Source organism: Ostrea edulis, chromosome 6 (assembly GCF_947568905.1).
Source record: "Ostrea edulis chromosome 6, xbOstEdul1.1, whole genome shotgun sequence".
NCBI classification, from domain to species: Eukaryota; Metazoa; Mollusca; class Bivalvia; order Ostreida; family Ostreidae; genus Ostrea; species Ostrea edulis.
The window spans coordinates 26,729,548-26,801,636 of NC_079169.1; the positions used below are offsets into that span (position 1 = coordinate 26,729,548).

The 72,089-nt window shown below is 34.9% G+C and overlaps 2 protein-coding genes across 6 annotated transcripts in view; both read right to left on the reverse strand.

Moving 5' to 3' along the window:
- Positions 1 to 2,865: 2,865 nt before the first annotated feature.
- LOC125648686 (uncharacterized) lies at positions 2,866 to 60,430 on the reverse strand. 2 transcript variants are annotated; one of them, XM_048875693.2, is made up of 18 exons: positions 58,819 to 60,430; positions 49,134 to 49,334; positions 47,532 to 47,635; positions 40,481 to 40,610; positions 35,495 to 35,635; positions 34,851 to 34,930; positions 34,290 to 34,407; positions 31,369 to 31,544; positions 26,548 to 26,626; positions 26,299 to 26,414; positions 18,106 to 18,232; positions 16,574 to 16,749; positions 14,760 to 14,841; positions 14,371 to 14,532; positions 10,583 to 10,696; positions 8,836 to 8,937; positions 7,931 to 8,018; positions 2,866 to 5,288 (listed from the first exon to the last, which is right to left on the reverse strand). In XM_048875693.2, exons 1-18 carry the CDS (start codon positions 58,883 to 58,885, stop codon positions 4,748 to 4,750), a joined length of 2,604 nt encoding a protein of 867 aa, XP_048731650.2. In that variant the 5' UTR covers positions 58,886 to 60,430; the 3' UTR covers positions 2,866 to 4,747. The 2 variants fall into 2 exon arrangements, with proteins under 2 accessions (XP_048731650.2, XP_055998181.1); XM_056142206.1 differs by having other exon boundaries at positions 31,369 to 31,558; positions 34,268 to 34,407.
- A 3,799-nt stretch (positions 60,431 to 64,229) lies between these two features.
- Positions 64,230 to 72,089, reverse strand: part of LOC125648687 (uncharacterized) — a 34,481-nt gene continuing 26,621 nt past the window's right edge. For 3 of the 4 annotated variants that reach the window (XM_056142209.1, XM_056142208.1, XM_056142211.1), the window contains exons 8-10: positions 71,832 to 71,912; positions 69,338 to 69,425; positions 64,230 to 65,254 (exon numbers count right to left, since the gene is read on the reverse strand). In XM_056142209.1, the coding sequence (XP_055998184.1) occupies positions 64,717 to 65,254; positions 69,338 to 69,425; positions 71,832 to 71,912 (707 nt within the window). In that variant the 3' untranslated portion in view covers positions 64,230 to 64,716. The remainder of the gene's footprint in view (positions 65,255 to 69,337; positions 69,426 to 71,831; positions 71,913 to 72,089) is intronic. The other variant, XM_056142210.1, reaches the window with a different exon arrangement.

A 72,089-nucleotide genomic window follows, 5' to 3' on the forward strand; every position in this document is an offset into this window, starting at 1 on the left:
GTTACTGATAGTGTACATATGTCCATTTGAATGATTGATTGTTTTTTACGTCCCGTCGAGAATTTTTCACCAATATTGAGACGTACGTTATCAGCTGTAGGTGAAGTACCATAAATTTAGACCTATGCTCAGCGCTCAGGGCCGTAGCAGTGAGGAATCTTTATCGTGCCAATGCCTGCTGTGACATTGGACCTCCGTTTTTAAGGTCATATCTGAGAGACCCATTATTCTCACTTCTAAACGCCGCGAAGGAGCAAGCACTACCTATTTTAACGTCGTAGGTTTGACGCGGTCATGGCATAATCAGGGATTGAACTCACGACCTCCCGTTTACGAAGCGAACGCTCTACCACTGAGCTACCGCAACCGGTCATCTGTCCATTGACAGAACATGAAAAAGTACTTATAACATCAAGGCTGGTATACACAATTTTGGGCATTTGATTTTGTGAACACCTTTGTTGTTTGTAAACTAATTTTTATTGATACTTGCCATGACCGGGTATCTATTCCAAATTTGCTGGTCACTTTTCTCTATAAAGTCCTACATAGACATAAAAAGCTTGATATATGGCATACAAGCCTTTTAAACCATTACATAGACACGTAATTTATAGGATTGAAATTCTAACATTCAGCGTAAAAAGAAATAAAACCAAAGTGTTTCATATCAAAAGGGAGTTCAATATAATGGGAATTTATTGGGTTATACAAGAATGATTTTTACCTTATCAAAAGGAAATTAAATATATCTGTTGGGTATCTGTAGCATACAGATTAGTACGTAGACTTTGCACTATTTGTAACGGCAAACTGACTAGTTGGTTGGTTGTATATTGTTTAATGCCCCGCTTGATAATTTTTCACTCGTATGGAGACGACACCACTACCGGTGAAGGGCTAGCCTATTTTCTGCACCTACGGCCTTTGAGCAGGGAGGTGTCTTTATCGTGCCACATCAATCTAGTAGTCCTTTAAATAGAAATGATCGACATGTTGAGGGCAGGAACCTTTGAGGTGAGAAATTGATAATAAGGCTTTGAGCATGATGAAGAAGTTTTCTTTATTTGTATTTTCCATTCAATATGATAATGGAGTGTTATCAACATTAGTAACAACGGATATTTTGTAAACTACCTGTATCACCACCCACTCGTACGCTTACTCAAATTTGTTAGATATCTACTCAAAATTTTAGATATCTACTCAAATTTTTAGATATCTACTCAAATTTTCAGATATCTACTCAATTTTTTTTTTTTTTTTTTTTTTTTTTTAGATATCTACTCAAATTTTCAGATATAACTATACAGCTCAAATGGATGTGATGCATATTCATTGGTTTCTCATCAATCCCTAAGTAAGATGAGAGAGAAAACATAACTATAGATATATACTGATTAGATTATTGAAAAGGGGAGTTTATACAGATACCATGCAATTTCAAATAATAATTAAAAAAGATTTAAAATTCTGGTTTGATGTGCCTCTACGGATAGTTTACTTCATTTTGATGAGGCATAAGAATCCGAAGAAGTTTGACACGTTAATTTTTATTGTCTGGTATGAAATAAGATTAAGTGTATACTTTTCTCAAGAATGACCAGGAATTTTCTTCCGTGTTTATGCATTGTTTCTCTTTCATTTTACGACACAGCATTCGATACATTTTTTTATGCAAGGCCTTGCTGAGCTTTAAAACATTTTTAGAGAACGAAGCATGGAACGAACGACATGACACTTATACAACAAATCATATGGAGAACGATTCAATTATTGTCAAGATATCTTCAGGAATAGGGTTATAGTCCTTCATACAGAAAAAATAGATAAAATACGTAAGTAAAGAATTTATAAAGCAATGATCATAATACTGGAAAGCATTTAAATTTCAAAATAAGATTTTCCTTAAAATGTGTATAAAGCACAAAGTAATGCGGCACAATGCGTGCGCAAATGGATACATTCGCCGGACAGCTCAGACGAAATTAACTGGTCTGTGGCAGTGAACCACAAGACTCCTGCAGTTTTGAACAGAAGCCTGCACTTGTTGACAAGTTTTATAATGCAAAAGTCTTATATGGCTGTCACCTCGCTATAGTTTGTTTGCATCAATGTCTACCCGGAGTTGTCGTTCCTTACCTTGGCATGTCTGCTTTCGCGGGACATTTTTAAAAGTATGATCTGCTACTCACAATCGGATCACGCGCTCGTCTTTTTCCGTAACTGGTTTTCAGTTACGGAAATAGCCGAGTAGTTACGATTGCTGCTACTCATACATTTGATGCTACGTAGACTGTGTATGACGTCACAATCACTGATCCATTTTAATGGTTGCATATTAAATCAAATCAAATTCAATCGGAATCAATGACCTATGTTTTACAATTGTAAGCATGACGTAATTTTCTGCCTATGCTACCGAAAACATCAAATGCATATATATGTAATACTACGAAGAGATAAAGTTCAACCGATTTTCGATTTGGTTCCGATTAGGCTTGCAAAATTTGAATGTGTTTCGAGTCCCCCTGCTCTCTTTTAAGTATTTGACTGATCGCAGAACCGCATTACGTAATCTACTGTAATCGGAACCAATCTGTTTGTATACCCACAGTGCTCCCTACCTATATCCAACTCTGCAGGGCCTTCACAAACTTATAATCATTTGTTTTAGAATGTCACTAAATCCAATTCAATTTCAAATATATTCATAGGCCCATGAATTTAATACAAGCAGAGCACACTGCATATACAAAATAGTATAAATACTATGAATGGTTCAAGATATTTGTCAACCCAGGTTCGTGTATTCTTGAACTATGTCCCGTATGAGACCAGAATTCTTGAATTAAAACACCAGTGTAAGAGTTTACAATTTATTAACAGATCGAAAGTTAATGTAATATAGGTTTATTAACATATCAAAAGTTAATGTAATATAGGAATAACAACTGTGAACTTAGAAAAACTTAATAAGTGGAAATAATGAAAAATAACCTGAGAATAAGGGAAGAGTAGACCCAAGAAAAACAAAATATATCTATAAAGTATACTAATGGACCTCCATACTTTTCAAAGTGATTCAGAGCCTTGAAAATAAGTCAAAAATATCCTACACTATCTCTCATGTAGCAATATAAAACTACCACCTATAAATTATAAGTCCTATGTAGAGAGAATCGTATTTAACAAAATAAATAATATTTCCCTAGATAAGAGATCTACTTCACCTTGAGCCAGACTTTAAGATTGGGTTTCAATATTAAAAAGAATTTAATTCATTGTCAAAACGGGACAGTAAGAGAAATTTAGGCGAGAAAATCGTGCAGCAAAAGCTCACACAATGCCTAGCTAATATTAGTAGGGAATAAGAAAAGTGGTCGAACCTGGAGATTCTTTACCACAACCTAAAGTAAAGTTGAACGAGCCACGTTCACGTTTTTATATCCCCTTTAACCAATCAAACTCGACTTCACAATACCCCGCCCAACGAGTGAAACATGAAATCTGAAACGTTTAAAGCTGAGACCCTTGACCAATCAGAAACATTGTTTTATAAATAACTTCGAGAGAACTGTCAAAATGGAGGACCTTTTCCTGTCAAAATACACGTGCTTTCTCAAAACAAAATAAAGGTGGAAATATTCAAACACAGGAAAGAAATCAAAGAATTAAGGACAGGAAAATAACTGAATAGTAAAGGTAACATTATTTACGCTAGATATAAGAAATTTAGACACGTTTTGGAATTATAAAAATCAAAACTATTTCACGACCATCAATATCTTCACAGGTTTATTGTTTGACCTGAAAGGTTCCAAGTACTTTTCATATTTCATAATAAAAATCCTTTCACGGCCTTCTTTCAATATCAGAGAAGTATTTTCGTATTTTACATGTTAGTGTTTCCACATTCATTCACAAGGTGTGTGAAATAGTTGTCCGAACTTCCCTCCGTTTACACGATTTGTGGAAAATTGACTGTAAGACTTGGTTTAATAATTTATATATCAGTACGATAATACGATTATGCTGAATTGTGACATGTGCATAATTATTTCAGAGAAATTAATTATTTCTAGGGCTAATATTAACTTAGGTATAAAGCAAATATTTAAATGAGTGAAATAATGTTATTGAATGTTTCAAAGTATAAACACTGTCAAATGAACTTTTCAGTAAGTTTCAATAGAAATATATTGTCATTTGCTCATGGCATGGAGTCCACGACTGCCACATTGAAAAAGGAGTATGTGATGGTAAGGAACGACAACTCTTAGAGATAAGGTAGTGGCAGGGATGTAGTATCTTGCCCTTTTATTCGTTCGTGTGTACGTTGGTTCAGCCAAATGTACATTTCTTACCCACTTACAATAAAACTTGCACCAATACTGATAGTTGTTGATAATGATTTGCATGATAATCAGTAAAACATGTAATAATTGAAACTTGCAGGATATCCATATTTTGAATAGGTCTGGATTCGTATCCGTTTTTAAGATTAAATGTAAAGTCTTTAGGCCCCTGTTTCATGTGTACACTATTTTCAGAGTAATCGATATTCAATTTAATCCAATCATCTGGCAGTCCTCTCTGGTTCATGGTACTATCCTCGTGCGAAAATACCATATACATCGTTACTGAATCCAAGTTCGGAAAGTTATACAAAAGTGTAATTTATCTATATTCGTAATCGTTTTGTTGAAGAACTCCAGCTATTACATACTACCCGTATTTTGAACGCTCACAAGGCAGAGTTATTATTCCTAGTAGTACTGTCATATAGGCCTACATTGTCAGTAAGTTCGCTGCATTTGTTTGGTAAGCTGTATACTTCATCTGGGGCGCCAAATCCCGCATGATCGTAGGTCTCATTGTCGCCCTGATTCACCTCTGAAACTCCATATTCGTTGTCCATGGTATGGTCATAAATCTCATCATTGACCATTTGTTTTACTTCTCTAGATCCATATAGACCGTCAGTCATGTGACTGTATACGTCATCCTTTGTTGATGTGACGTCACTCCGTATCTGATGGAGATGGTCGTAATCTTCCTCAGTGTCTTCGTGTTCTTTAGCGATATTTTTTGGATGTGTAATTGTTTTATCTTGGTTAACGTATATTTCGTCAGTTGTTGGACTTTTCTCTGACAAGGTTTGATTTTGGGTCCTATTATTCCCTGAAGGTCTGCTCTCCGTGAGAGAGATATCATTGGAGTTAAAGTCCTCTGATGTGTTAACATTTTCATCTCGCATTAACTGTGTACCCATTGCCTTCTTCTTACTAACAATAGAAAACAAATCTATTTTCATTTCCCAGCAATGATCATGTCTTGGAGATACACAATGTAACGACAACCATAGTAAGATGTCATACAACAACAGTAACAGGTGTAGAGTTTACAAGTTTTAATTGATTGATCATTTTGGGGTTAACGCCATTTTGGAAAGATTTCAGACATGTTACGGCGTTTAGATAAATGAAGGGTTTTAAGTTTTCCTGACAGCTCCCATTGGGCCTACTATTTTTCGAAAACCATAAAAGCAATCCAAGGTTTGGTATGATATTCAGTGTGTTATACATGTATGTATCATCATTGGAAACGTCATAAATTTTCCTCGATACTTTGAATTTTGTTAATACGTGAAAAACTACTATGGCAAAGTGCACAATATATTGCCAGAACGAGTTAACTACGTTATTTCAATTTATACTTCTTGAAAACCTATGAAGAGGTGCAAAAATTTAAGCATTTCAGAAAATCAAGGCATAAATTATGATAAAGATATTTAATGTTTTGATTAACAATTGAAGAAATATGGCAATTGAAAAACGAACATTAACTTTCACCATTCCGATTTATTTCCAAACAAGTACTGTGAGCAATGCTCACTAAGAATACCCCCCGTTACCCCAATCTCCCAGAGGGTGTTGTTAATAGGCATAAATTACCTCTTTCCTGAGTGTAAAAATATAGTATGCCTCTGTAGAAGAAAATGGAAGATATAGTCCGAACACAAATCCATGGTATAAACCTATAATTTTGACCTTGAGATCAAAGGTCAAGGTCATGAAGATGTCATGAATGTACATGACACATAGTCTCATGGTGATACAACCATGTCTTATGGTATGACTATGTCAAAACCCTATAATCCATTTTGACCTTGAGGTCAAAGTTCAAGGTCATATAGAGGTCATGAAGGTACCCGACACATCGTCTCATGGTGATACACTCATGTGTCAAATATGGTATGCCTATGTCAAAGAACAAAGAAGTCATGGCCCTGACACGAATCCATTGTAAAAAAAACCCTTTAATTTTGACCTTGAGGTCAAGGTCATATGGAGGTCATGAAAGTACATGACACATCATCTCATGGTGATACACTCATGTGTCAAATATGGTATGCCTATGTCAAAGAACAAAGAAGTTATGGCCCAGACACAAATCCATTGTAAAAAACGTTTAATTTTGACCTTAAGGTCAAGGGTCAAGGTAAAATAGAGGTCATGAAGGTACATGACACATCATCTCATGGTGATCCACCCGTGTACCAAATATGGTATGCCTATGTCAAAGAACAAAGAAGTTATGGCCCGGACACGAATCTGGAGACAGACAGACGGACAGACAGACAGACAGAGTGATTCCTATATACCCCCAGAACTTCGTTCGGGGGGTATAATTAAGAAAAGAAAAGTTAAAAGTCATGATTTTACAATCATACAGTGTTTCATGGAACTATTTCATTCTTGAATTCAGGCTCGCTATATTTTCTAATACTTAAGGTAGCTCATTACACTAAATCTTTCTTTAATGACTCATTAAACACCTCATATGAAGTATGATTTCACCATCGAAAAAGTGATACAAGCTGTCAAGTATTTCATATGATTTGTTTGTGACTCAGATAGACGTTCTAATTTTTTTTAAATTAAAAATATTTATGAAAATTGAAAACATTATTTGCTAAGATTTTTTAAAATCTACGGCTAAAATAAAAAAAACCCAAAACATGTCAGTTAGAAAAAAGATTTATCAAAGAAATATATGTTAAAAAGAAATTGAAATGAAATGGTCAAAATTCAGAAATATTACGATTTTTCTAATTTGACCCAAGCCCGATCGTAATTATAAAAAGATAGTCATGGAGAACATTGTAATTAGAAAACCACATTCCCTTGCTGTAAAATGGATTATAAAGTAAAGGAAACTAATTTTTTGATTAACAGTGTATACAATTTAGCAACAATATGATTATTTCAGTAATTTCTATCTATTTTGATCCGGATCGGTACTTTTTTCTCCAGTTTGAATATAGTGATTATATCTAAAATATAGTCATTTCGTTTCAAATTCTTTTTATAATATATTACTTCGATATATCTCTTTTCTAATTGACATTTTTTAAAAAGATTTTATCCGAAGACCTAAAAAAAATATATTAAAAATAACGTTTTAAATTTTCATGAATTTTTTTTTAAGCATCAAATAACAGCAAATTTTTGACTCAAGAATCTCTTATTTGCAAACCAAACACCTTTTTATCATTCCGGAAAAAACCCATATAAAATAATCGAGAGCTTGTATCACTCTTTCGATGGTGAAATCATACTTCATAAAAGGCGTTTTAACGAGCCATAAAATAAAATTTTAATGTAATGAGCTACCTTAACTCATATCAATAATCGCCAAGACTTTCCAAGAACAAAAGTATCAATGGATCAACTAAATACGTTTCACATAGGTCCCATTGTTAGACGGTCGGTACTCTCAGGTTTTATTGAAACCATCGAAAGCGTGAATTACATTACAGTCAAATTTATTTCCAATATTATGCTAATCAAGATAGTACAAAGTTTGCAGTATTTGTACGAAGGTAAACCTACTTATTGTCCCAATTCAAGATTTGTTTACTCACCGTTTATAAACAGTAACCATGGCAACAACACAAATCAAAACAACAAGAACACAGGCACTCACACCAGCCAGAATCACAACAGGTATTTCTACAAAGACAAAGAGCTTCTGTTCAGATAAATATTTAACATTTGGTATGTATAGATAAACATTTAACATTCTTTTATTTGTGACAGCTTTCAGTTCAGACAAACATTTAACATTTGGTATGTATTGCATATTTCTGTTCAGATAAACATTTAACGTTTGGTATGTATTGCATATTTCTGTTCAGATAAACATTTAACGTTTGGTATGTATTGCATATTCCTGTTCAGATAAACATTTAGCGTTTGGTATGTATTTCATATTTCTGTTCAGATCAACATTTAACGTTTGGTATGTATTTCATATTTCTGTTCAGATCAACATTTAACGTTTGGTATGTATTGCATATTTCTGTTCAGATGCGCATAGTTGTCGACAACACTTTGCGTTTTTTTGCTTTCCCTTTATACCTTTCATCGCGTATACACGTTAAAATCGAGGGCTTGAAATTAGTTGTTCGAGACAAATTGCATTAGCTTCCAATGAACAAATACTGCAATCCAACCCAATCCATTTCTTTAACGAAAATCCCAACATCTGAATGCAGTTACCAGCATAATATAAAACACAATGACGTTGATGCCACGATGTCCAAACAAAAATACAAGCATTGAATGTTTAACTGCAGTGTGTTGTAGCCGAATAGAGTAACTCGGTAGCACCTGCTGTTTCTTGCCGTCTGCACAATTATTTGAAAACTTAAGGTCGAAAAAATAAAAGTTTATTGTCGATATACTTTGTGTCACATGAAAAGAATAAGATTTACAAACATGTATATCAAATGATAGTAGAATAAGATATTTTTTAAAGATATCTTACCACTGCTGATTCCACTGACTTCAGCATTTTGACTTGAATGTGCGTCCTTTGCTTTTGAATACATGGAACACGAGTAATTTCCATCTGAGAAATTACCTGTAACTACAAAGTATTTTATTTGTTTAGTTAAACTTATATTAGTCGCCTGAATCACGCCGAGGTTCAGACGTTTAGATTTGAAATTTTCAAATATTCGGAATCGTCAAGATAAATGTTTACCATTGTTATCAGATGTGTACCCTCTATATGTATATAGATAGTTATCAATGAATGATTGATGGTTTCAAGCCTTCTCTGGGACGCTAAAATTGTAAAGTGTATTGTGTGTTTGTAGTTTATGTGGGTTTCAGGAAACAAATTGTAGTACGTTTACTAGTGTTTGAGGTTATGTGGAGACAAATTGTGATACGTTTACTTGTGTTTGAGGTTATGTGGAGACAAATTCTGATACGTTTACTTGTGTTTGAGGTTATGTGAAGACAAATTGTGATACGTTTACTTGTGTTTGAGGTTATGTGGAGACAAATTATGATACGTTTACTTGTGTTTGAGGTTATGTGGAGACAAATTGTGATACGTTTACTTGTGTTTGAGGTTATGTGGAGACAAATTGTGATACGTTTACTTGTGTTTGAGGTTATGTGGAGACAAATTGTGATACGTTTAATTGTGTTTGTGTTGTGTGGAGATACTGTAAACGTATTATATTTGGCGTGTACGATATTTGGCGGAAATCGTTTTTTCAACAAATTAGCGTATATTTGATTTAGCGCATTCCTGAATTACTTTAAACATCTAGATTTACGGATGGCATTTAGCGATGTACTTGATTTAGCGGAAGCTGCGTTCCGCCAAAGGCGTTAAATAGAATACACAGCCAAATGTAATACATTTACAGTAATTTGTGATACGTTTACTTGTGTTTGTGTTGTGTGGAGATAATTTGTGATATGTTGACTTGTGTTTGTGTTATATGGAGATAATTTGTGATATGTTGACTTGTGTTTGTGTTATGTGGAGACAAATTGTAATACGTTGACTTGTGTTTGAGGTTATGTGAAGACAAATTGTTATACGTTTACTAGTGTTTGAGGTTATGTGGAGACAATATTGTAATACGTTTACTTGTGTTTGAGGTTATGTGGAGACAAATTGTGATACGTTTACTAGTGTTTGAGGTTATGTGGAGACAAATTGTGATACGTTTACTTGTGTTTGAGGTTATGTGAAGACAAATTGTAATACGTTTACTAGTGTTTGAGGTTATGTGGAGACAAATTGTGATACGTTTACTTGTGTTTGAGGTTATGTGGAGATAATTTGTGATACGTTTATTTGTGTTTGTGTTAATTGGAGACAAATTGTGATACGTTTACTTGTGTTTGAGATTATATGGAGACAAATTGTGATACGGGTACTTGTGTTTGAGGTTATGTGGAGACAAATTGTGATACGTTTACTTGTGTTTGTGCTATGTGAAGACAATATGTGATATATTGACTTGTCTATGTGTTATGCGGAGACAAATTGTGAAACGTTTACTTGTGTTTAAGGTTATGTGGAGATAATTTGTGATACGTTTACTTGTGTTTGAGGTGATGTGGAGACAAATTATGATACGTTTACCTGTGTTTGAGGTTATGTGGAGACACATTGTGATACGTTTACTTGTGTTTGAGGTTATGTGGAAACACATTGTGATATGTTCACGACTACTGTTTTCTTTTCTTTGTTTCTTTTGTCTTACGTTTTTCACAAACAAACGGGCGTAATGTATCTCTGTCAAATGTCTCCCAGGTGTAAATTGACATATTCCCGGAAAATCTAAACACCTTCACAGCGCTTGGACTTCTCTCTAGAACTAAGGAAACATAAGTAATGTGTTAGTGGAAATATTACTTGTATTAAAACATTAATGTCTTTCTCCCCTTGGAAAGTCCTCTTAAATATTGCTAGACCTTTAGACTTAATAGCAATGAAATACTTATTTAAGAAATGAAATTTATGATTCTTTATTTGATGCATGTATCAAACGAATAATTGGACGGAAAACTTCATCAATGCGCGTAATATTTCATATGTCGATTTGATATATCCTTGTGAGTTCGAAATAAAGGACACCACAGAGTCGTCCACTTCTGCTTCATACTTAGATATTTTATTGAAAGTAGAAATTAACGGCAAACTGACAACTCAACTGTATGACAAACGGGATGATTTCAGCTTCTCCATCGTCAACTTCCCATATTGTGTAGCAATATTCCATTATCACCTGCATATGGTGTTTATATATCTCAACTGATTCGATATGCAAGAGCTTGTTCTGGGTATAGTCAGTTTTTAAATCGAGGTAAGCTACTGACAAACAAATTGATGGTACAGGGATTTCAACAGTATCGATTGAAGTCAGCATTTCGCAAATTCTATGGTCATTATAACGATCTAGTTCGTCAATACAACCTCGCATTGGGTCAAATGCTGTCTGACGTGTTTCATACCGATTGTTAAGCCGTTCTTGGCACACTGATTTTGACTGCGGATAACTCCGTTTACCTCATCAGGATATAGAGCTCACGGCGGGTGTGACCGGTCAACAGGGGATGCTTACTCCTCCTTGGCACCTGATCCCGTCTCTGGTGTGTCCAGGGGTCCGTGTTTGCCCAGCTATCTATTTTGTATTGCTTATAGGAGTTATGTGATTGATCACTGTTTGTTATCTTCACCTTGCATTCATCAAATAAAGAATTATTAGTTTTATTTCTTATCATTTAATTATGTTTTTAAAATAGAAAAACAAATAGTTTCTCTCATCAAAAAGCTTGAATTAACGTTTCTGAAATGGCGCGTAGGAATGCCTATATGTAACAATGAAAACAACAAAACTGGCTGTGCGTTTGGGTGAGGTAGAGTTACTGTGCAGAATTAAATGGATTACACGCCAAATTTAAGGTGCAATGGTTAGAAGCTGAAATAGATATAAAGGAAGAGAACAAGTGGTGACTGGATGTATGCTGCATTGCATTCGAGACGTTGAACACTGGTTGTATCGTAGGAACGGTGGAATGTGACTCGGCTCCTTTTCAATATCAAGTAAAAAGCTCAACACCTCTTCCATCTAAATTGTGCTCGTTGACTGAGCCCCATATAACGCAGTTCAATTTCATTAATATTTACCAGATAAAAAGTCGCTGCTTGCTCCGTCATGTTATCGAACTCGTAAAGCAGACGATACATACCGTAATCTGTCTACTTCTACCAGTCAGTGCCCTACGTCATCAAGTTTACTGTTCTGCCACGTCATTACTAGGTCTATGTGTGTTATTTCTTTAAATTAATTTGTATTTTATTCACATCTTTGGTTGTGTTTATTTTTTGTAGCATCAAACGAATACATTTCGTTTACAATGCATGTGTGGAAATTCCAGTTCTATAAATAGCGCTAAAATTAGAACGGCCGTTAACGGGGAAGACGCATTCCAGAGAAAAGTAGTCCCGTGTGCTTAATGCAGAGGAACTGCGGACGAATTTTATTTTGACACAGAAATCAAACGAATTTTTCATCCAATCAGCATCGTTGTTAGGTCATCACTTTCAAAGTTATTATATACAAATCAATTACATATACGAACAAGAGGCCCAGGGGCCTTATGGGTCACCTGAGTATCATGTAACAACCTTCCAATGTTTGAATTAGGTTTGTGTTTAAATATAAGAATTTTACTTTTGGATGGAAGAAACATTGAATAGCTATGTGGTCATGAAGTACATGTGTCATTTTTATGTTCAATCAATAATCCTTTCTAGAAAACCTAGGTCTGAGACATCATAAAGAAGAGGGTTATTTACTGATTAGATAAAACCAATACAAGAAGATTTTCAAAGAATTTCTATATTTTCACTATATGACCAATAGAGCCCCACCCTAACACAAGAACCCCTGCCCCAGGGGCCATGAATTTAACAATTTTGGTAGAGGGCTCAACGCTCATTATAATTATGCCCACAGTTTGGCTTCTTGATGTCCAGGAGTAAAGAAGAAGATTTTTTAAAATTGCACTCAGAGAATTCAGAGAAGAAGCTGAAAATGTTCAAATGTTAACGCACGACGACGGACAAAAACAGAAGATTTTCAAAGAAATATTGCATTTTCACTATATAATCAATCAGCCCCGCCTTTGCACCAGAACCCCTGACCCAGGGGCCATAAATTTCAGTTTTGAAAGAAGCATCCTTGGTCATCATTATCATACTATTAGTTTGTCTACTTAATACCCAGCAGCAGAGGAGAAGATTTTCAAAGAAATAAAATGCATTTTCACTATATGATCAATAGGGCCCCACCCTAATACCAGAACCCCTGACCCAGGGGCCATGAATTTCACAATTTTGAAAGAGGCATCCTTGCTCATCATAACCATGCTATTGGTTTGTCTACTTAATACCCAAGGAGAGAGAAGAAGATTTTCAAAGAAATAATGCATTTTCACTATATGACTTATAGAGCCCCACCCTAGCACTAGAACCCCTGATCCAGGGGCCATGGATTTCACAATTTTGAAAGAGGCATCCTTGCTCATCATAACCATGCTATTGGTTTGTCTACTTAATACCCAAGGACAGAGAAGAAGATTTTCAAAGAAATAATGCATTTTCACTATATGACTTATAGAGCCCCACCCTAGCACTAGAACCCCTGATCCAGGGGCCATGGATTTCACAATTTTGAAAGAGGCATCCTTGCTCATCATAACCATGCTATTGGTTTGTCTACTTAATACCCAAGGACAGAGAAGAAGATTTTCAAAGAAATAATGCATTTTCACTATGACTTATAGAGCCCCACCCTAACACAAGAACCCCTGCCCCAGGGGCCATGAATTTCACAATTTTGGTAGAGGGCTCAACGCTCATTATAAGTATGCCCACAGTTTGGCTTCTTGATGTCCAGGAGTAAAGAAGAAGATTTTTTAAAATTGCACTCATTTTGATGGTTTTTGCCCCACCCCTCAGGTCCCAGGGGGGCAGGGACCACGAATTTCACAATTTTTGTTCCCCTCCACCCACAGATGCTATATGCCAAAATTGGTTGAAATTGGTTCAAGGGTTTCAGAGAAGAAGCTGAAAATGTTCAAATGTTAACGCACGACGCACGACGAACGACGACGGACAAAAACAGATAGCAATAGGTCACCTGAATGAATTCAGGTGACCTAACGATATAGTCCAGGAGAAACTGGAAATTAAAACGTCGATAGGGTTTTCTCTTATGATTGTCAAAATAAGAGAAAAGCTTAGCAGCGTAAATTCATTGATTGTTCAGATTTACAAAATAACACAAGACAACTACAATAAGACAAACAAACAATATCATAAACTCCGATACTTGTCGGAAGACGTTTATTTCCATGACAAAATGTACTTTATTCTAACACTCCGTAAATACTATAATCATTAAAGACTATGTAAATTTGACAAAATACCCCTGCCAGTAGGTCTCTATATATATACTAATCATGTATAGGTAGTAGAACATACCCCTGTCGGTGGGTCCGTTCCTCTGTGGTCTAACGATACCTGTCCATCTCTCCTGGTCACTGGATAAACACGGCGTGTTTGGTACCTGGTCTTTTGTAAGGGGGTAAGACCCAAGATTTCTTATACATCTCTCATTTAAATTCATCCAGGTCTTGTTAAAATCTGTTTTTAAACAGAAATGAAAACTACTTAGAATAAGCTACCCATGATTAAATGATAATTAATCAAATAGTAACCCATATACTAATAGCTTTCGGTTGTATAATTTTCTATTGGTGAGAAAATTCACAAACGGTGAAATATTTCCCTGTTAAATACAAGACTGATATTTTTTCTCATTCAAGGCAGTATTGTACATGTATCACATATTTAGAAGATTTGAGAGTTACCATTTTCGTTTATCCGTATCTTGACGTCATCAATAGCGATATATCCCCTATTTCCATTCGTAGTGATGGCTTCAATGCAAAGCTAGGGAAATACGAAAATAACTAGATTAATTAATGCGTTTTCCAAAGTTACACTTCTTTCGATAAGATAGAAATCATAAAGAAATTCATCATAGGCATATTCAGTTAAACCATGCAAACGGATTTCATGATGTACTATATATACACTGTTGTATGAAAATCTTTAGAACATTTCCAGAATCCCTAACAAGACTGAAATCGATAGGTGTACCCCTATCACTTAGTATAAGATCATAATTACAAATGTATATTTATATTCATAACTTCAACATTATATTTAATGTATTTCCTTTGCATATTTTAACAGTCTGTTGGAATTACCATGGATACGAATTGAGTTCCTTTATCAAATGACCTCTTTTTATATTCTTGTGAGAAAGAATTTATTCGAAATTTAGATATATCGACGACGTTTCATCTATTAACAATAATCATTTTCATTCCTATATCGTTTTAAAATATATACCAGTGAACTCGAAATAAAAGACAGCACAGAATCTTCCACATGCACTTCGTACTTAGATATTTTATTGAGCATAGATATTCGTCATCTTCACCCTTCGTGTTAACGGCAAACTGAAAAATCAACTTTATGACAAATATGTTGACTTGAGCTTCTCCAACGTCAACTTTCCATATCTTTATAACAATATTCCATTATGATCTGCATATCGTGTTTATGTCTCTCAACTTATTTCATATGCAAGATCTTGTGCTACGTATGGCCAGATTTTAAATCGAGGCAGACTACTGGCAATCATGTTGATGTTACAGGGGTTTTAATAGCCTCGTTTTACGTTAATATTTCGCAAATTCTATGGTCGTTAAACAATCTTGTTTGTCAATACAATCTGTCATTGGGTCAAATGCTGTCTGACGTGTTTCATACCAATTGTTAGACCGTTTTGTACACGCTGATTTTGATTATTGATCCCTCAGTTTAACTGATCAAGATGAGGGCTCACGGCGGATGTGACCGGTCGACAGGGGACGCTTACTCCTCCTAGGCACCTGATCCCACCTCTGGTATGTTCTATGGTCCATGCCGTGTTTGCGCAACTCTTAATTTTGTATTCCTTATAGGAGTTATGAGATTGATCACTGTTGATTATCTTCACATTTTCATAGTAATTATTCTTTTAATTTTTATAGATGATATATTACTATCATATCTGTTGTTACTATGAGATACTGCTGTGTTTTTGCTATGCACTATCACCGGAAACTTTGCATAGGAAATCAAGTCCTAAGCATAGGATTCACATTATGGGGGTGATAACCGGTATTTTCTGGGTATTTTCTGTCAGAAGTCATCAACACCAGTCATTGATACATACATGTACAAATGGAAGGAGCTGGGTCTTTTGCCTGTAGTTTAAAAAATATTTTGGGAATAGGTTTTAGAAGTGGATCAAAGTAATTATGACTGATAGTTTACCAGACTCTGTCCCTCAAGGCTATATATGAAAAGGTGAAGATAACGAACCTTGATCAATCTCATAATACTAGTAACTCATATAAGAAATACAAAATTAAGAGTTGGACAAATATGGACCCCTAGATATACCAGAGGTGGGATCAGGTGTCTGGGAGGAGCAAACATCCCCCTTTTTTTAATGGAACAAATAATAATGTCCTTGTGTCAATCATAATAACCAGATTTGTAACAGTTCTTAGAAAATAGAGAATGGTAGGAATAATAATCCCTAAATTTGAAAATTGATATTTCATACCTGCCATGTTCCTTCTACAATGAAAGTTTTTTCGAAAGATATCCATCTATTCCCTTGATTTCCAGATTTTCTAACAATATTCCACTCCCCTCGAGTTCTATTTCTAAGGAAAACTGTTAATGTCCCGATGTAGCTTCCATACATATGGTACTGCATGCTGAATGTCACGTTGGTATCTAAGAGTAGTTTTAAATGGGAATAATTTGAAAACTTAATGTTGAACATACACTTTCATGTTTAATCTCAACCTTAAGAATGTAATACCGACGGGTTAATTTCCGGTCAGAGTAGGTGTCAATATAAATAACATCCTTCGGGGCCATGATGAGCTTACTTTCGATCTAAGCCTCATTTTATAACATTAGGTCTTGTTCACACAAATGCACATTAAAGTTTTACTGCGGATTAATTTATTTCGAATTTAATTACTGTGAAATAAATGTATGCCGCGTTCATACGACACAATTAATTCATAGTAAACTAATAAAGATTAATTTTGTTTTGTTTCTTTTGTCATTGCTATCTTGGTGTGATTTTGTCATTAAACTGATGTCATCTGGCGTAACGTGACTTTCTTAATATATATGTAGATATTAAAAAATATCCTACTTTGGAGGTACAAAATAAAAAAAGGAATAAATAATATTTATGATTCAAGCAACAAAATCCCAGTCGGGTCTATGTAACTTTGGATATGTAACGAGTACATTGAAGACACTATTAGAAGTTATTTTTTTTAAGTTGTATTTTTATGAGTGAACAATTCTCGAAAGCCCCTTAAAAAACATTCAAACAAAACATCGTTTTCGATTGTCAAATTCACATTTAAAAACATTCTGTGTCAACGCAATGTAAATTTATTGCAAATAAAGATATGAGTGACAGTTCCCGAAGGGACTTAAAACAAAGAAACATGAAAATGGAGATCGGTATGTCAATGTTATATTGAATGGGGGTACAGACAATGTTATGTTGAATGGGGGTACAGATAATGTTGCATTGAATGGGGTACAGATAATGTTACGTTGAATGGGGGTACAGATAATGTTACGTTGAATGGGGGTACAGACAATGTTATGTTGAATGGGGTACAGACAATGTTACGTTGAATGGGGGTACAGATAATGTTATGTTGAATGGGGGTACAGATAATGTTATGTTGAATGGGGTACAGACAATGTTATGTTGAATGGGGGTACAGACAATGTTATGTTGAATGGGGGTACAGATAATGTTATGTTGAATGGGGGTACAGACAATGTTACGTTGAATGGGGTACAGACAATGTTATGTTGAATGGGGGTACAGACAATGTTATGTTGAATGGGGGTACAGATAATGTTATGTTGAATGGGGGTACAGATAATTTTACGTTGAATGGGGGTACATATAATGTTATGTTGAATTGGGTACCGACAATGTTATGTTGAATGGGGGTACAGATAATGTTATGTTGAATAGGGTACAGACAATGTTAGACAAAGGGAGCAGAAGGAACATCTCTCACCTTATCAATATTCTACATAGCATACCTTGTAGGTCAAACTTCGATACCAGTCGAGCTGTCATATTTCTTTTGCTTTTGGCTTCAATATAGCTATAATACTGTCCTTCACTGCTCCTTAATGGGCCTGTGTCGCTTGTGGGCGTCCTACCACTCTGCAAAACATATGATAAATAGACACCTATAGGAAAAGTAGAATGAAGTACATTTTCTCCAGTCAATAGGGGGTCCTTACTCCTGCTAGGAACTCGGGCTGGGATTTATAAACATGGAGGCGCATTGGATTTTACTTCGCATTAAAAATACGAAGTAAAATGATACGCATTGAATTAATACACTGTTCACAAGGTGGTTATACGAAGTAAACTAATGCTTATCAAATTCGTCTACAATACTAAATTCACGGGTGTGCGAAATAGAAGAAAAGACTATATCAGTAAAAATATATAATTATTTCACATGCATGTTTACAATGTACGTACATATGTAATTGATATGTACACAAGGATTTCACTGTATTTGTAGCAATATTCCAGTATCATTAGCATTTTGTTTAAGTCTCTCAACTCATTTGATACATAAGAGCTTATTCTGTGTATGATCAGGCAGACCATGGCAAAATAAGGTGGTGTTACAGAGGTTTCAATAGTCTCGTTTAATGTCAACATATCTCAAATTCTATGGTCGTATAACGATCGAATTTATCAATATCACCTGTAGTATCATACCAATTGTTCGGCCGTTCCTTACACACTGTTTTTGACAACAGATTACTCCGTTTACCTGATCAATATATAAGGCTTATGGCGGGTGTGACCGGTCGACAGGGGATGATTACTCACTCTAGGCACCTGATCCCACCTCTGGTATGTCCGTGAATCCGTGTGTTTATCCTACTCTTCACGACGTGGGTGATTCCGTGTCTAGGGCTATAATTGCCGCATTCCAAAGTTCGTCTCCCCAAAAATGGATACACAACAGATTCTTTCTTTGTTTTTTCATTCCATGGTGTTATTTGAATTTTTTCGACTGCGAAATTTTACAGATGAGTAGGTGAAAATAACGAAATGTGATCGATATGATAACTCCCAAAAGGAATACAAAATATAGAGTTTGGCAAACACGGGCCCCTGGATAAATCAGGTGCCTAGGAGGAGTAAGCATTTTCTTTCGACCAGTCACACCCGCCGTGAGCCCCATATCCTGATCAGGTGAACATAGTAATCCTTAGTCAGAATATGTGTTCCAAGAACGGCCTAACAATTGGTATGAAACAAGTCAGACAAGATTTGACTCAATGACAGGTTGTATGGGCAAACAAGATTTTTATATAATAACCATAGAATTTGACGTACAGCATGTTGAAAATGTTATCCCCATCTTTAAAGAGTTCCAGAATCATTTGGAAAATAATATGTGTTACTAGAGTGACCTAACTTAAGCTTTCTGTATTACTAAGAACTACACTTAACTGAAAAACGCTAGTTAAACTTTTTTATGAATTGATACTTAAGTTTGCTTTCTTAGTTAATAATTATTTTCGTACTTATCTATTGAATCTAAGAAAATTCTTACCTCTGGTCTGTTCAGGGGTCTGCGTTTGCTTTTCTATTGATTTGATATTCTTTATAGGAATTATGATTGATTGATTGTATCTTATTTAACGTCTCACTCGAGAATATTTCACTCATATTGAGACATTACCAAGACCGGTGAGGGGCTTTAAATTTAGGCCTGTGCTCGGCGCTTACGGCCATTTAGCAGTAAGGGCTCTTTAGCGTGCTACACCCACTGTGACATGGGACATCCGTTTTTAAGGTCATATCCGAGGACCCATGACATTCTCACAAGATGCCGAACGTTTGGCGATGGAACTATCACTGCCTGTTTTAACCACTTAGGTGTGTCGCGGTCGGGATTCGAACCCCGGCCTTCGCATGGGAGGTAAAAGCTCTAACCTCTAGACCACCGCGGCAGTTTAGAGTTATGAGACAGACCACTGCTCCTTATCTTCACATGTTGATTATAATTAACTACAATATAATTACTGCCATTTAGCCTATATCTACAACAATGTTGACTTTAATGAGCAAATATCTATCGTTATTAGACCAATATCTACAATGAAAGGCGAAAATAACGAACCGTGATCAAACTAATAAATCCCACAAGGAATACACAATAAGGGGTTAGACAAGCACGGGACACACCAGAGGTGGGATTAGCTGCCCAGGAGGAGTAAGCATCCCGTATCGACCGGTCACACCCGCCGTTAGCCTTATATAAGTATCGCTATTAAGTCAATATATACGATATACCGCTATTGGGTGTATACCCACATCGTAGATTAGGTTATTGAGTCAACATCTACAGGATATGTCTCTCTATGGAGTCATTAGGTACAATAAACAGATATCAATGGGGTTTGCATATCGGTGTTCATCAATTCTTTGACTCTAGTTAGAGAAATTAAATAGAGATTTATAAGAACTTAATACATTTGTGTTCAAAACTGGTGTTAGCCGGAATGAATAATTTCATTAGATTTCATTACAATACATAAAATGTTATCCACATGGAATGAAGCTGTCGGATTTCATTCTCACAAGAAATATGTCATTTGTAACAAAAAAAAGTACGCAACATAACAACTCTAACCAACTCATAACAATGGATTTTGGTGGATTTTATCACTAAGGATGCTTGTGAATACAACTTCAGTGTGAAAAGTCACCAATAAAACGCAAATAATATAATTCAGAATGTTGTTCAGGAGCAGTGGTGGATTTAGATTTGGTCGGGGCCCTTTTTAATTAATCAATTATTTGTTATGCTTTATCGATTTAACTATGGGTAATATATAGCTAGAGTAACCCATAGAAGTACCCTAAAAACTTCAAACTCCTGGAGTTTTGGGAACTTCGCCTATTTTCCCTTTAAGAAATCCTGGATCCGACACTATGCCGTCTGTCGTTTTCAGGCGAATATCATTTTTCAGTTTTGTCGAAAATTCACATCCAAAAGATTTTGTGTGTTAGTCAAACAATCAAAGGTCATCCAACACTTTATGATATCATGAATATTGTTTACGTTACGCGTGTATCCATTATATGGAGCTCATCATTGTAAGACAATCACATCAATCGGTAAAACGTAAATCAATCTCTAATGTTATACGGGCCGACTTTCATTCTTAACGATTCTATGGCAAAAAAATAGCGTCACAATAAGTTTACAAATGTGTGACTTATAACACACGTGCTAGTGATTACTAATCAGTGATTTATAAGAAAACTTTTTAGTGATTACTAATCAGTGATTTATATGAAAACGTTTTAGTGATTACTAATCAGTGATTTATAAGAAAACGTTTTAGTGATTACTAATCAGTGATTTATAAGAAAACGTTTTAGTGATTACTAATCAGTGATTTATAAGAAAACGTTTTAGTGATTATCAATCAGTGATTTATAAGAAAACGTTTTAGTGATTACTAATCAGTGATTTATATGAAAACGTTTTAGTGATTACTAATCAGTGATTTATATGAAAACGTTTTAGTAATTACTAATCAGTGATTTATAAGAAAACGTTTTAGTGATTACTAATCAGTGATTTATAAGAAAACGTTTTAATGATTACTAATCAGTGATTTATAAGAAAACGTTTTAGTGATTACTAATCAGTGATTTATATGAAAACGTTTTAGTGATTACTAATCAGTGATTTATATGAAAACGTTTTAGTGATTACTAATCAGTGATTTATAAGAAAACGTTTTAGTGATTACTAATCAGTAACGTACAGCACAAACGTGTTAGCTATTACTAACTTACACTGCATCCGGTTCTAAATTTATAATAAATATTACCTGATTCGCAACTCATCACATTATCATCGTCCTGCATATCCTCAAGTCAAGAATAAAACAGATTTCTACTGATATTCTTCAGGAACAGTGATTTAAGTCTTAGACCTGACGCGGCGCTTAGATCGAGAATAAAACAAGGACATCACGGTCGCGACACGAATGTCCTACCCAACAGACTATCTCAACCAGTTTGGTGAATTTTATTCACAACAAAATGCAATTCACATATCAACATGGTCTTACAGGATTAAAATTTTAACAAAATATTTTGAGTTTTGTCAAGTTGTGTTGAAAGTCAATAGTCTTGGAAAGATATTCTGTACGAAGTTTGGTGATTAAGGTAAACGACTATCAGTTTGGCTACTTATAACTTTCGTTTCATTTCGTTTCATTCTATATTTTTTCAACAAAGTAAGAAGGTAATTAGCTACATAGCTCCTAACCAATAAATGATATCCGCCGAAACAAACGATCACAGGTTCTTAGGTTGACTTAAAGTGTTGAGGCTTGATAACTTAGATAAGTCTTACATGGATTGACCGGTGTCGTGATTGGTGGAGCCCTAAAAAGAGCTGATACTGAAATTCTAAACATCGTTGGTATTTACATATATATTTAATTTAGTTAAATAATCCATTGTTTAGATAGTGTATGTCCAGTTTTCTGAAACAACTGATTGGTAGTTCAAAAAATGAAGGTTGCTGCGAATGACCGAAAGTTTTAAAGAAAAATATGTTCCGCCTCTTGACAGGCTAAAACCCCATAGGCAAAGTGTGCAATCGACTTTTATGTAAAAGCCTGAAAATAATCAGACAGTGTAACTTATCTAAATATAGATTGAAACTAATTTCCATGAAGAAGCGACGTAACAGAAGTGGGTTAAGGTTACTTCATTAGATATTCAAATTCATTCGAATTTCTTCTGTTCAAAAGGTATTCGATTTTAATGCTAAAAAAATGTTAACTTTGTCTTTCATTTTCAAACCTGTTTCTCACATTCAGTTTATTCATGTCAATTTAAAAAGTCCAAAGCAAAGATATGCTGTGGCATACTCGGACGTTTTCATTGAAGGGTAACTGTCTAGACTGTCTGTAATAGTGGAGATATATGGAAGCAGGGAACAAGGTCATTAACTGCACAGGTTTTGCAGAAATTATTCGGATTGCTTCCATTGTTTTTTTTATTTTCATGATAGAAACAAGATAGACACACACACACACACACTATATATATATATATATATATATATATATATATATATATATATATATAATTCAATAAAAAAAGCAGGAAAATATACAGTTCCAAAATATATTTAAATCACTAGCGCTTTCTGGATTTTAACATCCATCCTCAGGTGAATACAAATTTTAAATAATACAAAGTTGTTTATCTTAGAGACGTCTATTGTGACGTCATGACACCTGTGCTAGAGGCAACTACAGCGTATTTCCATTTTATAAACTTAAAACAGAATCAACGTCCATGAGACTTGCTAAAGAAAATTATTTCATTAAACTGTTTTCTCCTAAACTAAACAAACTTTAATCAATGCATATATGAAAAATTTTGATTGTTAAACCTCTTAATTCATCAACTTTTATCATGTAAATGTTCATGCTTATTTTGTCCAAGTCACCTTTCCCGAATTTTTGTATTATGACGCCATGTATCTATTCCCTCCTCGCAAAGACTATCATGACGTCATGACGTCACAATAGACGTCTCTAAGATAAACAACTTTGTATTCATTATTTAAAATTTGTATTCACCTGAGGATGGATGTTAAAATCCAGAAAGCGCTAGTGATTTAAATATATTTTGGAACTGTATATTTTCCTGCTTTTTTTATTGAATTATTTTGACTGTGTGATATCAACTCTTTCTATTTGGATTATATATATATATATATATATATATATATATATATATATATAAAGCACTAAATAATCACAACTAGGTACTGGAAATTTTCGCCCCAGCCCGGGGTCGAACCAGCGACGTACGGCACCCACCGCCTAGCAAGATTGTCAAACCAGTGCGTAAGTCCACTCGGCCACAACGACAAGGGAAGTCTGGTTTGACAATCTTGCTAGGCGGTGGGTGCCGTACGTCGCTGGTTCGACCCCGGGCTGGGGCGAAAATTTTCAGTACCTAGCTGTGATTATTTAGTGCTTTATATATTAATTAATTGATTTTCACATGTATCGTTTAGATCCTAGGGGTAAACGTAAGGTTGGGTGTTATAATTGTTTGTTTGTGCTTTATATATATATATATATATATAAACTTTTTATATCAAATTGAAGGCCAGTGCTTTTCTAAGAAATATAAGTGTACAGTGGAAAGGGAAAGGATTGATACTAGCAAAATATTAGTAAATGTAGAATTCAGCTATTGTTCATTTTAGATTATACTTACCTTAAGGTAATTCCCCATACCACGTCAAATAATGTTAGAAACGTTATTTATGAGTCACGAACGTTATGACACATTCATGCAACAAACCCGGTGGCATTTTGGTAAATTTTGTAGACCGTGTTAGGACTGATTTTGTTTGAAAGCAAACAACAAAAATTTTGAATTAAAAAAAAAACAACAACAAACGAATCGCAATAATACGAACAAGCCGGTTCTATACAAAACAACGCTCGGGAGAGAAAGTGCTTATAGTTGTATACATCGCGAAGTCGTAAACTCTGCATACACATTGTGTTATGACACAGTCGTTTAGTAATTCCCGTGAGATTTCTGCAAATATTACAGATTATGATGTTAAATCGTGTTGCCAACTTTCAATGTATTTATTGTAGGCAATTTCTTTTGTGTGATTTCTGATCATTAATGATCGGTGAAAATATCGAATCTCCTATATACAACAAAATGCTAATTTTTGTGTGCTTCATGTAGGCCTACTGACAGTCACATATTTTTGTTGTTTTCCTTATGATTTATTTAAACCTGAAAAAATACGATCGATTTCGTCTTGATCTAAATAGAATATATGCTTAATCTAAAGCTATATGACATTGTAACCCTCCTTGCAAAATTTTTAATATTTATTTACAGGACAAAAATCGCTTTCGAGGCCCTCCGAATCCTTAATAAATGTGCATATACATGTATGTGCATATATATCTCTGTTGAGTCTACTAATTTCAGGGTGTTCATGTCACATATTCAGGCCCTATCTCTAGTCCTAGGTGTCGTACGTTTTTGTTATTGTACGTACAGTATGGATCATGGGCGTTGTAATGTATTTTTCTTTTATCTAAAACACTTTTCTGGCCGGACATGACCTCCACTGATATTTTGATTAAAACGTCTCGGAATGTACGCGGTACTACATGTCCCGTTAACACTCACATCGCATGGATGTGTCGTATTGTTAAAAATTACCAGGAACTAAAAATTACCAAGGGGGCGAGGAATGCAGAATTGGGGTATTTTAAAATATTCGAATTTCCCAAATTTGTAACTTGAGCATAGGTTAGCATTCTCTGAATGAGCGTTAAAAATGTAAAAATCATTCTGATCTGACGACATAATTTTTATTTTTTCATCTATTGTGACGTCATGTCAGTGTTCATGTGACGTAGGCTAAGCTCCATAGTAAAGTTGGGATTTTTCTAACTTCAAGCCCGATCCCAAAAGCTTACGGCAATCAATGAAAGTGGTTTTTAATTATTTGAAGCTTTAATGTTTTAAACTGTTTTTCAAAAACCACCCTGTAATATTTCTTGAAATGGTAATTTAGTAATGTAAATGATGAATGAAACATGTTTGCAGAGATAAGAATTTTAGACACCATTTTCCAATATGCATTTTTTCAAGGTTTTTAACCTAGAGGGGATCATTAGGCTCTCAAATTATCCGATACCCTATCTACTTCTTATGTCAAATGATTGCTGGAGTGTAAAGGTAAAACATATGGAAATGTTTAAAAAATCTGAAGGTTTTTGAAAACAGAATTTCCCGGATATGGTAGGCTATGATTAGTCAAAATTTAACTACTATATGTGCATTTTCATCACCTTGAAACCAAGAGCATGGTTCAGTAGATGAAAAATTATTGAAAAAAGTCAAATGCAATACATTTTCTTCAATTCATATAAAAGAAACATATTTCTATCGTTTAAATAGAGACAGTGCCTTAAAATGTATGTATATTAACACTGCTTGTTTTAAAGTGATGTATTCTATTTTTAGAAGTGGCTGTACTCTGGGAAAGGCCGCTAAACATATTTTTCTTCGGGAATTTGGTCAATATACATCCTCGACAAAATACATGCAAACTTTGATAGAAATCTGTAGGTTTTTCAATATCAAAATGTGGTATGGGGAATTACCTTAATGGACCAATCAAAATCGTCTTCTTTGGATTGATTAAAACATCTATCTCCACTATCTTCAAAATTACATCTCAATTTTCCTTTCATGTACAACAATTGTGTTGTCGTTTCCTCTGTGACGAGAAATATACATACACATCAACATATATATATAAATACTGATCATAATCATAAACTAAATGTTTACTTATGAACTAGAATATGTTTCATAGTAAAATATAATAATTGAAGCTGTGGCAAGCTTACCGCATGTTCCTGCGATCAAGGTTACATCGTCTATTGCGAAAATCGACGGTCCTGTGGCTCTTATAGTTCTAAACATAATCTGAAATAGAGGAAACATATTCATAAACCTCGATGTTAACTTTGTATCAGTACGAGGGTGCATGTGTTTACATCGATTTTAGGCGGAAAGGGTGAATTCAGGACAAGAACAGAAAGACAAACCTATTGGGTCGGATTTGGTTTTAGTATTTACGATACGTGTGCTGTTTATGCATTCGTTATTTCCAAATGATATTTCATTTTCTTGTAATAGCAGTACCCGGTCTTAATCGCTGTGGGGCTAATTGATTACTTACAGAAGCCTGCTGAGGCTAGTACATACATTTTTTTTTTTAAAAATTGCGTTTAGACGCAACAATGATTTTCCGTTTAAACGTAATAAAATTGTTGCGTTTAAACGCAAAAACGTTGTATTTAAACGCAAATTTTGACGATTAGTCTCTATATTTTTTGCGTTTAAACGTGTGTAAAAAAGGTACACAAATTATTGTGTTTAAACGCAAAAGATTGGATTAAATTGCGATTAAATTCAAAATAGTATTGCGTGTAAACACAAAAGATTGTGTTTACAAAAATTATTGCATTTAAACGCAATAATGTTAGCGTTTAAACATATTTTTTTCCTACTCATTATTCTTATTATTCTTATGTCAAACTGTTGGATGTTAGAATGCTGTAGCACGGCGACGCTATATAACAACAAGTTTACGTATGTTATGTTCGTACATTAGCATCGCCATTTGTGCTACACTTTGTAACAATTGTTACATACCGTGTTGCGAATGGCAACGGCTTATTATATAAATATTGCATTAAGTTGAGGGTAACATTGGTCATTTTCACCCCGAGAAAACCATTGTCAACCGAGGCGTAGCCCAAGTTGACAATGGTTTCTCGAGGAATGAAAATCCTCAACTATACGAAATATTTGTTTTATTACACTGAATGTTATACAAACAGCAAAGCAGAAAAACTTATGACTGTGGACATTTGACCATTGTCAACCGAGGCGTAGCCCAAGTTGACAATGGTTTCTCGAGGAATGAAAATCCTCAACTATATGAAATATTTGTTTTATTACACTGAATGTTATACAAACAGCAAAGCAGAAAAACTTATGACTGTGGACATTTGATCAATCATGGTCATGCAATGTTTCTTTTTATATAAATGCGGGTATTGGCGTTAATTACAAACGCTCAAAAGACGTCGTCTAACAATCTACGGCGAACCGTACGCGTATAAATTTGACGCATGTGATAATTTTTACAATAGCACTCGTTGTCAAGTACTGTTACCTGTTGCTAGATAATATCACCCTGGAGCGCGTGCTTTCTGTTCTCAGAGGGTAACAATATGTTTTTTTCAAATACTTCTCCACCAATCAGATTCGAGTATTTTGCATGAAAGTAAAATAAAACAAATCGTTACATGCCGTGCGGGGCTGCACTTTTGGGGGTTATTCCTGGTAAAAAGTGAAGTCATGTAGATTCCATTTAATCAATGTGTTTTGAGATGTGTGTGACTTTCACGTAGATCCACATTCAATATTTGTCTCATTCTTACCTATATTTGATGGGAAGTGAAATGACAAATGGCAGTTCTCGCTCTCTCTCTCTCTCTCTCTCTCTCTCTCTCTCTCTCTCTCTCTCCTATTTCATTTTAATGCGATGAAGCCCAACACTTTCTATGCTTTCCGAGAAAGTTTGGGGGAGCATAAAGTCGCCGTCGTGTCTGTCTGTACGTCCGTCCGTTTGAGCTCATATCTTTTTTTCTTTTTAAAAACCGTTCATCAGAAATTGTACACGAATGTTCCTTGAAACAAGTTCTTGTGGATCAAGGTTTTTAAAGGTCATTTTAAAAGGTCGTGATCACTCAAGACATAAATGTTCCTTATTTCAATAGTTTTTAACATAAAAGATCCTATCTTTTAAACCTTTTATCATAGATTGGTCATTGATTGAAAATATTCCTTGGAACAGGGAACTTTTGGACAAAGGTCATTTTGGAAAGGTCAAATGCATTTCAGGCAAAGGTCGCTCAATGTCATTTTGGAAATGGCAAGGTTACTCATAACATACATCTTATACAACGGAAAAGCTCCTTATTTTAATAGATTTTGAACAGCTATTGATCAAATATCACAAAAATAAGTCATAGGTAAGTGACCTATCAGACAAAGGTCACCCAGGGTCATTTTTGAAGGATAAAGTCACTCAACATATACCTCATATATATATACATATATATGAAGGGTTATTAATATATATATATATATATATATATATATATATATATATATATATAAATAACCCTTCATGTCAACAGTCATTGATCATTGTGCAAGTTATGCATCATATGAAGTATTTCATTGGTTAGATGCCGTTTGGGGAGCATCCATCAGTTTTACTGATATTGTTTTTTAAATGCAACCGATATACCTTAGCTTTCTCACTATACCAACAATATTACAGTATATTTCCCCGTACAAATTAAAAATCCTTTTCGTGGGTAATCTGAACAAGTTAGTTGAGTCTAGCGATAAGAGAGATAAAAAGGACGCAAAAGAAGAGACAGAGAGTGCAAGAGAGAGAGATAGAGAGAAAGAGATTGTGGGTATTTTGTCTCGGCAACAGGGCAACAAATTGATATAGATGAAAAGAACGCATGCAGATAGAGGGAGAGAAAGCAAAAGGAAAGAGAAAAGTGGGAATGCGTGAGAAAGAGGGCAAAACAAAAGAAGGAGATAACGCAAGAGAGATGGAGCTCTTTCAGTAAGAATCTGTAGAGATGGAGCTCTCTCAGTAAGAATCTGTAGAGATGGAGCTCTCTCAGTAAGAATCTGTAGAGATGGAGCTCTTTTAGTAAGAATCTGTAGAGATGGAGCTCTTTCAGTAAGAATCTGTAGAGAGTGTCCCTATTGTGGATATTTTTTTCTTGGCAACGGGGCAACTAAGTGATATAGATGAAAAGAACACATGGAGATAGAGAAAGAAAGCGTGAATAAGAGAGAGAGAGAGAGAGAGAGAGAGAGAGAGAGAGAGAGAGAGAGAGAGTTTGAGAGAGTTTTTCTTCTTCCTTGAGCCTTTCCTTTGTCTTGAATAATAGTTTTCAATATTTTTGCGTTTAAAAGCAATGCTTTTTGCGTAAAAACGCAATCTTTTGCGTTTAAACACAATAATCATTGTGTTTAATCGACAATATTTGAATTTAAATGTAACGTGTTTTTTGTTGTTTTTTGTATTTGTTTTTTTGCGGATGCATTGCGTTTAAACGCAATAAAAATACTTTCTATATATTGGCCTCAACAGACTTCCAGTTTGTGTACAGGAAATTTTACAGTTTGCATTCACTTAGATGACTTTTATATGAAGAATGAATATGCTTTTTAACTAGATTATTGAAGGAATATATACAAATTAATTTCAGCATCGCAAATAATGAATTGTTGATTGACAAAAAAGAAGAAGAAGAAGAATACCCATCAAAGTTGATATAGCAATTTGACTTTTCGGAAAATTGTTCTCCCCTATATTATAGGTCTATTCATTTGTTACCTGAACTGATCCTTTCCCCTGAAAATCTTTATTGAATACTGATTAATGGGTATGAGACTTTCCTGATCATCTATGTGATGGAGAAGATGAAGGTATCCCGTTTGTCATAAAGATAAAGAAAGCGTGACGTCCTTTCATTTCAAGTGAGCCAATAAAGGAACACAATTTGTGCCCATGAAAACATACTTTTGGAAGGTCGACTACAAGACATTGTCAATGAAGAACCCTAGCATATTTTTAATATCTACTTCAGCATGGAATCAGAGTGATGTTTAACAAAGTAATGACAGGTGGTGATTGATTGATTGTATATTGTTTAACGTCCCTTTTGAAAATATTTCATTCATATGGAGACGTTACTATTGTCGGTGAAAGGCTGAAAAATTTAGGTCTATGCTCGGCGCTTACGGCCTTTGAGGAGGGAGGGATATTTATTGTGCCACACCTGCTGTGACACGGATCCTCGATTTTTGAGGTCACATCCAAAGGACCACCCTACTTAGGCGCCTCTTGCGACAAGCAAGGGGTACTAATGACCTATTCTAACCCGGATCCCCATGGCAGTGATGTGGTGATGTTGACTGTAATGTAAACACAATTGCATGTATTGTGGTTATCTTGACCTGCTATCCAATCCTGTCAATATTCAAGATTATCATCCACTTAAGTTTATTACTTATCTTTGCAAAAATTAAGTAACATATCTAAGAATGAGTCATGTGCAGTGTACATGTATTTAATTGTTTGGAATTTTGGGTCCATTCGAAAAATCGCACACAGATTTTAAGATATCACAATCTGCATTTGAAGGACACCAAAATTTGACTTTTGCAGACACTCAATGCCATTTAGCTGTTAAGGTCCTTTATTATGCAAACAACTTCAGTTTTAGGATCTCATTTAAAAATCGGAGAGGCGCAAAATTTGCACTTCTAATGCGAAATTTATGATGAAGCAAAGTTTACTGAATCAAATATTTCTTGATAGTGATGAATGCTGAAGTTAGTATACGTCATACACCACTTCATTACAAATCTAAGTGACTGATGGAAATGGCGGTCTACTCTGAAAATTGAACAAAACGTAAGACAAAGTTTATCAATCCTTCTCCAGGCTGCTTTCATACTGTTGTACTGTGGTCCAGTTGAAGATTGGCTTGTCAGGTTTTAACTGCAGCTACATTGATTGTACAAAGTTTAAAGATAATTTGTTTTTGGACACTCACCTTGAAAACAACTTCAGGATCTATGTTTATTGCTGTATATTGCCATTCCACATTTCGGTTGTAATTGACACTACCCAGTACGATTTTAGAATTATCATCATAGATGGACACTGTCATGCTTGCTGTGGGGTCCTCGCTGGAGATGAAGTATCGGAACCGTAAGCACCATTTTTTAACTTCAATAGAAATACTAATATGAATATATGCTCAATGTAGATTATGATTCGTGCTGTCTGCAAATTTTTATTACGTCTCAGTGTCGTTTATTTTAGATAATACTGATTTTTATACACTGACACTAATGAGAAAATCGGAAAATAGAAGGAAATCCGATTAGTTGAAGTACGTTAGAATGAACAAGTGAAGATAACAAAAAGTGATCAATCTCATAGATCCCTTTAAGAAAACAAAATCAAGAGTAGGGCATACACGGATCCCTGAACATACTAGAGGTTGAATGAGGTGCCTATTATGAGTAAACATCCCCTTTCTACCGGTCAAACCCACCGGAACCCCATATTTTTCAGGTAAACGGAGTAATCCATAGTCAAACTAGGTTGTCTTCAGTTTCGGTCCCGTGACCAAATCTCCAGTCTTCGGTCCCGGTCCCAAATTACGTTATTGGATAAAGAATATATCAGAATATTTGAGTCCCATTTTTCGTTAATTCAGATGTGATATCTCATGCCTGCATTCTGATGTTTTATTAAAATCATATCATTTTCTCTTTTTTTTTAAAAATAACATGTGAAAACTCCGGGACCGATGGTACCGACAAATAAAAACAATGCTAAGAGCCGGTCTCGACATTTTTCATTGACAGCCGCCTTAAATTAATCTACCTTTTCATAAATAAGACAAGGATGTGATACTCAATGACATCCCTTTGTGTACATGAAAAGCGGAGATAACAATCAGTGATCAATCTCATAACTCATATAAGGAATACAAAAAAGAGAGTTCGGCAAATACATATATTTCTGATGTATTGCGTGTGTGGTTTTGTTTTATTCCAATTTTCTTATTTATGTCAAAATCAGACTGAACTACGTGACATTTTCTCCCAAAATGAACGCGTTACATGACCTTTTCATAAGAAGATAAGGATGTAGATCAGAAATAAAATATACATGTACGTAGCACTTATCCTGTCCTGGTGTATTTGTAATTTACAGTTAGTTTATATATTTAACTAATTACGCCAAAAAGGATGAAAGGATCCATAACGATTTAGAGATTAAAATATAAATTTTTATCAATTTTAATTCAGTCTTTTTATGTCTATTTTTATCCAAACCACATTAACACAGGTGTTTGACGATTTATAATAATGATGGTAATTTGGGTAGTTAGTGACAACGGTCAAATTGGCTTTGATAAGTGAAAGTGCATACGGTTTGAGAATTTTAGCTATTACGGACTTCACTTTATGAACTGGGGTAAAAAACTCAACTTAGAAAGGATATCTAATGCTGCACATTCTATGTAATAGCTTGTTACAATGCTCAAACATTCCGTTTAGTCATAAAGTGCCAGGGCCCATCTAAAAGTCACCAAAAAATAATAGGCATTTTTCCAAATTAATTTCTACATATCTTGGGGCGTATACGGAATTTAGTAATGTGTGTTGATTATGTATGAATATATTAGAATACAGCGTAGAATTTTAAACCAGTTGGTTTATTGTTTTTACATGAGTTTTACATGAGTTCTATACCTTATTCTTTAATCAGTATTTTGCAAATTCTATGGTCGTTATGATAATCTATTTCGCAAATACAAACTTTCATTAGAAAAGCCATATTGTGTCTGACGTGCTTCATTCCAATTGTTATAGCGTTCTTTGCATACTGATTTGAACTCCGTTTACCTGATCACGATATAGGGTTGACGGCTGGTGTGACCAGTCGACAGGGGATGCTTACTCCTCTTAGGCACCTGATCCCACCTCTGGTGTGTCCAGGAAACCCTGTAGGAATCATACTGTCCGTCTGTCTGTTCATCATCACGATACTGGGTCAAATGCTGTCTGACGTGTTTCATACTAATTGTTAAGCTGTTCTTTACATATTGATTTTAACTATGGATTACTTCGTTTACCTGATTAAGATATAGGGCTCACGGTGAGTGTGACCGGACAACTTATTCTTACTCTTCTTAAGCATCTGCCACTACTTCTGGTGTTTCCAAGGACCCGTGTTCGCCCCGTTCTCCTATTTCATTATAAGGTTCATGAGATTGATGACTGTTCGGTATCTTCACCTTTGACTACGGATTACTTTGTTTTCCTGATCAAGATATCGGGTTCACCAGACAACCTATTCTACTCTTCTTAAGCACCTGACTTCTGGTGTTTACCATGTTCTCACATATGTATCTTATTATAAGGTTTAACATATCTGTTAATCTGTTCGTTATTTTTACCTTTATATATTTTTATTATGGTACATATATTGTGTTAAAATACTTTGGGCTATATGAACAGTAGATATTGGACTGGTGTTTCATACCGATTGTTAAGCCGTTCTTGGCACACTGATTTTGACTGCGGATAACTTTGTTTACCTGATCAGGATATGGGGCTCACAGTGGGTGTGACCGTTCAACAGGGGATGCTTACTCCTCCTAGGCACCTGATCCCACCTCTGGTGTGTCCAGGGGTCCGTGTTTGCCCAACTATCTATTTTGTATTGCTTGTAGGAGTTATGAGATTGGTCACTGTTCGTTATCTTCACCTTGCATAGCTCAGTGGTTAGATATACTGACTAGCAATTCAGGGATCGCGGGTTTGAATCTATTTTCTTGTTACACTTACCGGTATTTCATGTTGTTCTTCTTGTAAATGTTGAATTTGTTGGCTACATGTGCCATGTAGACTTTTGTATAACGTGTGTATTACATGTAACTACCATAAGGTATACCTGTAAAATCAGTATAAGAAAGGAGGTATGATTCACGTCCAGGACTGTAAGAGGAATCGTCCACGTGGGCAAACCTGGTTCCCTCATATGCTGTTATTGTCGTTCCTCTTGTTATCACCTAACGCCATGTTAAAGTTGTAGAAGGCAAGAATGAATATTTATATTCCTTCTCATTAATTTTACATTGACAATAACATACAGAATATTGAACAGAAACGCAGTCGTCACGAGTTCTTTACAGTGTAGAAAGCATGTTAATAAAACATATATCTCAATAACAGTCAACATGTATCTCAGTAACAGTCAACATATACCTCAATAACAGTCAACATATACCTCAATGACAGTCAACATATACCTCAGTAACAGTCAACATATACCTCAATAACAGTCAACATATACCTCAATAACAGTCAACTTATACCTCAATAACAGTCAACATATAACTCAATAACAGTTAACATATACCTCAGTAACAGTCAACATATACCTCAGTAACAGTCAACATATACCTCAATAACAGTCGCATAGATATATATTCTAGTCTGAAACATAACTTACATTAGTTATTTTCCAGTCAAAATCCCCGCGAACAAAAAAACAGGGATCTCCAACCTCAAACGTACACGAAAAATAATCATCTGGAATAAAATAAGGCGTTTGAAATAAAAAATAGTTAGTCATCTGGAATAAGAGTAATTATCTGGAATAAAAACATCCGACGATCTTGAAAAGAAGCCGTGGCTTAGTTCAAGTTCTGGTAAAGAAAAAAACAACCTGAAGCTTATTTTCAAAGCCAGCTTATTTTCAAAGGAAAATAATCTGCAGACCATAACAATTGAGAGAGAATATTAATCTTTTTTCAAATATTGAATAAAACAGATCAGATAAAAACAATTGTTTTAAACAATTTTTTTTAAACAAATATTGAACAAGAATAGTTTTTCATATGAATGATTATCTTAAATACATTAAAGTAGAGTTATTATTAAAGCTGGCTTTTCTGCAAGTATTTTGCCACTGAAAGAAATAAGAAGCTTATTTTGAAAACCGGTTAATTATCAAAACCGGCGAATTTTAAAGGTTTTAGGGTATAAGGAAATTCTTAATTGCGAGAGGGTTTCTCGCCTTCCAATATCATCAGGGAGAGTCATTGGGTTATTCCACACAAGTTGAGTAGTGTGATAGATGTAAATTGTACTCACTGCAGGCGACATCAGTAATAGAAGAGTCTTCACAGTTCCTCTCCGTTAAGGTATGGGTGTTGTTAAGACACTCATAGGTCAGACATGTTGTGTAATGTGGGTCCTCTACTAACATCGCTCCATCTAAATCGGTTTGTTCCACTGAAAGTTACAAAATCTGTGTATTTTTCATTGGGAATATGTTTTCACACATTTGTAGCATATGAACCAGCAATTTGTTATCAACATTCCTAGACACCTCTTTTTAAATTTCTTTCATTTTCTGTAATAAAATTTACTGATATAGGTGTTGCAAAGATCAAAATAATCTATAAAAAAAATAGAGACACATAGTCAATCCTTTGGATGTAAAAGTGAAAAAAATACTGACCAATCTCATGAATACTATAAAGGGTATGATTTAAAAGAAACATCCGAGTAATCATTAATTTCTTGTGGTCCAAAGAATGATTACGCGTACCTCCATGTTTTGTATCTGCAATAATATAATGTGGTGTTTCACGATTTAACACTCTGATATTTTTATGGAAAGCTCAATTTTAGAATGTCTTATATATTTATATGAACAAGTGATCAATCCCATCAATTCCACAAAGAACATAATTTTTTTCTTCAAAAAGCAATCACGGACTCCTGGACACACCGGAGGTGGGATCGAAGTAATCATTCCATGTTGACCGGTCACGCTCGCTGTACGCATGAGCCATATATCTTGATCAGGTAAACGGACTATTCCGTAGTCAAAATCGTTATGTAAAGAATGGCCCAACATATCAAAAATCATAAGTTAAAAAATAAATGTACATGTATGTACTTTAGAGATGTTGTTGATTTCAACATCTTTGTCATCTGTATACAAACACACTCTCTATTGCATTGTTTCAATATAACTTTGAAAATAATCAAATTTGGCTCATAACTCTACTCCCAAATTCTGATTCATGTTGGCTCTCAAATTAAAATAAAATGGCAATCGATGCTGGTAAAGACATCTTTGTATGACGGTGGCAATCAAGTTCCAAAGTTGAGATATTTGGTGTACTTTGAGTCTTGTACACCGACAGATATAAATTAAGTACTGTGGATAGTGGATATGAATCACGCAAGAAGTCGCGTCAAATAAATGTAGCTCCACCAACAAAAGTGTCACGCCATTTACAACCAGACAGGGCTATATTACTGCAGCGAGGTATTTCGGATTCTTCTCCAGCTCCATCGACGATGCATATATTGTAAAAAAAAAAAAAAAAAACACAAAAAAACAACAACAACAAAAACACTTGATTATTGTTATTCATTTAGGTTATTCTGAAAATGAAAAAAAAGACAAATTTGTGACAAGTCACGATGATCAGTGAGTAACACTTTAACGAGGATCAGGTTTCCATCAATCCTGACGAATCATCCTGTTTGATTGCCTGCATATCGAGTGAAGTGAGAGGTTTGATTTAATCAGACTGGTTATTCCAGACAAAGTGTAAAGTGATGATGAACGGGGCATCCTACAATACAATGGGAGGGGTGTATTTTAATAATGAATAAAGCTTAATCCAAAATGGGGGATCATGCAACCCGGTGTGGGTCTCTAGATCCACCACTGAACGCTTTCATGAATTCAATGGTTTCAATATTGAATATTGTCTTGCATTTTCACATAAAGAGGTCAACCATTATCCAGTTAGAATTGATTTTTTTTAATTAAATGAAATATCTTACTAATGTTGTCATACTCCATATCTATACATGTAAACGACTCATCATTCCATTACTATATATTTTGAAAAAAATATAGTAAGAAAGGAAATGAATTCAATTTGCAAAAACCTATTTTTAGAAATACGTATTGTGAGGTCAATATTCGTCTGATTTCAATATTTTTTTCACTTGCATGTAATTATGCAAACTTGTCCAAATGTGTTTTTTCCTGAGATGCTAATCAAATTGTGATACATTGATTATTGAGAATGTTTTACGAATCATCAAGTCAGATTTCGAACCTCAAAATGCTACAATTCTTTAACTTTGTGAAGAAACTACGAACAATTGACATTTTATGTTATTGAATCTATGTAAAAAAAAAAAAAAAAAAAAAAAAAAACATGTAAAAGGGGGCTATAAATAAATTTACAATGAGGGTTTGTTTTTTTTTACTCAAAAAGGCATCTATCAATTAAATATACATAGTTAAATAATCAATTGATGACTCATTTATGGCCGGGTATTGTATATTAGGTGTTGGTTTTCACAATCTAATTAGATCTAATTAAGATGCAAGGTGAAGATAACGAACAGTGATCAATCTCATAACTCCTACAAGCAATACAAAATAGATAGTTGGGCAAACACGGACCCCTGGACACACCAGAGGTGGGATCAGGTGCCTAGGAGGAGATCAAATCCAATGATCCGCTCACCCATGATTGCTACATTTAGATGAGCGGATCAAATTAAGGACGTCAAATATATTACGGTTTCAAGTCAACTATTCGCTTTATTTCCTTTTAGAATACAAAGGTTATCTTTTGATAGACTATCATTCCCAATATTATTACTGATTCTTTATGGGCTGGCCCGGTAAATAATTTCTAGCCGAGATTCCGATGAGATGTCACTATCTGGTGGCAGCATACATCTCACTATTAGAACATGGAGCAATCATCACACATATCGGGTGCAGGTTCAAACATATATACTATGAGTGTGGTTGTATCCCTAAACTCAAGTGTATCTCCGGAATTCCACCATCAATATATCCACGGTGTTGCTAAAACTGGTCATTTCTCACAAAAGTCTTATAAAAACGATGATTTAATGGCGTAATTTGAATAAACATCGACAATTGTCTCAGATAACGTTATAAGAAAGAGCGACAATTCTGTCATTCGCTTTTATGAATAACGCTTTTTGAACAGGTATTTGCGCATTTACCTGGATTTCTTTAAAAACTTACACAGCAGTAAACTTTTAAAACGACTTTTGATGAACTGTAAACTTTATTTTCAAATCTATTTTACCGTACTTGACCTTTAAGTGGAGGTATCAAAATCAGCACAGTAAGCTGAGATATCAAAATCAGCACAGTAAGCGGAACTATCAAAATCACCACAATAAGCGGAGCTATCAAAATCACCACAATAAACGGAGCTATCAAATTAGCACAATAAACGGAGCTATCAAAATCAGCACAATAAGCAGAGCCATCAAAATCGGCACAATAAGCGGAACTATCAAAATCAGGACAATAAGCGGAGCTATCAAAATCAGGACAATAAGAGGAGCTATCAAAATCACCACAATAAGCGGAGCTATCAAATAACCACAATAAGCGGGGCTATCAAAATCAGCGCAATAAGCAGAACTATCAAAATCAGTACTATAAGCGGAGCTATCAAAATCAGCACAGTAAGTGGAGCTATCAAAATCGGCACAATAAGCGGAACTATCAAAAACAGGACAATAAGCGGAACTATCAAAATCACCACAATAAACGGAGCTATCAAAATCACCACAATAAGCGGAGCTATCAAAATCAGTACAGTAAGCGGAGCTATCAAAATCAGCACAATAAGCGGAGCCATCAAAATCGGCACAATAAGCGGAACTATCAAAAACAGGACAATAAGCGGAGCTATCAAAATCACCACAATAATCGGAACTATCAAAATCACCACAGTAAGCGGAACTATCAAAATCAGCAGAATAAGCGGAGCCATCAAAATCAGCGCAATAAGCGGAGCTATCAAAATCAGCATAGTAAGCGGAGCTATCAAAATCAGCACAATAAGCGGAGCTATCAAAATCAGCACAATCAGCGGAGCTATCAAAATCACCACAATAAACGGAGCTATCAAAATCACCACAATAAACCGAACTATCAAAATCAGCACAGTAAGCGGACCTATCAAAATCAGCACAATAAGCGGAGCCATCGAAATCGGCACAATAAGCGGAACTATCAAAAACAGGACAATAAGCGGAACTATCAAAATCAGCACAGTAAGCGGAGCTATCAAAATCAGCACAATAAGCGGAGCGGAGGTATCAAAGCTAAATCATCAGTAACGGATTTAAGGGGGGGGGCGCAGCCGGCTCCCCCTACAAATTTAAGGTAAATCGTGGTATCTTATTTAGAAAAATGTACTACATGATGAAAGAAGCAATAGTTTCTTCTACTCCGGGAGAAATCAATGACATTTTTTTTTTGATTTCTTGGATTACTTTATTGGGAAAACTTAATTTTTTTCCAAAGCCCTTAAAATTTGCGTCATTTTATAAATTTCAACTGATCAAAAATGATAGAAAATAGAACAAATTACTTAAATAGGAGACATATTTCATGTAAAATCTGTAAAATCCAAGAGATTCCGGGGACTTCACCCCTTGGGCCACCCACTCAGGGCCTCAAGCCGGCCCCTAGATTCCCTGCCTCATAAAGTGGCGCCCCCGTATCCACAATTCCTGGATCCACCCCTGATCATAGTGATGTAGCTGTATACACGTAACTCCGTCAATGTATTTTTTCTTACTTAATGAAAAGTGTAGCATAATTGTGTGTATGTGTGTGTGGGGGGGGGGGGTGCATGTTTTCTTTGACTGCTAGCAAAGGACCATCAAATGTTCATGTAAACTACAAACCCCACACGCATTTAATAAACCGATAAAGCATTGCATGTCTCTACCAATACATTGCATGTCTCTACCAATAGATGATACATTGCATGTCTCTACCAATAGATGATACATTGCATGTCTCTACCAATAGATGATACATTGCAGGCCTCTACCAATAGATGATACATTGCATGTCTCTACCAATAGATGATACATTGCATGTCTCTACCAATAGATGATACATCGCATGCCTCTACCAATAGAAACATCGAACTCTTACTCCAAAATGGTTTGTTCCAGATATATTCCTTTCTTTAGTAGAACTATCTTGATAACAATGAAGTAGATATGTACATAACATGAAGAAACACTTACCGACATTATAGATATTTATATAATCTTTCCCGCCACAATACATGTCTTCTTTACAAGTGATGTTACACATACGTGCATTCGCACGTGCTCCAGTACTGTTACCATCTTGTGGGCATGCGCATTTGTTATCCTGAATAACAATAAACCAACAATAATTCTCAACTGTGGCATACAGAGTAGATATCAAACATTTCAAATCATCACAAAAATATTTAGAAAGATTTTTTCATGAGAATAAACACTCTTATGAATCGATATAGTTATTGTCTACTAAATATAATTCAGAAAGATTAATTGATTGTATCTTGTTTAACATCTCGCTCGAGAATTTTTCACTCATATGCGTATAGTAAGTTTTTAAATAAATAAATAATTTTTAAATAAACAAGTTGATGGTACAGGGAATTCAACAGTCTCGATTGAAGTCAGCATTTCGCAAATTCTATGGTCGTTATAACGATCTAGTTCGTCAAGACAACCTCGCATAGGGTCAAATGCTGTCTGACGTGTTTCATACCGATTGTTAAGCCGTAATTGGAACACTGATTTTGACTGCGGATAACTCCGTTTACGTGATCAGGATATAAGGCTCACGGCGGGTGTGACCGGTCAACAGGGGATGCTTACTCCTCCTAGGCACCTGATCCCACCTCTGGTGTGTCCAAGGGTCCGTGTTTGCCCAACTATCTATTTTGTATTGCTTATAGGAGTTATGAGATTGATCACTGTTCGCAATCTTCACCTTGCATGGAGACGTCATCAGACCGGTGCAGGGCTTCATATTTGGGCCTATGCTCGGCGCTTACGGCCATTGAGCAGTGAGGGTTCTTTAGCGTGCCACACCTACTGTGACACGGGACGTCCGTTTAAAAGGTTATTTCTGAGGACCCGTGACATTCACACCTGATGCCGAGCGTTTGGCGATGGAACTGTTCCTACCTGTTTTAACGACTTAAGTCTGTCGCGGCAAGGATTCGAACCCCGGCCTTCCACATGCGGGACAAACGCTCTAACCTCTAGACGACCGCGGTGGTATAATTTTAGAAAGAATTTCAGAAAGAATAGAATGTAAACAATATATTGAACGCGTACTGATATCTCACTGTACAATGAATGTAAACAATATATTGAACGCAGAGATATCTAACTGTATAATGAATGTAAACAATATATTGAACGCGTGCTGATATCTAACTGTACAATGAATGTTAACAATATATTCAACACAGAGATATCTAACTGTACAATGAATGTAAACAATATATTGAACACGTAGATATCTAACTGTACAATGAATGTAAACAATATATTGAACACAGAGATATCTAACTGTATGATGAATGTAAACAATATATTTAACATGTAGAGATATCTAACTGTATAATGAATGTAAACAATATATTGAACACGTAGATATTTAACTGTACAATGAATGTAAACAATATACTGAGCACGTAGATATATCTAACTGTACAATGAATGTAAACAATATATTGAACACAGAGATATCTAACTGTACAATGAATGTAAACAATATATTGAATACGTAGAGATATCTAACGTACAATGAATGTAAGTAATATATTGAACATGTAGAGATATCTAACTGTACATTGAATGTAAACAATATATTTAACACGTAGATATCTAACTGTATGTTAAATGTAAACAATATATTGCACCCGTGGATATCTAACTGTACAATGAATGTAAACAATATATTTAACATGTATAGATATTTAACTGTATAATGAAAGTAAACAATATATTTAACACAGAGATATCTAACTGTAAACTGAATGTAAGTAATATATTGAACATGTAGAGCTATGTAACTGTACAATGAATGTAAACAATATATTTAACACGTAGATATCTAACTGTACAATGAATGTAAACAATATATTGAACACGTAGATATCTAACTGTACAATGAATGTAAACAATATATTCAATACAGAGATATCTAACTGTAAAATGAAAGTAAACAATATATTAAACACATGGAGATATCTAACTGTATAATGAATGTAAACAATATATTGAACATGTAGAGATATCTAACTGTACAATGAATGTAAACAATATATTGAACACGTAGATATCTAACTGTACGTTGAATGTAAACAATATATTGAACACGTAGATATCTAACTGTACAATGAATGTAGACAATATATTGAATACAGAGATATCTAACTGTAAAATGAAAGTAAACAATATATTAAACACGTGAAGATATCTAACCGTATAATGAATGTAAACAATATATTGAACATGTAGAGATATCTAACTGTACAATGAATGTAAACAATATATTGAACAGGTAGAAATATCTAGCAGTACAATGAATGTAAACAATATATTGAACATGTAGAGATATCTAGCTGTACAATGAATGTAAGTAATATATTGAACACGTGGAGATATCTAACTGTACAATGAATATAAACAATATATTGAACACGCAGAAATATCTGACTGTATAATGAAAGTAAACAATATATTGAACACTTACAGATATCTAACTGTATAATGAATATAAACAATATATTGAACACTTACATATATCTAACTGTACAATGAATGTAAGTAATATATTGAATACGTAGAGATATCTAACTATAAAATGAATGTAAACTATATACTGAACAGGTACAGATATCTAACTGTACAATGAATATAAACAATATATTGAAAATTTGGAGATATCTAACTGTATAATGAATGTAAACAATATATTGAACACGTGGAGATAACTAACTGTACAATGAATGTAAACACTATATTGAACAGGTAGAGATATCTAACTGTACAATGAATGTAAGTAATATATTGAACATGTAGAGATATCTAACTGTGCAATGAATGTAAACAATATATTGAAGACATAGAGATATCTAACTGTACAATGAATGTAAACTATATATTGAACACATAGAGATATCTAACTGTACAATGAATGTAAACAATATATTGAACACCTGGAGATATCTAACTGTACAATGAATGTAAACAATATATTGAACATGTACAGATATCTAACTGTACAATGAATAAAAACAATATATTGAACACTTACAGATATCTAACTGTACAATGAATGTAAACAATATATTGAACATGTGGAAATATCTAATTCTACAATGAATGTAAACAATATAATGAAACATAGATATATCTAACTGTACAATGAATGTAAACAATATATTGAACACCTGGAGATATCTAACTGTACAATGAATGTAAACAATATATTGAGCACGTACAAATATCTAATTGTACAATGAATGTAAACAATATAATGAAACATAGATATATCTAACTGTACAATGAATGTAAACAATATATTGAACACGTACAGATATCTAACTGTACAATGAATGTAAGTAATATATTGAATACGTAGAGATATCTAACTGTACAATGAATGAAAGTAATATATTGAACACGTGGAGATATCTAACTGTACAATGAATGTAAGTAATATATTGAATACGTAGAGATATCTAACTGTACAATGAATGTAAGTAATATATTGAACACGTATATATCTAACTGCACAATAAAAGTAAGCAATATATTGAACACATAGGCGGAGGAAAAGCGGTAAACGATAACGATATAAAGGCATTGTTATTTATTGGACAACAGAGAGATAACATTCTTATTTATTGGACAAGAGAGAGATAACATTGTTATTTATTGGACAAGAGAGAGATAACATTGTTATTTATTGTACAACAAAGAGATAGCATTGTTATTTATTGGACAACAGAGAGATAACATTGTTATTTATTGGACAACAGACAGATACCATTGTTATTTATTGGACAACAGAGAGATAGCATTGTTATTTATTGGATAACAGAGAGATAACATTGTTATTTATTGGACAACAGAGAGATAACATTGTTATTTATTGTACAACAGAGAGATAACATTGTGATTTATCGGCCAACAGAGAGATAACATTGTTATTTATTATACTACAGAGAGATAACGTTGTTATTTATTGGACAACAGAGAGATAACTTTGTTATTTATTGGACAACAGAGAGATAACGTTGTTATTTATTGAACAACAGAGAGATAACGTTGTTATTTATTGGACAACAGAGAGATAACATTGTTATTTATTGTACAACAGAGAGATAACATTGTGATTTATTGGACAACAGAGAGATTAATAGAGGGCGAAGCCCTCTCACGGCCCGAAGGGCCGTGAGAGCGGAGCTCTCCCTATAGGTAACACGTATATACATGTTTAAAAGGAAAATAGTGAAAAATTAAACCATACCTATGGAACTTGAAAAGTTTGGTACCAATGGCGTCGATTCGAATATTAGCGCGTGGACATGTATTCCTCCATTTTGAATCTCGTCTACCCTAGTTCACGTCGTTCTGAGATTTTACATAAAATCCGTAAAAGCATGTAAATCTTATTTTCCTAATCATATATGATCACTCCACGATTAACACCATGTTTTTTGTAGTGGTTCAAACGCTATGTTTGTAAATTTGCTAAATAACGACGCTGAATATGACGTCACAATTTACTGTTTACATCGATTGCGTTATATTTCCCGCGTTCAATATATAGGCGGATTAAATGTCCAAAATTAGGATGCTTTGATACAGCTCCGTCCGCGTGCTAACTTCGGGTTGGTTTTGTCCTGTTTTGGATATAGATAATAATGCCAAAACTTGTTTGCTTCGCCCTCAAACACGGTCACGCCGTAAAACATATTAGAATCCTTTATTAGTACGAGTGTGGGATAGGGAAATTCCACCGAGGGGTCAATATTCTCAGTCTAGGACGAGGCTTTGGCGAGTCCTAGACTGCGAATCTTGTTCCAGAGGTGGAATTTCCCTATCCCACACGAGTAAATAATGAAGAATTACTTTTCTCACATTTTACCTATAGTTTAGTGCATAAATTTAGGAGCTTTGAGAAAATTCTAAATTATCAAATTCTTCATTTCAAATTCGATGCTAAAAGTAATTAGATAGGCAGAAAGAGGATACCCGAAAATGGTTTACACTGTAAGTGTAAACTAAAAAACCCAAGGTTGTCCAACAGAAAGCTATATACATTAAAACTTAAAGATAACAAAGCAAAATAATTTTACTTCACCGTGTAACGTAAATCTTCGCCGTGTAACGTAAATCATAGAAAAATGACGTCACAATCAAATGACGTCGCAGCAGTGTGAGACATATAGAATATCACACTCTAATGTTGATCTCGGACCTGGGATTGGCCCCGAGAGTTGATCTCGGCCCGATCCCGTAGGGCGAGGGCCAAGATCACTCGAAGGGCAATCCCAGGTCCAAGATCAACATTAGAGTGTGATATTGTTTATATCATATACCTAAAACACAACAAGTTGATAAAAAAAATTGAAAATTGGGGTGGGGAGGTATTGACCCAAGCATAAATACATGGTATACTGTACAATTATATTGGACTATTTTATTCCTTCAGTGAGTTTACTTTAATGGTTATGTTTCCAGTACTATTGGCATTGTGAAACATGCTAAAGTCTGGGTTTTGTAGCTTTATTCCATTGCTGTTCACGATAATTGGATGATTAATTATGGACATCCCCTCATGTGGTTTAGAATCTTGACGATTCAATTATAATAACTGAACTGCTTGGCTGAGAAACTCGTCATATCTATTGCTGTGTTGTTCATGTACATGTATATACTATTAAGCAGCTCCTAGGGGCTTGCTAATTAATACTAAAATTGGAAATAAGTGAATTATTTTATTTCTTTTTTTCAGATTTACCAAACTCGCCCGTTTTTATTATTTCATATAATTTGTAAGAGTTGTAGAACTTTGTTTACGTGGCGTCATCTTATGAACGGGAATGTTTACAGATCTGATGCTGCTATTTCTTTGCTCTAGGGAATTTTACATTATACTGAAATAAGTTTTTTTTTTTTTACCGTTTCCCATCTGTTTAGCATCTATAAGTAGTTGAAATACGTCGGAAGATAATGGTTCTGCTTTTCTCGTTTGATTGCCAAGTCCTTGGGATTTTAGATTTCAGAAATCGTTTTAAAGCAGTTTTCTACATCAAAATTGCCGTAAATGAACTTTTTATCTCCATTAGGACCGGGAATTTCTGAAAATGCTTCAGTATCACCCTCCATAATCCCCCTACTGTTTTCTGTCGCCTAGAACGTTGATTGTTTTTAAATGAAGTTAAACGTGTTATTGTTCTAAATAAACAATTGTTACTTGGGTTACCCCCCTTTGCTTAGATACTCGCTACAATTTAGCGCTGTTTTTGAAAACGTTTTTATTTAATTTTTCTGCTTAAATTAAATTTTGTCGTGGAAGAAAGTATTGTATTTGAAAAAAATTGTGTCTAACATCATTTTTTCATGTAGTTATGTTAGATTTCAAAAGATTAAAGAAGAAATAGCCATTTGAAATTTGAGGGCGAGACAGCCCCTTGACAACGAACGGGCCGAGACAGAGATATCTCGACCCTTAGGGCGAGACAGCCCTACCTACTTGCAGCTGTCTCACCCTAGCCAAGATAGGTGTATCAGGGCTGATACACTACTAGGTATATGATATAGAAAAATCTCACATGGTTGTCTCACATGGGTAAAGTCGATCTCACATAGGTGAGAATGTGAGAAAATATTGTGATTAAAGTTGATGTTGGGGACAATAAAAGTGATTAAAATTGTTCCTTTCTAGTGTGTGATACAACGCGAAATAGAGTCCGATTTTGAGTTGATACTGAAAAACAAACCATTTCGTCAGAGGTGGATCAGTCCATTGAATGAATAGATCGTGTCCTAATTCGCTCCCCAGAAAACATTGATTAATGATTAGCAAGTTAAAAACAATATCTAAGCACCCCTGTTGGATCCGTCCATCTTTATGTACATACAAAATTCCGTTCAGGTGTATTATAAGATTTCTCTCATTGAATACTGCAGTTTCTAAAACTTGAATGACATTTATATCTTTGAAGTTTATCTTGTAACACTTTGATATGGAAGATTATTATCATTAACTTACCATTACTGCAAATGTCGATCTATTTCTACAGTGATATTGGCAGTCCACTACCGAGGAGCTGCTCAGTGTAGTAAAATCCATGCTGTCATCAACCTCAAAACAGCCTAATAGTAATAAACATATGTATTAACACCAGGCTATGATATTCAATAAACTGTTTTACGAGAGAAAAATCCCATGTCAACTGGATTAAGAGTTGTTATGATTCCGATCTCATAACTGAATTTTATACCGTTAAATTAATCTTTATTGTTATACACCTAAAAATATTTCTTATATAAAACTAATACGATTTAAAAGTAACATTTTTACTGTTAAACCAATTCTCACACTCGTGTTCTATTGACCGGTCAACAGTTTACGAACTGTTGACCGGGCAATAATCTGCTTTATTTCTATTGGCTATGTAAGTCACGAGGTTCTCAGTCTGTTGCTTTGCTTTAGGTAATGGCGAGGTTCTCTGGTTTGACTGATGTAGATACAGAATTTATTAGATGGAACGCAGAACAGAAACACGAAAAATGTAATTATTGATTATTAATTAGGATGTTACGTAGGTTTTCTTTTAAACTAGTGGATGCGTTGATAAATATATACAATTTCTGTCACGTAATGTTAAAAGTTCAAAGTCAACAAACCATGTGCATCTAGTAAAACATCCTAAAAATTGAAAGTGTATAACAAAACAGTTATAAGACTGTGTCCTCGAACGGATCTGTTGCCCTCAGCCTACGGCTTCTGGCAACAGACCCGTTCTCGGGTCAAACAAAACAGCTGTTGTCCTCGAACCCAGTCAATAACTGTATACCATTCATCACAGAACTACAATATCCTTGTCGTTTTATTGATAGGCGACATAACTTCAGGTTTTGATATTTGATCCACTCAAAAAGAAGGCGACATGAATCATAAGGGAAAATCTTTTAGCATACTTAGAGGCGTGTAAGTTTCAAAAGCTTGTATCATGAGATAAATTTTCTCTATGGTTCGTAATTCGTAATGTATAAACAAACGCGCCAAAATTCTCGGGTAGGTCGTCTAGATTCGTAAAGTTGAACGATAAGGAATCTGGCTCCCGAATGGCCTTGTCTTTTTTTTCTCTCTTAGAAATGTTTAAATAAGCGAAAAAATCCCTACATGTACAATTTTTTATGACATGAATTCAAAATACTTTTTCATTTGAATTACACACCACAAGAAATTGATATTTCACCACTTCACATTTTGACCCATACAATCGCAAAAAATTGTACTTTACAGTAGTGAAGTGATGAGCACTGTGAAATGTCACCGACATTGGAGAACCTACTATCGTTCCGATAACAGCGTGTCACTTCGCTTGATCTACCATGTAAATTTCATCCATTGATTGGCCGTATGGTTTCAATAAAAGTCAGCATTATGCGAAGTGACTGTTGTTAGAACGATAGTACCTGATATGAAAAAAAGAAACATGTAGTACCGTAACGTCAGTACTACCACAGCGACAAGAAAACGACAAGGACAGTGTGGCACTATTGAAAAGCCTTTTTCTAGTTTAGGTTTTTTGTTTATCATAGTCTGCAGATAACATTTTTATCACATATTTATTATCCGAGGTACCTGTTAGAGATAGATATGGAGAGGTATGCCTGTAAGTATTCGTCCACAAATCTACGGAGTCATTCTTTACACATTCCCGCAGTACAACTTCAATATTTTCTTCGTCAAGGGCAGAGAAATTTTTTCCTTCTTCTCGACAGAATTCTATTGCATCAGTCCAGGTCTTGTTCATGTCGACGAATACATATTGGTTTTCTGAAACTGATTATGTTTGAAAATGTTTGAAATGTACATTGTGACACAACATTCAACATATGTGATACAGAACATTTTTGAGAGAGAGTGCTATATGAGGACAGTGTTTTGTATTTGTAAACAGTCTCCGATACAGATCGGTATGTCTCTCCTTTTTTATACTACAACCTTTAAAAAACACCGAGGGTTAAATTGAAATCTAAAATCTTAACTTTAAATCAACTACCTGATATTAAGCAAAATAAATGGTGATATTTTTTTCAAAAAGAAGAATGCTTTTGAACATATCATACTGACAATGCTTTTTGACAAATAAATGTGCTTATTTCTTGATGCCAAAATTAAAGCTACAATTAGTCAACACTATTTTATCATTAGCAGTTCTGGAAAACAAACACTTCACTCTCGTAACTTTTTGTTGGACACCCACTATCACACATAATCTGTTTTCAGTTGTTAGCTGACCAGAGCTAAATGCTAGTGAGCTGTTTTCGTCGGTCTGTCGTCTGTTGTCGTTAACGTTTCACATTTCCATGTTCTTTTCCAGAAACACGAATACAATCTTAACTTGCCACAAATCATCACGATTGTTCAAATAAAGGGCTCTGTCCCCTTCAAAGGGAAGATAAGCAAGAAAAGACAAAAACGGTGAGGTCATTTAAAAAGTTCTTCTTAAGAACCAATGGGCCAGAAAAGTTGGAATTTACAAAACAGTGTTTCACATGTTTCATACCAATTGTTAGGCCGTTCTTTATGTTCTGATTTTGACTTTGGATTACTCCGTTTACCTGATCAAGATATATGACTCATGACAGGTGTTACCGGTCAACAGGGATTGTTTATTCCTCCCAGGCACCTGGTGGCACACCTGGTGAGAAGAGGGACCCGTGTTTGCTCTGCCTTTAATTTTGCATTCTTTATATGATTTATGAGATTGATCACTGTTCGTTATCTTCACCTTTATAGGATTTATGAGATTGATCACTGTTCGCTATCTTCACATTTTCGTTCATGTCCATATTGAACATCCCGGGTCCTGATGTTTTGCTAGCTATGTTCCAAGCGTGACCATAATCTTTGATTTTTCTGCATTTTCTGAAAGCTTGCTCAAGATCTAAACGGCATCAATATCAGGGGCGGATCCAGGAATTGTGGTTACGGTGGGCGCCACTTTACGAGGCAGTGGGTCCAGATTTTATGGGGCTTGAAATATTTCTCCTATCAAGTCATTTGTACTATTTTCTATCATTTTGATAAGATGAAATTAATAAAATGATCCAAATCTTAAGGGGTTTTTGGAAAAAATTAAGTTCTCCCAATAAAGTAATTCAAGAAATAAAAGGATTTTGTCATTTATTTCTCCTTCTTTTATCGTTTAGTACATTTTCCGAAACAAGATACAGCGATTTACCTTAAATTTGAAAATTTTAAGGGGGGGGGGTGTGTGTCGGATGCGCCCCCTCTAAATCCACCACTGAATATGATTGTTTGATTCAGTGAGGAACTATATTAAAACATAAAAGATATTCCGATCTCGTATCACAAGTTATTAAGAGTACTCTTTTTTTCTGTGTATTTATGTGGCAATATTCCATTATCACCTGCATATACTGTTTATTTTTTTCAACTAATTCGATACGCAAGAGCTTGTTGTACGAATGACCAACTTTTAAATCAAGGCAGGCTACTGGCAAACAAGTTGATGTTACAGAAGTTTCAACAGTCTCGTTTTTGCAAACTTTATGGTCGTTATAACGATATAGTTTGTGTATACAACCTGCCATTGGACAAATGCTGTCTGATGTGTTTAATACCAACTGTTAAGCCGTTCTTTAAACACTGATTTAGACTACGGATTAATCCGTTTATCTGATCAAGATATAGGGCTCAGGGCGGATGTGACCGCTCTACAGGGGATGTTTTCTCCTCCTACACACCTAATCTCTCCTTTGGTATATCCAGGGGTCCGTGCTTGCCCAACACTTGCTTCTGTATTTCTTATAAGAGTTATGAGACTGATCATTGTTCGTTATTATCACCTTTTCATCAGATATATAGCGAGAAGCTATAACTCTCGCCTTAATCATACGAGTACAAACTCATTGTCTGAATACTAAGTATTGCATTAGAATTCAGGAGTAATCCACCACTTGTAGGGTATGTCCAGTTCTTTCTTACACTAATCATGACTCATAAATTTACTTTACAACCTTACCCACAATTTTAAACTACAACACCAATCCTTACCCACAATTCTACACTACAACACTAATCCTTACCCACAATTCTACACTACAACACTAATCCTTACCCACAATTCTAAACTACAACACTAGTCCTTACCCACCATTCTACACTACAACACTAATCTTTACCCACAATTCTAAACTACAACACTAGTCCTTACCCACCATTCTACACTACAACACTAATCCTTACCCACAATTCTAAACTACAACACTAATCCTTACCCACACACCGACACTAATCTTTAACCACAATTCTATACTACAACACTAGTCCTTACCCACAATTCTGCACTACAACACTAATCCTTACCCACAATTCTAAACTACAACACTAATCCTTACCCACACACCGTTACTAATCTTTACCCATAATTCTACACTTCAACACTAATCCTTACCCACAATTCTACTCAACAACTCCGGCACTAATCCTTACCCACAATTCTTCACTTCAATACCGTCACTAATCATTTTCCATAATTGGAATAGATATCAATCTTTACCTAAAGATGTATTGCTGTTCCTAACCTAAAATGAAACCCTGAACTTAATCTTTGTCCTACCATGCTATAATTCGAACATTTACTCTCACTACTAACCATTAATTGTTTAGAATTATTGTGTTAGGTATATGCAAAAATTTGTTAACTTAGCATTTTAATAATGCTATAGATATTAGGGTTAGGTTTTCTTGTTTTGGACAGATTACAAGGGTTAAAAGCGTCAATTTAGGCGAAGAGTACAGTGCAAGCATGAACTTATGTGAATAGTATACATAGATATTGTGATATCGACAATGTTAAATACATGCCGACCATGTGAAAGAGGTAAACACGATATCGTTTCAAATTTGTAGACATCGTGATATCGACTTGACATTCTAGATATCGTGACATCGACATGACATTGTATACTATAGGGTTATTGAACTGATATAGGTGATTATTGGCACGAGTTGGCTGTAAAAATGCACTCGCAAGCTCGTGCATTTTGACAGCCAACGAGTGCCAATATTCACCTATATAAGTTCAATAATCCTTTTATTATATAGCTAAAGTATTTAGTTGTTAAATTATATCCCTTTTCACTCAAAATACTCCAAAATAGACGAGAATTCATCAATATTGGCATCTAAGGTGGTGTGCAATATCAGCATGCATTTCTTAACTGTTCAATATTTAACCCGTCATTAATGCATGAAGTAAACTGATTTTGTAAATGGGGACATCATAATTTATGTACAGTAAAACATTTTGCTTAAGTAAATATCAAATACCGGCTCTGTCAGATTCGGAGGACCGTCGTCTTCCATTTTGGCTTGTTTACGTCGTTACGGTAACGTCAATATTGAACGCTCATACTCGGAATGTTTCGGGCGCATACAATTTACGTCATGCAAAGTTAGCGTTCAATAAATTCTCAGGATATTGAACGCTAACATCCTCTAGATTTTAAGCAGACTTTATATTAGACTATTTATTAGCTATATAATAAATTGTGATATCGACTTGACATTGTACACATTGTGATATCGAATTGACATTGTAGATATAGTGATATCGACTTGACATTCTAAGATATCGTGACATCAACTTGACATTGTATACATCGCGATATCGACTTGACATTGTACACATCGCGATATCGATTTGACATTGTAGAATGGACATGAAAGTTAAATGGACATAAATTAGATAAAAATGTTGAAAAGCTATCTTTACAACGTATTAACCGACAAATTGTCGCTATGAATTCAATTAACGTATTAACTCATTGATTGTCACTATGAATGTAATTCACGTATTAGCTTACAAATTGTCACTATGAATCACAAGCACTTGTTTCATACATGAGTCCCCCCTCCTAAATAATATCATAAGGTACCTAACTAGATTTCGGACACCTCTCGCTTCAAGTCTCATTTGACGATTAGTTCGCTATGCATCCTCACTTTTGTGATATAAGTCGCTTTAATAGACATTGTCCTTGCTGGTATATCGTTTTCAGTACCTTACACGAAGCACCATGTCTGTAAACTCCTTTTTTAATCATCGATTCCTCCCATTGAACATTTTCAGACGATCCATCTACTACAACAACTTCCGGTCGTAAGATTAAAACATTGGAACCTAATTTGATTGGTTACTAAGTAAACTCACAAACTTAAAGGCCGGCAATTAGGTATGAAAGCAGCCAATCGGTGAAAATGGTGGAATATATGAATTTTCTGGTCACATTCAGATTGCAGCACTTATTTTGCAAAAATAAAGATTAAGCTGTTGTACTGAAATTTTAAAATAGGTATGCTTGTTCCCCTCATAAATGTGCATATATTGGCCATATCTATTTTAGATATAAATTCTCATGAAGTTTTAATTTTGGCCTCAAAAATCTGAAGCAGGGCTAAATTTGTATTTCAAACTAGAGATTGGCAGTTTGTGGGTGTGATTATCTTTTGTTATTGTTTACACCGGATGTTGACTCACATATTGCAGGAGCATGCTTGTCTAGTTCTAGATAAGAGGGATTGCACCAAAGGCAACATGTAATCAAATCACTGTATAACGTGGAAAAAAAGTACTTACTCATATATCATTGGTAAATCCAAATTTTATTTTTTAATAATATATAATCACATTCCATTAAAAAAAATTGGTTAACTTTATGAAAATAACTCATTAGGACTGTTCAGTCTGATCACTGTTTCAGAGTTTTGCAGGATTGCTGGTACCTTTTCTCGAATAATGTCAAACATGATGTTTGTCTGATTAAGCAACAATCTCCTAGGCCAGTTGTGTAACTCCCATTAATTGTCTCTAACCAATGATGACAAATGTCCAATTGATCAACCATCATTCTAAAATTACTCTCAATCTGAACTCTTACATGTGAACATTACAATGTCAAAAGAGACAATCACAGATAGTATAGGTCTCCAAATATCATAATGGACAAAATGTTTCTTAATAACCCTTCAATGCACATGTCCTCCATTGCACAGCTACAATTTCCCCCTAAATTCTTCTCATAATTGAAAGGTACCAAGAGGAAAATCATAAGTATTAGTATATCATATATACCAATATTTGTGTATATTATAAAAAAAACTACATGTTTTAAAAGACATGGATAAAACAATGATCAATTTATTTTGTAGTTCCTAGGGTGAAGTTTTGTTAAAGTAAAAACATAGCCTTTCAGTGCCTCACAGATCGAGCAGAGTGGTACAAAAATGCGGGAAAACTTTAGTTTATTTTGATAAATCATGCCAGTCTCCCTGTTCAAAATATCGTCTGCTACAGAGCACGTGTAGAGTCAAGCATCAGATTGCTGCTTATTCTGATAACACTGCTAAGCCCTGCCCTCTTGCCATATATGCTTAATTGCTGTAGGGGTGTAAAATTTTCTAGGTTACTCCCGGCCTTTTTAAAGGTAAACGTCATGTCGTTGACAACAACGCAACAGCTGATTTTCGACAAGGCGAAGAATGGCCATTCCATACTGGTTTGGAGGCAGAGCGGTACCGGTAAAAGGTAGTCATTTAGTAAAGGAAATCGATCGAGCATTGATTCACGATGGAAAAACCGCGTCCATAACAGCAACAACTTTGTCATATCTCATTAGCGGATTTAAGGGGAGGGGCGCAGCTTGCCCCCCTCCCCATAACTTTTCAAATTGAAGGTAAACCGTGGTCTCTTGTTTAGAAAAATGTAAACGACAATAGAAGCACTAATCTCTTCCACTCTCGGAGAAAAATGACAAAATCTTTTGATTCATTGAATTATTTACTTTTATTGGAGAACTTACATTTGTTCCAAAAACCCTTCGTCATTTGATTAATTTCACCTTATCAAGGCAGATAGAAAATGGTAGAAATGACTATATACATGTAGGGAACATTTTTCAGGCCCTATAAAATCTGTAAATTTCAGGAGCTTCCGGGAGCTTCGCTTCCTGGGCCCCCACCAGGGTTTCGCACTAAACCGCCCACTGGGGGTATCAAGGCGTCCCCAAGACCCCCTGTCTCATGAAGTTGCGCCCCCTAACCGTGATTGATGGATCCGCCCCTGAATATATATATATATATATATATATATATATATATATATATATATATAAATTAATCAATACTCGATTTGAGTCCTATTTTATTATTAAATTCGCCGAAACAAACCTATTCTCGGACACGGTTAAGATCAGAAAGGATTTTCCTTCTCACCCGTCGCTTCAAAGGTCTAAACTCCGTCGCAACAATCCAACAACGGACATATCTTACCGATATTTAGAACAATCCCACCAACAAGGTCTGACTACCATGTCGTGACGTCACGAAATTGAAGTTTAAACGAAAGTCTTTTTTTTTTTTTATCAACAGAGCTCAATTACTTTTATGTTAGTCCTACATAGCCCCCAAAATTATATTATTCCATAAAATAATTACTATTTATTTTTCACAAGCAGTATATTTCATATCTATAAAAAAAAAATCTGTCCGTAGATCTCAAACCGGAAGTTGTTGTAGTAGATGGATCGTCTGAAAATGTTAAACGATAGGAATCGATGAATAAACAAGTAGTTTATAGACATGGGGCTTCGTGTAAGGTGTTGAAAACGATATACCAGCATGGACAATGTCTATTAAAGCGACTTATATCACAAAAGTGAGAATGAATATCGAACTAATCGTAAAATGAGACTTGGAGCGAGATGTGTCCGAAATCTAGTTACAGTTAGGCATCTTGTGGTATTATTTAGGAAGGGGACTCGTGTATGAAACAAGTGCCTGTGCTATGAATGTAATTCACGTATTACTTCATAGATTGTCGCTATGAATGTTATTTACGTATTAACTGACAAAATGTCGCTATGAATGCAATTCACGTATTAGCTTACAGATTGTCGCTATGAATGTAATTCACGTATTAGTTTACAGATTGTCGCTATGAATGTAATTCACGTATTAGCTGATAGATTGTTGCAATGAATGTAATTCACGTATTAGCTTACAGATTGTCACTATGAATGTAATTCACGTATTAGCTTACAGATTGTCGCTATGAATGTAATTCACGTATTAGTTTACAGATTGTCGCTATGAATGTAATTCACGTATTAGCTGATAGATTGTTGCAATGAATGTAATTCACGTATTAGGTTACAGAATGTCGCTATGAATGCAATTCATGTATTATCTTACAGAATGTCGCTATGAATGTTATCCACATTTTAGATTACAGATTTTCACTATGAATGGTATTCACATATTAGCTTACAGATTGTCGCTATGAATGTAATTCACGTATTAGCTTACAGATTGTCGCTATGAATGTAATTCACGTATTAGCTTACAGATTGTCGCTATGAATGTAATTCACGTATTAGCTTATAGAATGTGGCTATGAATGTAATTCACGTATTAGCTTACAATATGTCGCTATGAATGTAATTCACATATTAGCTTACAGATTGTCGCTATGAATGTAATTCACGTATTAGCTTACAGATTGTCATTATGAATGTAATTCACGTATTAGCTTACAGATTGTCACGGAATGTAATTCACATATTAGCTTACAGATTGTCGCTATGAATGTAATTCACGTATTAGCTGATAGATTGTTGCAATGAATGTAATTCACGTATTAGCTGATATATTGTTGCTATGAATATTATTCACGTATAATCTGACAAAATGTCGCTCTCAATACAATTTACGTATTAGTTGACAGTTTGTCACTATGAATGTAATTCACGTATTAGGTTACAGAATGTCGCTATGAATGTAATTCATGTATTATCTTACAGAATGTCGCTATGAATGTTATCCACGTATTAGCTTACAGATTGTCACTATGAATGTAATTCACGTATTAGCTTACAGATTGTCGCTATGAATGTAATTCACGTATTAGCTTACAGATTGTCGCTATGAATGTAATTCACGTATTAGCTTATAGAATGTGGCTATGAATGTAATTCACGTATTAGCTTACAATATGTCGCTATGAATGTAATTCACATATTAGCTTACAGATTGTCGCTATGAATGTAATTCACGTATTAGCTTACAGATTGTCATTATGAATGTAATTCACGTATTAGCTTACAGATTGTCACGGAATGTAATTCACATATTAGCTTACAGATTGTCGCTATGAATGTAATTCACGTATTAGCTGATAGATTGTTGCAATGAATGTAATTCACGTATTAGCTGATATATTGTTGCTATGAATATTATTCACGTATAATCTGACAAAATGTCGCTCTCAATACAATTTACGTATTAGTTGACAGTTTGTCACTATGAATGTAATTCACGTATTAGGTTACAGAATGTCGCTATGAATGTAATTCATGTATTATCTTACAGAATGTCACTATGAATGTTATCCACGTATTAGCTTACAGATTGTCACTATGAATGTAATTCACGTATTACCTTACAGATTGTCGCTATGAATGTTATCCACGTATTAGCTTACAGATTGTCACTATGAATGTAATTCACGTATTAGCTTACAGATTGTCGCTATGAATGTAATTCACGTATTAGCTTACAGATTGTCGCTATGAATGTAATTCACGTATTAGCTTACAGATTGTCATTATGAATGTAATTCACGTATTAGCTTACAGATTGTCATTATGAATGTAATTCACGTATTAGCTTACAGATTGTCGCTATGAATGTTATCCACTGGTCTGTAACTTACTTACACTTATGTTCACGATCTGGTGACATAAACGCACATATCAGGGTCATAGGATATCCAGATTGTTACAGAATTTTGTTAAACTATTTGTATATATTTTGATATTGCTAGAAATCTATATCTATCATAAAATTTTCTCATAAAACCATCTTTATTTTTGCATTATAAATTAAAGACCAAAACATTATCCAAAAATTGAAATCCTTCAAAAAACGTAGTTTTATTTGTACATTTCATGCATGAATGCATGACCACTTGTTGTTTGATTAAATAATAGAAAACTCCACGTAAACCGGAAAAATCCTACTTCATTTGATGTGTCCAACATCGTGGGTATACTGTGATCTCAATGGATTTGTCATATTGTAATGTTTAAATTAACTGAGTGGGTGTCGATTCACAAATTACAAAATGACATATTTATACCGTATTTTTATATTCCTCCTGGACAAATAAATATCACGTCATGCTCTGTAATGTACAACTGTAAATATCCTGTATGTGGCACCTAAACAGGTCACTTACCTGTACATCTCAGGTAGACACAAAGAGTTATCACAAATGTCAGGTAAAACATGGTGTAGCTAATCATAACTTCACAAGCTCCTCATCACAAAGTGTCCCTTCAAGACTGAACCGTAAGTACATCAGAATTTTAAAAGTTAGACAACATTCAAATTTCCTAGTACTTCAAAGATCTCGACTTCCTTGTTTTAATTTGTTTTTAACTTCAATGGTGAGGCAGTAAAATTCATGCAATCATTTACAATGGAAATTCAGAGTTAATCTCCGTTCCAAGATTTCTCAACAGATATAAGGGTCTATTTGCATTTATGTTTACAAATGCTCGATCGTCAATAAACCACCATCGTCATTTCCTTCTGACAATTCTTCAAATCGAATGGAATGTCACAGAAGATCTTTTTTGCGCATCTTTTTCAATCACTTTTGGAATACAATGTTGTGTTGATAAAATCCACAGAATCTGAATCATGTGTATGTTTAACGATGCGCAGTGTGTCCTAGAGGCTTTAGTGTCATTTCCTCCGGGAGTTAAGATTGTTCATCCTCTTAATCTATCCCCTCACAAGTTTTACAATATACACATTGATACAAAGTAATGCGTAAATACTCAATTCAAGTCTATTCAAATTATATAGACATGAAAAAAAAAAACATTCTTGATGTCTCACACTTCGCGATTTTTAAATTCTTTATGGTGTATTATTTTAATACAGTAATGCACCTCGGCGTATAAAGCGCAATGGTGAAGTAAAATATCCCCAAGAAAGAGCTATTTTTATCTAAGAAATCTAAGTATCTTCAGTTGATGGATGTTTAAATTCAATATGCACAAGCTGTGTATAATATATGTATCTTAGCATTTCCTGTCTAAGATTCCCATATTAACTCCAAACGGAGTCAGAATTCACTGGACCGAATGGAGTCAAAATTCAGTGATTCAGTGGACCGAACGGAATTGTGATTCAGTGGACCAATTACTAAATGAGAGGACATGTGCATCAGCTATATAAAGATATACAAATAGCCAAGAGCACTCTTATACCCAAAGGTGCCGAACCCAAAGTCACAGCAAAATGACATGTAAAGTGCTTAAATGACAAACAACATGTACAAAAATAAAATCCTAGTCTGATAGGTGAAAACATGTCCCCTCACTTAAGAGAACTGATCAGGAATGACATGGTTAACATATAGGTGAAGAAATACTGAATATGTTAAACTCATAACAGAGAATGTACTTTTAGGGCATCTATCTTATTATATGATACAAATGCTTTAATGATAAAATATTTTTAAAATTCAGAGTGTATTTTGTATGATCTTAGTTTATTTGTTTCTCCAGAATTCAGCCCCGGACCAGGGTGAATTTCCTTTACTTAGGGCAATTATTATTGGTTGAAACGTTATTTCTGCAGTATCTGCATTCATGTTTTCTATTTCATTCCCTCTCATTCTATCTTCTCTTTCTCTCTCATCCTATCTTTCTCTCTCTCTTTCCCAATCAATCAAACAAACAAAAGTGGATAATAAGATGTAAATCTGTACTTCATGACATAAACAAGAGTGTTCGTCATCTCATTAAACAGGAAGACTACTTCCCATACTAACAAGTTATTCACCCATTATCAGGGAGTTTAAAGCCCTACATAATTTCTTTTCAGTAAGTGCATCTTTTAAAGCATAAGTCATTGATTTTTTAGGATGATGCGTGTATTTTTTCTCCTCAGATAGCAAAACGGTTCAAAGGTCATACTTATCACATTATTACTAAACATTATGGATTATTCATTTCACTCCATTAAATCAATAAGTGATTCAAAATTCATATTAACCTATCAAGTTTTGATTTCACGAATAGTTTTTTTTATACAGACAAATACTTAGATTACATTTCCGTGTTCAGAGGGACACTTGACACAAACGAAAACATGGATGCATTTGCATAGTTTGGTTGTAATAAGTACAAACATAAAAATATTAAGTTTGTAACAGTTTGTTATACACCCATTATCAGGAAGTTTAAAACCCTACATAATTTCTTTTCAGTAAGCACATCCTTTAAAGCATAAGTCATTGATTTTTTAGGATGATGCGTGTATTTTTTCTCCTTAGATAGCAAAACGGTTCAAAGGTCATACTTATCACATTATTACTAAACATTATGGATTATTCATTTCACTCCATTAAATCAATAAGTAATTCAAAATTCATATTTTGGATTTCAAGTTTTGATTTCATGAATAGTTTTTTTTTTATACAGACAAATACTTAGATTACATTTCCGTGTTCAGAGGGACACTTGACACAAACAAAAGCATGGATGCATTTGCATAGCATAAAAATATTAAGTTTGTAAATAACATGCATATTTAAGGTCTATTTCAAATTATTAATCCACTGACTTGCAGGCATAGATACATGTATGCTGTGCCCAGCCTGTTCAATATCATTGACAATTTTAACGATCACGGTGAAGGAACAGTTCATTGGTAGAGCGTATATTTAACTATTATGTAAAAAGAATGTTGTGGATTCTCGTTCCAGCCTAATCAAAACATGTCCCCAAAAGTAATGAGACCAGGCGGAAGCTAGCAGCCACTAACCAGCAGCCAATAAGCACGTAGAAGCTAGCAGCCACTTCCTTCCATCCTTTCATTACAAATTACTGATATAAATTCATTTCACCATAGATGTACAATTATGTGAACTAAGTTGCTCATGAGTGTTGCGATTGACATTTATTGATTCAAAACATGAATTAAATTAAAAATTCCTTTAACATAGGTTTAAAATCAAATATTTTCTATGAGCACTCTCAGTCCTTTGAAGATTTTCCTTAGTGGCTGCTAGCTTCTACGTGCTTATTGGCTGAAGGTTAGTGGCTGCTAGCTTGAGCCTGGTAGTAATGAGAGGGGCCTGTCCTGTGCTATAAACATTAACAAATAAATGTATATCATCTTGGCATGTGGTCTTTAACTCAAAGTGAACGGATCTTTTGGAAATGACTTTGACAATAGGCATCCCTTAATACGATAGACATTATTAAGGCCAGGCTTTTGGAAAGGTGGCTCACTTTAATACGGCATCATCTTGCTGTTAACATCTGTGTTAAAATTAATCATACGATGATCTGTTAACATCTGTGTTAAAATTAACCATACGATGATCTATTAACATCTGTGTTAAAATTAACCATACGATGATCTGTTTTTTCAAAAGCGAGTTTGCGTTAACTTTGTGTTAACATTGTGTTAACTTTAATCTACCTCCAGTACCTGTCTCAAGTCTTAACACAGTGGTTAAAACTGACCACCGACTTCATTTTCTAACCGTCTCGGACCAAAAATCATGAAAATTTCAAGGGCTCAGACATTTTGAGGTGTGGATTGATGCTGAACTATGACGGTACATTGTTTTTGTTGTCATGAATTCATATATTCATATCTCATGAAACTGACCTTGGGGAAATAGCTAACAGAAAAAAATGGACGATAATGTTACACCTTTTCGTCAGTGGCAATATCACGCAGGTATTGGTAAACACTTTCAGAATCAACTTTAAAGGGGCAGTTGCGGTTAGTTATTCAATAAGATTCATATTATATTCAAGTATACAATAATCCTGTGATATAATCCATGCTTAAGATACAATTTTACCTAATTTTTTTGGCTTCCAAATGTCATAGTGCATCAAGGCCTGTTCATCTGATGAAAATCTCCATGTTAAGCTAATACACTGATCCACAGAGGTTCGTGAACTTATATTTTGAACAATGAAATCCGCTGCTGAAAAAATAATCTCCACCAACCACCACGAGCCTCGGACAAACATTGGACATCCGCCATTTTTTTAATCAATAGTAAACACAGAAATGTATCGACCGATCATGCGTTAATAATACAGTGTGTACGAGTACATATATTTTTCTATGAGAAATGATTAAACATTTTATTTTGGAATCTGTAAACCAGACAGGTGGTATCCAGACAAAGTTCATGAAGCCACAGTCGTACCATTTCCCCCAACCAAAGACAAACTCGCAGAAGTGTACGCCGCGGATTGCCTTACGTACGTCACATCATAATCCTCAAAATCGGCTAAATTTCACTCAATAAAAAAGATGCGTATATGATCGAAGGTAGGATGTTTTGTTGTTGATTGTAGTACACAGACATTTACAATTCAGGCACACACACATGTAGCATAGCTTTTCAAAGGGGGGGGGGGGACTTCAATTTTCAATACACGCTGTTTTGTCTTGGTCACTACAGTGGAGGGTCAGGGGAAGTGTATATTAGTATGTTATAGCTGAAAAGAGAAAAACTTTCAGCACAAAATATACTTTTACAATAAACGTGGTTGAACACTATGGTTATTTCACTGATGAATAGAAATGTGTGAGAACAGAATTCGAGCAGCTACACACACCTGATATTGATTGATACTTTGTGAGTATGTAAAGCTGAAGAAAACGAATAGTGATAAATCTCAATACTCCTGGAGTTATTACTTTAATTTTCTATAAAACCCTTAAAAGGATTAAATGATAATGAACCGGAAAGCTATATTTCTTATGTTATCTTTCTTGCGAGAGTTATCGCCCTTGTCATTTTTAATTGCTTATTAGACATACTCAAATAAATATTTTATGAGGGTTAGTTTTGAATTAAAGTACATACAATTATAATCATTGTGTGTTTCTATAGTAGATTCTATAAAGATTAGCCAGTTTGGGTATAATTAGTATTTTGTTTTAATTTATAAGTAATTATACACTACGGATCATTATGGTATTGCGGATATATAGGATTCTTCTACACGATGGGTGAAACAAAAACGGGTCTAGAGGTAAAACTCGACAAACCCTGTAAAATACGTATAGGTGTGCGGACTTCCCTACATATATTGTACGTGTTGGTAGTAAGTGTGCGGTCATCCCTGCTAGATACTGTCAGAGTGAGTGGTCAAACCCTGCTCTGGATTTGGCTTTTCTTAGCTAGAAGTGTGCGGACATCCCTACTTGTTGCTGCGCAAGATCTGGTGTGAGGACATCCCTGCCTGTCTTGTGGTAGAGCTCTGGTGTGCGGAAATCCCTGCCAGTGTCTCTGATTAGAACAGGTATTTAAATAGTGATAGGTGTGCGGTCATCACTGCGCAAGGGCAGGTGTGTGGACATCCCTGCTTGTCCTTGTGGAAGTGCGCTGGTGTGTGAAATTCCCTGCCAATGCACTTCTTCGCTACCAGTCCATAGATCCTAAATAGGCGCAGTACAACTGATTAAGTCTGCGCATTGTACATATTTGCAGCATCTCAGGCCTATCCGTTTCTATCACGGGTACGAGCCCGCGGGGGTTCACAGGCAGTGACCTCCCTTGCACGTTACAATAACAAATAAATGATAAACGTCGTAAAGTATTTCACAATTTAAAAATAATAAATTCCTATGCGTTGCAATTCAACTACATACTATGAAGTCATTTTCAAATAGATGACGCTTTGTATATAAAGACGCCGTTTTTAGCATATAATTTTTATTTGTTACATCAAATATACATAGATAGATTATATACCAATGAACTGTATAGATCCTAGGATTTTGACTCTGTGAAGTTTTATGGAATTTAGAAACGCAACATATTTCGGCCAATACCTTACCTTGTTTTACTCGGGACGACCTGTTCCTTCCTCAGGACAAATAATTATTTTCTTTATATGAAAGGTGAAGATAACGAACAATGATCGACCTCATAACATAAATAGGCCAATGAAAAGACGTACAGAAAGGTGATTGTTATAAACTTAATACATGGGTCAATAACAAAATTCGACAACAAAAGGACATAATCTGTGTAAAACATAAATAAGGTGTTCATACATGTATTTCAAAATACCATCTGTCACTTTTCCGTTTTCAGGCGGTCGTAGCATGGCGGTTCTGTTTTCTCCGTTTTGAGATCTTCGTAACATGCTGGTTCTGTTTTCTTCGTTTTGAGATCTTCGTAACATGCTGACTCTCTTTTCTCCGTTTTCAGATCTTCGTAACATGCTGACTCTCTTTTCTCCGTTTTCAGATCTTCGTAACATGCCGGCTCTCTTTTCTCCGTTTTCAGATCTTCGTAACACGCCGGTTCCCTGTTTTCCTTTATGAGATGCTCGTAATGCTCCGGATTTTCATACTCCATTCTTCCATCATTTTCAAATGATCGTGTCCTTACTTCTATACTGTCCACTTCCTTATTAACGTGTTCTTCCCCTGAGGAAGGACCAGTCATTCTATCTGCTGTAGTGTTTTGTGGCGTGGATACATTCTGCGGTTGCTTTTCTGTGGAAACAATTTGTGTTGATGGCGTCTTAGCTGTGTTCTTTTGCGTAACATTCACATATGACACTTCTGTACCGGGTATGTTGTCGTGTTTTATACATCTCATCTCTTTCCTATCAAAAGACATTTATACTTGAAAATTAATCGGTTACACAACTTTCGATGTTTGTAAGGTATGTCAGTCACTAATTGCCAATAGTGAACGCTCGAGAACCTTCTGTAGTGGTCGATCGCTCTACGCCTGTACTAGACGGTAAATTATTGTCTATGATAGACGATACTCTCTAACACTTTATACTTTACGGTAACATACTCTCTGTAACTACTCACTGAAGTGGATAATTACTTACTGTCTATAGTGGATAATTACTTACTGTCCATAGTGGATAATTACTTACTATCTATAGTGGATAATTACTTATTGTGTAGTGGATAATTACTTATTGTCTATAGTGGATAATTACTTACTATGTGTAGTGGATAATTACTTACTGTCTATAGTGGATAATTACTTACTTCTATAGTGGATAATTACTTATTGTCCATAGTGGATAATTAGTTACTGTCTATAGTGGATAATTGCTTACTTCTATAGTGGATAATTAGTTACTGCCGGTAATAGATAATTACCTACTTTTGTAGTGAATGATTACGTAATGTCTGTAGTGGAATAATACTTACTGTCTGTAGTGGATAATTAGTTACTGTATATAGTGAATAATTGCTTGCTTCTATAGTGGATAATTAGTTACTGTCTGTAATAGATAATTACCTACTTTTGTAGTGAATGATTACGTAATGTCTGTAGTGGAATATTACTTACTGTCTGTAGTGGATAATTACTTATTGTCTATAGTGGATAATTAGTTACTGTCTATAGTGGATAATTGCTTGCTTCTATAGTGGATAATTAGTTAATGTCTATAGTGGATAATTGCTTACTTCTATAGTGGATAATTAGTTACGGTCTGTAATAGATAATTACCTACTTTTGTAGTGAATGATTACGTAATGTCTGTAGTGGAATATTACTTACTGTCTGTAGTGGATAATTACTTACTGTCTGTAGAATATAATTACTTACTGTCTTTAGTAGATATTCACTTACTGTATATAGTGGATAATTACTTACTGTCTATAGTGGATAGTTACTTCCTGTCTGTAATGTATAATTATTTACTATCTGTTGTTGAGAATTTATTTCCAACTGTATTGAACAACTGAATTAGTGTACAATCACTTACCGTCTGTAGTATACAATCACTTACTGTCTGTAGTATACAATCACTTACCGGCTGTAGTGTACAATCACTTACTGTCTGTAGTATACAGTCACTTACCGTCTGTAGTGTACAATCACTTACTGTCTGTAGTATACAATCACTTACCGTCTGTAGTATACAATCACTTACTGTCTGTAGTGTACATTCACTTACTGTCTGTAGTATACAATCACTTACTGTCTGTAGTATACAATCACTTACTGTCTGTAGTGTACAATCACTTACTGTCTGTAGTATACAATCACTTACCGTCTGTAGTATACAATCACTTACCGTCTGTAGTGTACAATCAATTACTGTCTGTAGTGTACAATCACTTACCGTCTGTGGTGTACAATCACTTACTGTCTGTAGTGTACAATCACTTACTGTCTGTAGTATACAATCACTTACTGTCTGTAGTGTACAATCACTTACTGTCTGTAGTATACAATCACTTACTGTCTGTAGTATACAATCACTTACTGTCTGTAGTATACAATTACTTACTGTCTGTAGTGTACAATCACTTACCGTCTGTAGTATACAATCACTTACTGTCTGTAGTGTACAATCACTTACTGTCTGTAGTATACAATCACTTACTGTCTGTAGTATACAATCACTTACTGTCTGTAGTATACAATCACTTACCGTCTGTAGTATACAATCACTTACTGTCTGTAGTATACAGTCACTTACTGTCTGTAGTATACAATCACTTACTGTCTGTAGTATACAGTCACTTACTGTCTGTAGTATACAGTCACTTACTGTCTGTAGTGTACAATCACTTACTGTCTGTAGTGTACAGTCAGTTACTGTCTGTAGTGTATAACCACTTACCGTCTGTAGTATACAATCACTTACTGTCTGTAGTATACAATCACTTACTGTCTGTAGTATACAATCACTTACTGTCTGTAGTATACAGTCACTTACTGTCTGTAGTATACAATCACTTACTGTCTGTAGTATACAATCACTTACTGTCTGTAGTGTTGAGTCACTTACCGTCTGTAGTGTACAATCACTTACCGTCTGTAGTGTACAACCACTTACCGTCTGTAGTGTACAATCACTTACCGTCTGTAGTGTACAACCACTTACCGTCTGTAGTGTACAGTCACTTACTGTCTGTAGTGTACAATCACTTACCGTCTGTAGTGTACAGTCAATTACCGTCTGTAGTGTACAATCACTTACCGTCTGTAGTGTACAATCACTTACCGTCTGTAGTGTACAGTCACTTACCGTCTGTAGTGTACAACCACTTACTGTCTGTAGTGTACAATTATTTACCGGCTGTAGAGTACAGTCACTTACTGTCTGTAGTATTGAGTCACTTACTGTCTGTAGTGTACAGGCAGTTACTGTCTGTAGTGTACAACCACTTACCGTCTGTAGTGTACAATCACGTACTGTCTGTAGTGTACAATTACTTACCGGCTGTAGTGTACAGTCACTTACTGTCTGTAGTATACAATCACTTACCGGCTGTAGTATACAGTCACTTACTGTCTGTAGTATACAGTCACTTACTGTCTGTAGTGTACAGTCACTTACCGGCTGTAGTGTACAATCACTTACCGGCTGTAGTGTACAGTCACTTACTGTCTGTAGTATTGAGTCACTTACCGTCTGTAGTATACAGTCACTTACCGGCTGTAGTGTACAATCACTTACTGTCTGTAGTATACAATCACTTACTGTCTGTAGTATACAATCACTTACCGGCTGTAGTATACAGTCACTTACCGTCTGTAGTATACAATCACTTACTGTCTGTAGTATACAATCACTTACCGGCTGTAGTGTACAATCACTTACCGGCTGTAGTGTACAATCACGTACCGTCTGTAGTGTACAATCACTTACTGTCTGTAGTATTGAGTCACTTACTGTCTGTAGTGTACAGGCAGTTACTGTCTGTAGTGTACAACCACTTACCGTCTGTAGTGTACAATCACGTACTGTCTGTAGTGTACAATTACTTACCGGCTGTAGTGTACAGTCACTTACTGTCTGTAGTATACAATCACTTACCGGCTGTAGTATACAGTCACTTACTGTCTGTAGTATACAGTCACTTACTGTCTGTAGTGTACAGTCTCTTACCGGCTGTAGTGTACAATCACTTACCGGCTGTAGTGTACAGTCACTTACTGTCTGTAGTATTGAGTCACTTACCGTCTGTAGTATACAGTCACTTACCGGCTGTAGTGTACAATCACTTACTGTCTGTAGTATACAATCACTTACTGTCTGTAGTATACAATCACTTACCGGCTGTAGTGTACAATCACTTACCGGCTGTAGTATACAATCACTTACTGTCTGTAGTATACAATCACTTACCGGCTGTAGTATACAGTCACTTACCGTCTGTAGTATACAATCACTTACTGTCTGTAGTATACAATCACTTACCGGCTGTAGTGTACAATCACTTACCGGCTGTAGTGTACAATCACGTACCGTCTGTAGTGTACAATCACTTACTGTCTGTAGTGTACAGTCACTTACCGTCTGTAGTGTACAATCACTTACCGGCTGTAGTGTACAATCACTTATCGTCTGTAGTGTACAGTTAGTTACTGTCTGTAGTGTACAACCACTTACCGTCTGTAGTGTACAACCACTTACCGTCTGTAGTGTACAATCACTTACTGTCTGTAGTGTACAGTCACTTACTGTCTGTAGTATACAATAACTTACCGTCTGTAGTGTACAATCACTTACCGTCTGTAGTGTACAATCACTTACCGGCTGTAGTGTACAATCACTTACCGTCTGTAGTGTACAGTCACTTACCGTCTGTAGTGTACAATCACTTACCGGCTGTAGTGTACAATCACTTATCGTCTGTAGTGTACAGTCACTTACCGTCTGTAGTGTACAATCACTTACCGGCTGTAGTGTACAATCACTTACCGGCTGTAGTAGAGATGCATTACTACGATGATTATGACAAGAAGTGTAGCAAAGGCAGCAGCAACAGGTAGAAGAATCAATGGTATTTCTAAAATGATTAGAAAATGCGATGAAAATTTTTCATACTCACACAAACCTTTCCTTGAATAGCTGTGTTTCCCTGCTGATACAATTAATTTTATCTACAATACTCAGCATAGAAATATACTTCCATCAGTATTACATGTATACGAAGTGGATGAAAGATGAGAGATTCTCATATATAGAAAAATGTTGATTCAAGTAAAGTTAATCGTTTGCATTAGTGTTTACGATAATCTATATCGATTTTCTTAGTATATTTGGATTTTCTATTGTTGCATTCTGTACCAAATGTTATAATATATGGTTTGGTATCTTTATAAAAGGATATTTAGAATCGAACCATCAATAGATATTGTTTTAAATGCCACCAATGTTCGTTTCGAAACCAGCTTATATGAACGTAGCTATCAACGTTTCTATGCTTCGATGCGTGTAAAAATATGCGTTATTGATGTCATTGAATATGGCGAAGGAATTGTCAGACGACATTAAAAAATTATCATAGATTTTATTGAGAGCGGTCATCAAGTCATCGGACATGTTTCAGAAAGTTTGAAAATAAGTAAATCCAGACCAACGGAAGAAAATCGGCATTAGAGAGGTGAATAAGACGACAAGAATATATGCTGCAGGGGTATATACTTCACTGGATGGTTGAAAATCGGCATTAGAGAGGTGAATAAGACGACAAGAATATATGCTGCAGGGGTATATACTTCACTGGATGGTTGAAAATCGGCATTAGAGAGGTGAATAAGACGACAAGAATATATGCTGCAGGGGTATATACTTCACTGGATGGTTGAAAATCAATGGGGAAAAAATAATTTACAGCGACGAGATGATGGTGGTTATCAAACCAGAAGAGACACTTAAAGATTGGAGTAAGCCTTCAGAAGTTTGGAGACCTGAGTGTTTGTATAGGGTTTGGGGATGCTTTACATATGATGGTGTTGGTAATCTGTGTATAAAAAATGGAAATATGAATTATGGACCGTGTTTTACAAAGGTACTTGTGATTATGACTAAAAATGTTACATATTTCTTAAACTCGTTAACTTTATTAATTTTGTGAGATTATACCTATTTGAACCTACATAGCTTAATTATTCTTATTCACATTAGAATCATAATCTAATCAACGAAAAAAAAAATACAATAAATTGCAATTAAGACTTTTTGTCTTAGTCGTAAGTTCTTTTGGAAAACATGGCTCTTATATCTACATAGAAACAATTTGAGGCACGTGGTGACGAAAACATTTTATAGCAGATAACCTTTCCTATTCCAAGATGACAATGCACCTTGTCATCGGTCAAGGTTAGTAGAAGAATGGAAAGACAAAATGACCTTCCTCAGCATTCCTGGACTGCACGGGCTCAAGACTTAAGTCCATAGAAAACATTTGGCTAATCATGAAAAACACGTTATTTGGTACATAACGTTAAAGCTGGGTGCCTGGTTTGGCATTTTATTATCTTATGATCAAAGACTGTGTTGAAGCCTCCCACACAGATGCAGATAGGTGTTGATCCAAAGGGAGATATAATAAAGTACTGATCTTATTCTACATCATAACAGAGGGGAGTTTTAATCTTAACTTTTGTTTGTATCAATAAGAAAATTGGCGGCTTATAAAAAAGTTGACTCATCTATGGCACTATGTTGTAGTTAAGGGAAACAAGAAAATACATCAATAATTCTGACAACGTATTGAACACCTGCAAGACATGGCTAATGTTGTGCAGAATTACAAAGAAGAATGACATCATAACTGATGAACTTTATATCCAAATGTTTATAGTTGAAAGTGATAGTTTGAAAGTGTTTTAGTTATTTGACCTCTATCCCGTATAGGATACCCAAGAGTTTGGACTTATCAAATGAAGCACTATTGTGGTGTGATTACATGAGATTTTCTGATACCTGATCGAACAGCAATGTAATTTGGTCATTAATGCATGAAATGCCCCAATAAAAATATTTCAATTTTCGGGTGATGTTTTTCCATTGAATTATGAAGTAAAGGTTTGTGAATAATGGAAAAATAAAAGTAGTTACATAGTAACTTTCTGTTGTAGATATGGGTTTTTAGCCATATCAAAACATTTACAAATACTTTTACAAAATTCTATAGCTATTTCGTTGGTATCCCATGTCCTTAAAAACTGAAAATTTGTGACAAACAAGACTTGTAAATTGTTAATTGTTAGAAAGTAATGTAACAAATGTAGTCTTTTAATTCAGTATAACCCACAGCTATACCGACATCGGAGACAAAACACTTTTAACTCGGTCGATACGCCATTCTCTGATGTCAATATACCTATGGGTTGACCTACTCAAATTTATTTATAAATGTTGTTTCTCTAGTATACTCAACAAGCATCTTGTTTAATGACTATCATACCGTTAGATTCCTCGGAGGCACTCGCGGAGAAGAAACTTTCTTCCTCATACACTGTGCATGTTTCTTTTGAATCCATTTCTTCTGAATAATGCAACATATTCAGAATTTAATAAGTATATTTGTATTGTTATTTTTAATCTTTTACCAGGAATACATTATAGGTACTCATATCAGGTTTTATCCCTTGGGATATATATATATATATATATATATATATATATATATATATATATATTTAATACAAATTAGAGAGTTGGG

Bases quoted from the DNA above. Each gene is read 5' to 3' on its own strand.
- LOC125648686 (XM_056142206.1), bottom strand. From the start codon at position 58,885: ATGATTAGCTACACCATGTTTTACCTGACATTTGTGATAACTCTTTGT. The intron at 34,931-35,494 runs GTGAGTACAATT...ATTTTATTCCAG, and splicing joins TATTACTGATGTCGCCTGCA to ATGATTATTTTTCGTGTACG. The intron at 10,697-14,370 runs GTATGTTCTACT...ATGTTTCCTTAG, and splicing joins GAACGGACCCACCGACAGGG to TTCTAGAGAGAAGTCCAAGC.